Source organism: Periplaneta americana, chromosome 12 (genome assembly GCF_040183065.1).
Source record: "Periplaneta americana isolate PAMFEO1 chromosome 12, P.americana_PAMFEO1_priV1, whole genome shotgun sequence".
Classification (NCBI taxonomy): Eukaryota; Metazoa; Arthropoda; class Insecta; order Blattodea; family Blattidae; genus Periplaneta; species Periplaneta americana.
The window spans coordinates 167,846,538-167,918,626 of NC_091128.1; positions in this window are offsets into that span (position 1 = coordinate 167,846,538).

The following is a 72,089-nucleotide window of genomic DNA, read 5'->3' on the forward strand; positions in this document are numbered from 1 at the left end:
TTTCATGCTCTTTTTCATCTTTCAAGTTCCTTTTCATAATTCACATTCTTTTTCATCATTAACATTTTTCATCTTTCACATCCTTTTCCATCTTTCGCATTCTTTTTTCATCTTTCACATTTCATATTTCACATTATTTTTTCATCTTTCATGCTCTTTTTCATCTTTCAAGTTCCTTTTCATAATTCACATTCTTTTTCATCATTCACATTTTTCATCTTTCACATCCTTTTCCATCTTTCGCATTCTTTTTTCATCTTTCACATTTCATATTTCACATTATTTTTTCATCTTTCATGTTCTTTTTCATCTTTCAAGTTCCTTTTCATAATTCATATTCTTTTTCATCATTCACATTTTTCATCTTTCACATCCTTTTCCATCTTTCGCATTCTTTTTTCATCTTTCACATTTCATATTTCACATTATTTTTTCATCTTTCATGCTCTTTTTCATCTTTCAAGTTCCTTTTCATAATTCACATTCTTTTTCATCATTCACATTTTTCATCTTTCACATCCTTTTCCATCTTTCGCATTCTTTTTTCATCTTTCACATTTCATATTTCTTTTCATATTTCACATTATTTTTTTCATCTTTCATGCTCTTTTTCATCTTTAAAGTTCCTTTTCATAATTCACATTCTTTTTCATCATTCACATTTTTCATCTTTCACATCCTTTTCCATCTTTCGCATTATTTTTTCATCTTTCACATTTCATATTTCTTTTCATATTTCACATTATTTTTTTCATCTTTCATGCTCTTTTTCATCTTTCAAGTTCCTTTTCATAATTCACATTCTTTTTCATCATTCACATTTTTCATCTTTCACATCCTTTTCCATCTTTCGCATTATTTTTTCATCTTTCACATTTCATATTTCTTTTCATATTTCACATTATTTTTTCATCTTTCATGCTCTTTTTCATCTTTCAAGTTCCTTTTCATAATTCACATTCTTTTTCATCATTCACATTTTTCATCTTTCACATCCTTTTCCATCTTTCGCATTCTTTTTTCATCTTTCACATTTCATATTTCTTTTCATATTTCACATTATTTTTTCATCTTTCATGCTCTTTTTCATCTTTCAAGTCCCTTTTCATAATTCACATTCTTTTTCAACATTCACATTTTTCATCTTTCACATCCTTTTCCATCTTTCGCATTGTTTTTTCATCTTTCACATTTCATATTTCACATTATTTTTTCATCTTTCATGCTCTTTTTCATCTTTCCCTTTTTTCTTCCGTCCGATATTTTCTCTCTCTTTTTTCCATTTTCTATCCTCTATCCTTCTTCTTTTTTCCTTCTTCTTTGCATTTCTTGTTTCATCTCTCCTTCCCCACGTTTCTTCCCTGCTATAGCACTTACAGCCCTCAGACAGCTTTGCATAATTGTCTAACATCTCTCCTTAGATTCTGAAACATATCGATCGTAACGGCCGTTCATTGGCCTGCTTGTTTCTTTTTAATCTTGAAGGGCGGGCGGGCACACACGACGTGTTCATTTATAATAACGAACACAGCCAAGTCACTCCGGCACATCTCGCGGTCTCATTAGCCAGCCGTTGCACCAGTTAATTAGAGCGAAATCATTGTGATCCTGGGAAGCGTTCACAGTCCAAAGGGTATTCTCTCTCTCCGCTCTCCAGCTCCCTATTTTTTGTGGCGGGTGGTTTTTCTTCCTTTTTGTTGTACCTTCGTCGTAACTCGCGCTTCCTACTTGCTGTTTGACTCTGTCAATTTTTTTTCTTCCTGTGTAATACAGCCTCGTTTATTTTATTCTCTATCGTTGTCTTTCACTTATAAATTTGTTTACTGTTAACGTCAGCAGGTAAGACAAACTCCATTAACGAACCGCAAGCAATTCAGATAAATTGTATCACTACGTGCCAGTAATAAAAGTAGAAATAGTGGCACCACTACTAATACTGTAAGTTCACCAGACACAAATGTACGGCAGGGTCCACACATTTTCGAATTATGCGACTATTTCGTTTATATGACATCATTCCATTTTCGACCAATGAAGTGTAATGAAATTTTGAATTCCAACCAATCACAGTCAGACTTTGCGATAATTTTTCCAGCTAGATTTATTGCTATCAATTTATCGCATGGTCGTTCTTTTGTTCAATCGTTGTCGCCAACTGTTTCCCCGTAAATTGATGATCATGAATACATTAAGATGCAACTACACGGTTAAACTTTTCTTTCAACTTTAAAGCAATGAATGCAAGATTGATTAATTTCGAGGGAAAAATTGTTCCGGAGCCGGATATCGAACCCGGGACCTTTGGTTTAACGTACCAACGCTCTACCACTGAGCTACCCGGGAACTCTAACCGACACCGATCCAATTTTTCCCTCTATATCCACAGACCTCAAAGTGGGCTGACAACCGTCAAGCAACCAACTTCGAGTGCACACTAACTCCGTGTGACTTAAATTGTGGTTTTCTGTTAACGAACAGTGACGTGTATTATGCAAATCAAGATTTCAGGTATAACTCCCTGTAAAGTTGATTTGAATAATTTCGAGGGAAAAATTGTTCCGGAGCCGGGTATCGAACCCGGGACCTTTGGTTTAACGTACCAACGCTCTACCATTGAATAATTTCGAGGGAAAAATTGTTCCGGAGCCGGGTATCGAACCCGGGACCTTTGGTTTAACGTACCAACGCTCTACCAGCGCTGGTAGAGCGTTGGTACGTTAAACCAAAGGTCCCGGGTTCGATACCCGGCTCCGGAACAATTTTTCCCTCGAAATTATTCAAATCAACTTTACAGGGAGTTATACCTGAAATCTTGATTTGCAAGATTGATATTTAATATTAATTAAGATATTTACGCAGTGAAGACCACGTTCAAAACGGCGCACCATGTAGACACAAAATCTTCATGCATCTTAATTGAACGTACATTTCAAACTTGATTCTTTCAATATTCTTCCCAGATTGCACGCATACGCGATTGGAATATTGAACTGTGTAGATGCAGCCTTAATTCCGTTACACACTACAGCGAGAATGCGTTTGTCGAGCTATAAAAAATGCTTTCGTGCAGCACAGATTGTAACGGTCGAAGTAAGGCACAGCTGACATTTGCCCTGCTTCCACAGGTAACTTAACCTTTTATTGCAGCCTATAAAATTTGTATTTTGTGAATGAAATTAAACAATTAATAGAAAGTCAGATGTTTAAATTTATGTAACATCATTGCATATCAAACCCAAATACCATGGATAGTAATAATAAGGTCTTTGATCAAACTGCCTTCCGTATGGCGTAATAAAATTCGTCTTTTGATTAGGCCTATCTATACAGAGATGGCATCTGTGTAGCAACATGTCTCGCTGTGAATACATAAGCATTGGTATATAGCTGTCCCCACTGTTACTGTTAAATTAAATTATGATTTCAGCAGATAATGAAAATGTATTTATGTTATAATAATAAGAGAAAAGTGCAGTACATGTAATTAACATTGTTAAACCTATATTTCGCTTTTCGCAATTGGCATTACTGAATAATAACATCGAATTTCTTTATTGCAGTAATCGATATGCATCTACGATTATTTCAACTTCACAATGTCTGAATAGGTTAAGTATTCGTTAATATACAATTATTAACATTTTGTGATCGAATTTGAGGGATATATTATTTACATTCTTATTTTATTCACGAAATAGTCCTAATAAATGTCACTCGAGGTCTGAGATTTCCAGATAAATCTCAGACCTCTCGTGACATTACTACAGATAAATTGTGGATTAAACAGGAAAGTGATTTTCTTTGTGAATTTGTGTGTAAAAAGAGCAAATACATAAACATTAAGTACTCTTTATTTGAAACAACGAATTAAATTCAGGATACAAGAAGAAATGTCAGAGGGAAGTGGAATAGGGAAAGGAGTAAGACAAGAATTCCCTTTATAATATACACCATTCAACATATACTTGGAGGATTTAGTGAAGAACTGTTTTCAGAACATGGGAGGAGTGATAGTAGGAGGAAGAAGAATAAAGTGCATAAGATTGATATATCGTTGTTTGCAGAAGAGGAGATGATATTAAGGGATATGCTACTGGAGCTGTATGGGATGAAGATAGATGCAAATAAGATGAAGATAATGGTTATTGGAAGAAAAATAAAGAAAATAAACGTGAAAAATTAAAATGAGGCAGTAGAACAAGTGGACAGCTTCAAATACTTGGGGTGTACTATAAGCAGTAACATGAGCTGCTGCCAGGAGGTCAAAATGAGGATAGCAATGGCAAAGGAGGTTTTTAATAGGAAAGAGAGCACTTCCTGCGTAACTTTGGGAAAAGAATAGCATTTTAGGAACAGAATAATGAAGTGTTTTGCGTGGAGTGTGGTACTCCTTGGGGGGGAAACATGGACATTACGACGAAGTGAAGAGAAACGAATAGCAGTAATTTAAACGTGGATATGGAGAAGAATGAAGAGGCTGAAATGGAGAGACAATATAAGAAATAAAGCTGTATGGGAAAGAGTGGCTGAAAAAAGAATAATGCTGAAACTGATCAGGAAGAGAAAAAGGAATTAGCTGGTTTACTGACTAAGATGAAACTGCCTACTGAAGGATGCAATGGAAGGAATGGTGAACGGAGAAGAGTTCGGGACAGAAGAAGATATGCGGAGACTAAGAGGAAGATGAAAAATAGGGGAGATTGGAAAATGCTGGGTTTTATTGAAGGATTCTGATCTTGGGCAGAAAACTGTGAGTGAGTGAGTGAAATGAATTGAGTTAAGATGAATAGACTCTCTTTTTCAGCAATGCAAATACAAGCAAAATACAGACAAAAAAGTAAAATAAATTAGAAATTAATGTAGGAGAGCAATGAAAGAATTTAAAAGTGACTCAATCTACAAAAGAAATAATTACAGCTTAGTCGGAACTTCTATACTTATATACTAACAAATTAGAGATAAAAAAAAAGAGTTAACATTCTACGAAACAAACTATTATGAAAATGTATTATATTGATGTACAAATCATCACATCTAGCAACTTATTAAAGCTTAAATTCACGCAATTAAAATATTTCCGTTTAATTTAAAATTAAGACAACTCAAGAGTGCTATTTCTCAAGAAATTATGAATATTCCAAGATATTGTCCTTAAAATACTGTGCCTGTTGCCTTACCAAGAATGATAGTTAGAATTTATGATTTCTCGCTCACGTTGAATTTATACACTGCATAACCTCTACAACTAAATGCATCGTTAAATAAACTACTATTACTAGTAATAATAATAATAATAATAATAATAATAATAATAATAATAATAATAATAATAACAATAATATATCAATTGTGCAAAGTAACTGGGGTAAAAGAAAGCAAAAAACAAAGAAGTAGAAGTAAGAATAAACAAACTTAAGGGGAGAGGGTGGTATTTTTTGGTGAAAAATGAGTAAATTAAAAAAAAAATCCTTAACATACTCTGTGGTATGTGTGGAATGCATAGCATAACATTTTTGGGTATTTGTGCCCTTATCAGATGTTGAGACGTCATTTTTAAACTTCCTGCGTTATGGATTTTTAAATCATTCGCCCACTTTTATTGTTGTTTCCGGTAAATTAAATTTTCAAAAAAAAAAATTTTTCTTCTTTAAAATACCCTTTGATATATGTGGAATGCATTGCATAACATTTTGTGGGTATTTGTGCCCTTATCGGATGTTGAGACGTCATTTTTAAACTTCCTGCGCTATGGATTTTTAAATCACACGCCCACTTTTATCGGTTTCCAGTAACTTCATTTTTTTGCTACATTGCCAGACAAAAATGGATATAATTTCTGAACTATTAAAGATACATGCATGAAATTTAGAACACACATTCTTTAGAGTATTAGAAAACTTTTCTCTGTAACAGAATTTTGTTAATTGATTTCATTTTAAAAATACGTCCGTTTGTTTGCAAGAAAGGAAATCAGAAAATTGTTATTAAATTTTAATTGTTTATTTTACAAATGTAGGGACTAATATCAAAATTCTGTTAGATAGTTTGTAGAACATGCTTTTGCAAATACATTGCAAAAAACTGTTTGAATCTATCTTTAAAAATGGTTTAGATATATCGGTTTTAGTACAATCCTGCATTGGGTATATTTTTTCAAATTTGGACCCCCAAATAATTTTTTTTTTCAAAATATTTTTATTTGGTTAAGTTGCCACAGCTATGAGCTCTCTCCATACAAAAAATTAATATTTTACACCAAATAGGAAAAAAGTTTTAAAAAATACCATCCTCTCCCCTTAAGACAGAGTCGTGTCTCAAATTGGTTTGAGGAAGAACTGGAATATCCCTTGTAACCATAGCGATTCTACACGAGTAAACCCCATTGTTTCCACACTGACCCTTTAAAAATGCACAATGTTTTTTTTTTCTTCTGGACATTACTAATTAGAACAACTGTTAAGGGTCTCAGGCGTACGCACGCGAGGGGTGCTTGTGCGTGACACGCACGTCCCCTATTCGTGACAAACTTTCGAGTGTGGTCTCACGCACAGCGAAACCTGATCGTCGACAAAAGAGGCATAGCCTACCGCTTGAATGTCCATTATCTTGCCCTGAGTGGATTACACTACCGCGCACTCGGATGTAAGCCAACTCGCTGCTTTTGTACTTAGCATCACCTTAAAAACTTGAAGCATAACCGTAGCGTAGTCAGTGAGGCGATTTTTGTATGTTGGAATGCTGAGCTGAGATTGTACAGCGCATTTGAGAAATCTGACGTGTAATGTGGGACACACATTTTATGAAGCTTACAATCGATCCTCTGCTTCAATATATTGAAAGTTATGAGAGCAAATGGAGAAAAAATCAGAGATCTCCGTTGTCTGCCACTCTGCTTAACATGAGCATAATAAGAAGAAATTATTGAAAGTCTGAATTGAATTTGAATTTAAGTTTAAATAACAAAAATTATCACATCTATTTACAAAAAATTTACAATTACACTATAGTTGTATCCGGGAATCGAAGCTCCTCCTGGCTTGACATAACATCAGGTATACCACAGGGATCGGTACTCGGACCATTGTTGTTCACAATATATGTCAATGATATTACATCTCTTGTAAGGCATTGTAACTATCACTTGTATGCTGACGACCTTCAATGCTACATCTCTTCCCGCTTATACCGACTAAATGACGCTATAGATAAATTGAACGAAGACATTGACTCGATTGTGACATGGACAAAGAAATTCCATCTTAAAATCAATCCTGGAAAGACACAAGCAATCACATTAGGACACAAACGGCAAACCGACGCTGTAAAACACCTTGACATTTCTCCGTTAAAGTAAGTACAGTGCATATCCCTTTCAGTTCTTCAGTAAAAAATCTTGGCATTCACATGGATAATAATCTCAACTGGGACCTGCAAATCACAGAAACCTGCAGAAAATTATATTCTATTATGCATGTGCTAAAAAGGATAAATGTTCATCTCCCCTCTTGCTTAAAAAAGTCCCTTGTGCAGACACTTATGTTTCCCTATTTTGACTATGCTGACATTTTACTGACTGACCTTTCCAGCGACAACAAAATGAAACTTCAACGTGCTCATAATTTGTGTGTACGTTTTGTAAGCAATGTTCGTAAATATGATCATATTACCCCATCCCTGGAAACAATAGGTTGGCTTAAACTAGATAAGAAAAGAAATTTACATTTACTCCTCTTTCTCTTCGAAATCTTGAACTCTTCTATTCCTTCGTACCTGTCGTCTCGCTTCACTTACCTTTCTTCCCACCATAATCTGAACACACGCTCTCGTCATGAAACAATACTAACAATACCATCCCATCGCACCTCCTCATACTCATCTTCTTTCACAATAGCCCTGCCAAGACTATGGAATTCGCTACCTGCTAGCATCAGGGACTGTCGAAATAAAATTGAATTCAAACGAAAACTTACTAGGCACTTGGTCAGTAATTGATTACTTGTAAATAGTTTCCTTCATCTATCACAAAATATTTAAATATCCAGTAATTTCATCACTATACAATTTTGTTATTCTAGGTTTAATTTGTAATTCAGTAAATATAAAATATTCTTTGTTTTTCTATGATAAATTATCTAGTTTTAATTAGTGAGGTAATCTTTTCGTACTTTGATTTTTATTGTAATTGTAATTGTAAATTTAATACTAATTGTAATTTTACTTGTAATTGTAATTGTAAATTTTATACTAATTGTAATTTTATTCTTCGTATTACAGTTGGAATCTCCTGGTAGAGGGGCAGAGAAGGCCTGACGGCCTTATCTCTACCAGGTTAAATAAATAAATACTAATACTATAGTAATATATAAAGAATAATTTTATTTTCACCGAGTGTAACTGGATTCTGTTTGACTCCAAATATATTACACAGTTATGCTACGACTTACGTGAAACTTGGGGAGTGTTTATGTGATATACAAGGTAGGGGAGAAGTGGGTACAGTGAGACAGGGAGAACAGTGAGACATTTTTTATTACATAGTAAATTTTGATGTTGAGATGTTGGTAACAGTGGAGTTGTATATTGCATGAGTAAAGTAACAGTATTTTCATTCTCGATTTGATTCTAGTTATAAAGGTGAGTGATGAAAAAATAATTCGTAATTTTTCACTCTAGAAGTAAAATTTTGGCTTGTGTTTAATGAAGGTTATATTGGATATACAAATGAAATAGAAATATGAATGTTTTGTTACCTAATACTATGGTATTTGAGGTTATGTTTGGCAAAGTTTCGTCTTTCTTGTTTTGACTTCGAAGTGATGGCGCCATTTTTAAATGAACTATGCGTAAAGGGAACAGTGAGACATGCCATTGAAGGGTACACTGAGACGTCTCACTGTTCCCATGTACCAATGATTTGCAAAAACACACTGTAATTATATTACATTTACCAGTAACTAACATTAAAAATGAACACACTAGTAACCAATTTAGCAACTGTAGCTTAAAATAACATATATACATTATATTTTAATGGTTTCTTAAATAAAAAATGTTTCACAAAATTTAAGATAATGTTAAAAAGTAATAAAGAATTAAATTTAATTCTTATAGTTATAAGATTTGTTGTCACCAAAAATTCATTTCATTTTATCGCAAAAGTTTTAAATATCATGGAAAATTCACTTTTCCACATATTCCAGATGTTTCAATGATTTCGAAGTCAGACATCAAAATTATTCTAAATAAGCCTACAGAACATGACAAGATAAAGAGACAGAAAGCTTTCCTTTCTTTTGAAAGAAATGTATTCGTTAATAGACACTGTGGTGTCTCACTGTATCCTCCAGAACGGCAAAAACGTATTGTATATTATGTCCTTTATCTATTTACATTTTTGTTTATGTATTATTGTACTCCAAGTTTTAATGTATATTTCTGTAACTTTATTTCAACTCAACAATAATAATTCCTTTCTACAATTCACATTGAACGCTCTCGGCAACAATGGGATTTGCTCTCCACACACGTAACACAGTATTCGTTAGTGCACTCCACTGACGACAATGACAATTTACTTGGACTATTACGAACAACAATGAACTGTTAATCTTAACTAATATTTACAAAGCACTATTTACAAATCAGAACTGTCAGTTCTCAGTTCACAGTTCTTCTAGCTCAGTCACTCGAGTTCACAGTATCTCGAACCACAGACCTTCAGAGACAGTCCACTGTACTCGAACTCAGGTCCCTCCAACTGCGGTCCACTGCACTCGAACTCAGGCCTTCGGATGCTGACACAGTTGCGGACGCTCACTCAAGTCGAACTTCAGTACACAAGACTGGCTGGCTTTCTCTGTTCACTGGCTTACTGACTGAACTAATCATGAACCACACACACACACTCCTTCGCGTCCGTAATTTATAACCACAGCGACGTAACCGAGAAACTTCGAATTCGCGATTTTTCCACTTCGACGGGCTTCTGGAAGAGTCGGGAGGGTCCGTCCCCCCTTCACTCCGCACGCAGCAGTTGCGCGCGCACCCTCCCCTCGTCGCGTTGACGTAATACACCCCCTCTGCCCTTCAGCATGCAGATGCTCCCCGTACCAGCGTTTCGGCTGCCGCGCGCCCTGTCGGACGCGTGTTCAAACCCCGTTGCAGCTGTCACATTTCTATTGCACTTGATTTTTAAAATACTTGAATTATCACTCGCGCACACACACACACACACACACACACATATATGTCTTAATATTTTTGTATCACTGTACCCACTACTCCCCTACATGGCAACCTCTGCACCAAATGAAACTGATAATAGATCATGAGGAGACGTCATAAAAGTATATGGCAGAGAAACTACTGTTTGCCACATAACTTCATACCTTGAATTAGGTTATGTCCACCTCCTTGGTAATAAATTTCTATTTGAGGATGCAAGGAATTGTTTATCATCATTCCTATAATATTTGTCTAAATTATTTATCAGGAATAACGAAAAGTTAAATACTTTATCATGCATTTATCAATATTTAAACGTGATCGTCCATTTTAAGATGACAGTGGTAATTTTACGTGTGTAACAGTACCAATTGCAGTCGAGAGATGGTGCATGTGTCGCTTTCCCATATGCGCGCGTTCATTTGTTTGTTATTGTTTCACAAACAAGGAAAATTCGTGAAAGTGGTGTTAAAAGAGACTAAATTATTTATTTTAAAACAGCTAGTGGTGAGGTAAGGCATTCTGTTTGGTAAATTTAGCGAAAGTTATATATAAAAAAAAGACACAATAAAGAGAAGTTCTGAAATTGTCTTTTATAGCTACTATAGTAGAGTGAATTTAAGTACACACTGCAAACTTCGATATTCCACGTATATCTGCTATGCGACGATATTGACTACCATTAACCAACCAATGATGTGTATGTAGTAATAGAATCTTAGTTGATAATGATGTATATTCTAATCCATGTCTAATATTAATTAAAGGTCCTACTGATTCAAGTGCATTTAATCTAAAACGTTCATTGTACTCAATTACACAGTTAAAATGAAAATGTATTCTTTCTTTGTATACATCATACCTGCACAAACAGCGCTCAACGAGCGCGCGCGCTCCTTCGGAGCGGGAGAGCCGTGTTTACCGCTCGCCGAAACGGAGAGGAAGATACGTCAGAATGACATAGACTTGCTATAGGTAGAGGAGAGGGAAACGACCACTCAGCTATCTAGTGGAGTGCAGTGTGTAGGCCTATTCTCAGTAACTGTTTCACGTTGCTTACCTACTGCTACAGTACAGTATGGAGGAATCTAAAAGACGGAACATAACATTTAACATTTAATGATTTACAGCTCGAACTTATTGATCTTCAGTGCGACCTAAGAGCTAAAGATCGTTTGAATAATACTACTAGCCTGGTTGAGTTTTACAAGACTAAACATTAGCAATAATGTCCACGACTGCACAGGCTGGCTGTGAAAATGATTGCTATGTTTGGCTTAGCATTTATATTTGTGAGCAACTGTTTTCTATAATCAACTTTAATAAAGACAGGCTCTTTCGGGCTGCAATGCCTAATGTAGCTCAAGTGTAAAGTATTAAATTAATAAAAAATAAATAAATAAATAAACAAATAAATATATATATAAATAAAATAAATAAATGATTTTTCATTACGATCAGTAGGCTACTGTTCCTTTCAGCTGCCAACAGCATAAAACCCCGTTTTGATGTACTGATAAATAAAAATATAGCAAAAGATATTGTACATATAAGTAGCTATAGAATTTATATTATTTCTGTAAAATAAATATTTCTTTATTAATTAATATTAGTCCAAGATAGTTTTGCAAACACGGGAATTCATTTCATAAAGACTCGTAATAGTACTTCCTTTTGTGTATATTTTCTACGAGATCGCCCCTTCTTCCAGTCCACCCTTACACAGAGCGCAGCTAATATCTGCATTCCGCTCATGAGCTGTGAGCCGGCTCGGAGAGCGCAAACCTTGTGCAGGCCTGGTATACATGTATATTCTGACTTTTACTACTATTAGACTACATACATCAGTCAACTGTTTGCTTGAATTGCACAAAAAGGTCACCGATATTTGAAGTTATTAGGATTCTTTCAGTTGTAGGGAAATCTGTACAAATTACAATAGACTGACCAATACTAACACTTACATGGAACAGAACAATGAAAATCACTTGTACTGTTATAAGTATGGAGTAATAAAGTACAAGTGTACAAGAAATCTGAATGCACGAGTGAAATTATGGCTCGTGAAATTATACTAATAAGATGAAACCAAGAGTGCAATTTAATAAGATTATTCAACGAATAAATTTAAATAATTTACAAAACCGAATTACTTACGTAAATGATAATAATTGAATGGTGAATTTGCAAAACAACTTACAGTACCTGGCCACATTATTATAATCACTCACATTTTTACTATACTTTACATATTACTTCCTCATTTGAACTCTGGTTTCCTTTCTTAAGCAGAATTCACATTACATATTTAATTTTTAAACAATATTAAGTAAAATTACAATTATAACAATGTTAATTCAAGAAATATTAATAAATAACCAACCACACCTCATTTTTACAGAAATTTCAGTATTTCGTACGACCTCCTTTGGCTTTAATTACAGCTTCATTTCTCTTTGGCATTCTTACAATACACTTCTGTATTATTTCCTGGATCCTCCCATTGTGATTCCAAACATGTATCAGCCTTTCAATAAGTCGAACTCTGGTAATAATATATTCTTTTGCCATCTCTCTTTTTACGAGGTCCCAGACGTTCTCCCAGACGTTCTCAATGGGATTCAAGTCCGGTGAGTTTCTTGGCCATGGCAAAAGTGGAATATTTTTGAAAGGCAGAAACGTTTTGACTCTCCTAGCAGTGTGGCAAGGTGCACCATCTTACAAAAAATATATATATATTTCTCCCCATTTGGGAACCATTCGTTCAGCTGAGGGATAAGCCTCTTTTCCAATACCTGGATATATTGATCTTGTTTCATTGTTCCCTGAACAATGTAGAGTCGTCCTGAACCTTTGCCTGATATCACAGACCATATCATGACTGATATTGGGTGTTTAACTGTGTTAACCAGGCATCCAGGAGCAAAATTTTCTCCCTTTCGTCGACGAACAAACATTGCTTTGTCCATCAAACACTGAAAGGTTGATTCATCGGAGAAGCAAACCTCTATGCAATTTCTTAATATTAACCAGTAATGAACTATTTAATACTTAAAGACAAAATTTAGAGTTTTTATCAGTTTCTTTGACAATTTTCAGGTTTGCTTCTCCGATGAATCGACCTTTCAGTGTTTGATGGCCAAAACAATGTTTGTTCGTCGACGAAAGGGAGAAAATTTTGCTCCTGGATGCCTGGTTAACACAGTTAAACACCCAATATCAGTCATGATATGGTCTGTGATATCAGGCAAAGGTTCAGGACGACTCTACATTGTTCAGGGAACAATGAAACAAGATCAATATATCCAGGTATTGGAAAACAGGCTTATCCCTCAGCTGAACGAATGGTTCCCAAATGGGGAGAAATATATTTTTTTTTGCAAGATGGTGCACCTTGCCACACTGCTAGGAGAGTCAAAACGTCTCTGGCTTCCAAAAACATTCCACTTTTGCCATGGCCAGGAAACTCACCGGACTTGAACCCTATTGAGAACGTCTGGGACCTCGTAAAAAGAGAGGTGGCAAAAGAATTCATTACTACCAGAGTTCGACTTATTGAAAGGCTGATACATGTTTGGAATCACGAGAGGATCCAGGAAATAATACAGAAGTGTATTGTAAGCATGCCAAAGAGAATTGAAGCTGTAATTAAAGCCAAAGGAAATACTAAAATTTCTGTAGAAATGAGGTGTGGTTGGTTATTTATCAATATTTCTTGAATTAACATTGTTATAATTGTAATTATACTTAATATTGTTTAAAAATTAAACATGTAATGTGAATTCTGCTTAAGAAGGAAACCAGAGTTCAAATGAGGAAGTAATATGTAAAGTATAGTAAAAATGTGAGTGATTATAATAATGTGGCCAGGTACTGTAAGTCCCTAGAAGTAGTTTTGAGAAAATTAAAGAAAACTGTTTTTAGCCTCGCTGAACCATATATTGTTACTATATAATTTTTTATATGTAAGAGAAATAGTTTTATTATAAAAATTCATACTTTTGTATTCTTCTCCAGGTCGTAAAAAATGTAATTATCTTCAGGACTTAAGTTGTTCTGTAAATTAACTTCAATCCTGCATTATAATTGTTAGGTTACTGACACATAAACATGTTTAACTAAATATATTGATACCAAAATCATAAAATAACCTTACTGCAATTGTGGAACAACATTATTTTGAACAATTTGTTAATCACAAGAGCACAGAAAATTCTTAGGGGTGTTATAACGATACCACAGCTTAGGTTCATCTTTCAATTCTTTGTTGTCTCTCATGCTATGATGTTTTCGTAAAATGTATTCACGTCTTCTTCATTACGAATGTACTTCAGCATTTTACGAATATCTTGAACTTTGGTTTCATTGATCGGGGACAAACCACTGTGTTGGAAAGTGTGGAGAAAGAATGATCCTGAAAATGATCAAGAAGTTGAAAGGGAATTGGTTGTGTCACTGGCTGAATAGAACTGCCTACTGAAGGATGCACTGGAAGAAATGGTAAACGTGAGATAAGTTCGGAAAGAATTACCAATGACAACAGTCGAAAAACAATTTTCCAGCTGGGTGTACGATTAAAATTACATATTATGTAAGTTTCTTCAGTACTTGACAGGAAAAACAACTTAAGTCCACGACTAAAGGCGTTTTACCCTATAACCAAATGTTCTGCTGCTAATAAGAACTATACAAAAGTCGTGGATTAAAGTCATTCTGCTACTAAACGATGCCCCTTGCACACAGCAACATAATCATTCTCTCAACTCAAAACCCCCAAAATGTGGACTTAAGTCGTTTTGCAAATTCACCATTCAATTATTATAAAACGCAGCAAAAAGATATTATCATGTTTCCTTGTAATGAAGTTCAAAAACTAATTGCTATCTATCACGGCATACTGAATACTATTGCCAACTACTCCGAACGGAAATACGAAACAACAATACTTAACCTCAAAAGTAAGATAAGGTGAAATTTTGCATTAATAGAATAAAAACACGAAAGATTTTTACAGGCATTTATTTCTTGAAGTTACAGTTAATATAAACGCAATTTTCAAAGTTAAATTTTGTTTGAATTTGGCGGGATTAGATATCCAGTATTGTACGAGGCGTTTTATCAGGAAACACAATTCTGATTGGTTGATTTTAAGGCGGTTCTGAAAAGTTATTGGCCAATATCGCATATTCATCCTGTAAGTTGAATAGTCAGTGTAATTTGGTATCATTATGATCACCACCATCATGAAAAGCACTAGTAAAACCTGAAGGAAATAACCACAAGGTTTAACAATCCCATGTAACGAGGCCCTGAAGAAACACGTCCCTATCCCTGGAGAACCCAGGCGAACAGAACAGACAAGATTCGAGTAGTAGAACCAGTTACGACTAGCGGTGGGCAATATATCAGATTTCATACAAAGCGGCTTGTGTGACACCTAGAGAGGCCTCTGGCTATATTACCACCTCTAAATTACGGCTCATTTTTAACCCGTGTTTACAATCGTCCTCAGAAGCCCTCAGGGAGCGTTTTGTCCAATTTAACAGTTGTTAACTGAGCGCAAGTTATTACATTTTATCGCTTCTGCTGGAATAAATAAACGTTGCCACGTAAAAGACATTTTGACTTCTTCGTAGCTAACTGACCGTTTGTTTTTTCTTCTGTTTTAGAAGAGAACTTGTCATTTGTCAATAATACCATTGACTTATCTTAACATAATTAGATTTTATTTGAGATTAGTGATAACCCTCTAAAATAATATTCACTGTAACTATGAAGCTAAGTATTCCTAGGAAATATAGTTACTCCGTTGATTGCTGTACGAACAACTGATATAAATATTCAATTTATAAGTAATACGCTGTTAAAATTTTATCATGAAAATCGTAATAAGTTTGTATTACAGACACACAATTATGACACAAGATGAAATATTAATTCAACATTAGTAGAACCTAAATGTCTCACATCTGCTGGTCTAAAGCATAGCATAAATTTTGGCCCTCGGTTGTACAATGCTTTAACTACAATGCTACACCCAGAACTTCTAACATGTAACCCACTAACATATAACAAGAAAATTAGAAACGTGTTAATATCTTCAATTTGATTAAATAAATTTATAGCCTATGTGTATGAATTAATCAACCTATATTATATTTGTATTCTATAATTTTGAAATATATATTAGTCCTACTTTTCACGTGCGATATTATTCTTCTCTAGTGTTAATATTATATTATATAATTCCATTGCCGCTGTAATTATATTTTAGTTCCTATTTTATTTTACTTATTTATTTATATTATTATTTTTTATTTTAATATTATATCTGAACTGCGACCGAGCACGAGCGCTGCTCATTCGGTCTCAAATTTTGTTAATACTACTGTATCTTCTTTTTATATTGCTTGTATTATTTTATTTGTATTTCTCTTTGTTTGTTTTGTAATTATATTTCTTTATTCTGTATATTTGAAATATATAAATAAATAAATAAATAAATAAATAAATAAATAAATAAATAAATAATAAATAAAATATTAGGGGGGAGTTGGGTAGTATCGGACATCGGGTAATATCGGACAGTGAGTTTCTTTCATCTACCATCAGATGATAGTACCTGAATGACTTGGTTACGTTTCTATGATGTTGCATACAGAAACGTAATCATGTTATTCAGGTACTACCATCTGGTGGTAGATGAAAGAAACGCACTGTCCGATATTACCCGATGTCCGATAGTACCCAACTCTCCCCTATATATTCAGGGCGAACTGTAAGTAGTGTAATTAATTTCAGGGGTTTATTCTTTGAGATTTTACAACAAAAACGTTTAATACAATTTTGCTCCCTTTTGGTCCCTTTTCGATAAAAAAAAAGTTGTATATAAAATATTATATAGCTTGTTTTGGGAAAGTCATTGATTTAATTCTCAATACACTCGGCCAATATAAGACAGCATTGTATTATGATAATAAATTATTAAAAGCATTTCAGTTTTGTCCTTTAAATTTGTAGAAATATGACCTGAACAAATGTAAGTTTTTAAAATAATTTCTTTTCAGAACGAAAAGTTACCTCTTTCAACCTCTCTGCGCGTGAGGGGAGGTAAAAAGTGGACTGAGAAGCTTCTCTCCCTGGATACGGTGTCACTTGCAGCTAGATAGCTCACTTATACCCCCACCATAAGGTTCTTAATATAAGTTACAGTGAACATATGAATTAGTTTCAAGAGATAACGAATGACTTGTAGGTATATATTTATTCACACTGCAAATGGGTATATACCCGGTGGCAGTGGTAACTAATTACACTCAGTAATGACAATTAATAATAATGACAATAATAAAAATGCAATTAATAATAATAATTAATATTAATAATAATAATTTTTTATTTTAGTAGGTTATTTTACGACGCTTTATCAACATCTTAGGTTATTTAGCGTCTGAATGAGATGAAGGTGATAATGCTGGTGAAATGAGTCCGGGGTCCAGCACCGAAAGTTACCCAGCATTTGTTCATATTGGGTTGAGGAAAAACCCCGGAAAAAACCTCAACCAGATAACTTGCCCCGACCGGGAATCGAACCCGGGCTACCTGGTTTCGCAGCCAGACGCGCTGACAGTTATTCCACAGGTGTAATAATAATAATAATAATAATAATAATAATAATAATAATAATAATAATAATAACAACAGGGAGCATCCTAAATTAAGTGTAGCATGATCACTTAAAACAACATTTAAAGTAAATCTAATTTGTATCTTAACCCTAAGTTCGAACTAAAACCCACGAGTATGATATGTTCATACCTGCACAAGTACCTTTCAGCACTACACTGATTTCGCTGACAACTCACTGCATTGGAACTACGACACATTTCTCTGATTCTATCCCGATTTCACTGACACTTCAAAAACATTTCACTGTTCAAATACTTTGCACTGCCACTATAAACTATATAATATATAGCATATTCTATTGCCGATGGGATCAGACATTTTTACCCTTGATCTAATCCTTCCAGCCATACTGTAATAGTTCAAGAAAATTAAATATTTACGGTAACTCCATTCGAGGTTATTGACATATTTCGCACAATGATCCAAATCCAAATTTCGTGTCTTTTCGAAAGTTATTTTTATTTAAATATGGTATTTTAGGTATCAAGGAGGGTGAATGTAACAAGACGTAGTCCACACCTGGAGTAACGGTCAGGGCGTCTGGCTGCAAAACCAGGTGTCCCGGGTTCGAATCCCGGTCGGGGCAAGTTACCTGGTTGAGGTTTTTCTCCGGGGTTTTCCCTCAACCCAATACGAGCAAATGCTGGGAAACTTTCGGTGCTGGACCCCGGACTTATTTCACCGGCATTGTCACCTTCAGTTCATTCAGACGCTAAATAACCTAGATGTTGATACAGCGTCGTAAAATAACCCAATAAAATATAAACAAGAAGTAATTATGAAATATTTCGCTCGTATCGCTATTACCAAAATAATACGGGTCCCTAGTGGCAATACATTTTCTGCAAAGATAATAACTGAATGTAAATGTGCAATATATTCCCACATTCCAAATCCAGTTCCACGAAATCCGTCCTAGAGTCGTCTGCAAGGCTACAACATGCTTATACATTATAATTCACTTGAAATGTTGTTTCCATGGAAACAAAAAATCGCGACCAGAGTCTGGAGTACTGTAGCTACCGGCAAGTACAATGCACAACCTCTTTGTTAACATCAGCCGACGAATCGCAGCAGTGTTCTCCGAGCCGTAAAAGGATGGCGATCTTGTCCCCGGCAGTTAAGTCAAGAAGGTTGACTAATACCAGGCGTACAAGTGTAGTACAGTAAGTTTAAATTCCCATTATAAATCGCGATATGTCGCACTTACATACCGGTAATGCTTCAAAGCAATTTTTTTTCGTAAATAAGGAACACTTTACAAGATTCTCATTAATATGTAGGCAGATGCTTCCGAGTCTTCATTAGCGACTTTAATACAAGTGAACATAGAGTCCTTAAAGTAAAGAGTGTCCCAAAAGAACGCTGGAATTAATAATAATGCTACAAAAAGAGATAACAAAGCAGAAAGTAGTGGTGCCAAGCCAACAATAACAAGACATTGTTGGGACATTAAGTCATTGTCTTACTGTTGCTTTGGCGGCGCTATCTATTGTGTTATCGGTTTTCGTTGCATTTATTCACATTATTAAATCCGGCGTACTTATTGGGACACTCTTTATACAGGGTGGAAGGTAAGGGAGTGCATTAATTGTAGGATGTGAGTTCTTAAAATATAACGAACAAAAAAGTCTAATATCATTTTGCTCGTTTTTGCCAGGTTTTCGATGAAATAATACTTTTATGCCGACATTTCGATCGCGAATTTTACGAATACTGTTTAAAATACGGTGTACGTCCAATGCAATGTAAACATCACAACAGCTGATCAGTTGCGAGTACTACGCAAACGGTCTGCCGTCTCGACAGCGTTTCCAGATTTTTAGACCTTCTGTACGTGACTCGGCAATCAATGTTTCCAATGTTTCTTCAATCGATTAATTCGAAATCTGTGAATTTTCTAATTAAAATACTGCTGCAACGTGGACATAACAAACGCTCTCTTCGTTGTTATACAAGATATTAAACTATATTTTAAACAGTATTAGTAAAATTCGCGATCGAAATGTTGGCATAAAAGCATTATTTATTCAAAAACTTCGCAAAAACGAACAAAATGATATTAGACTTTTTGTTCGTTATATTTTAAGGAATCATATCCTACAATTAATGTACTACCTTACCTTCCAGCCTGTATATACGAGTCGGCATATGCGTCCTGCGGAAATGGGACTGTACTGGCCCTTAATCACATTACTCGTTCTTCCCTTCTCTATGCTCTTGAGTTTTATCTCCATTTCTTTTCTTTCTTAACATTCCCTTTCTTTCTCTATTTCTTATTTTCATTTTTCGTTTCTCATTTCTTTGTCCATTTCTTTATTCCTATTTTTTTTTTAATTTTTGCTTTCTTTCTGCATTTTCTGATTTCTCTATTTCTTCTTTTCTTCTGCTGTTTAATTGCTTTTTCCATTTCCTGATACATTTCCTGATTTCTCTATTTCTTCTTTTTTCAGTGTTTCTCTTCCTCAATTTCTTAATTTCTCTATTTATTCTCTTCGTTGGTGTTCGGGTAAAGGGGAATAAGTCCTTTTTTTTTTTTTTTGCAAATGCAGTTTTGTTCCCCAGGTGTATACACAAGTTGAATTATACAAGTGGCTGTGCAAAAAAAAAAAATCAAAACAAAAGAATACTAGCATTTGATGTATTTTATTTGTGCAGAAAATTATCTGCAATAAGGATCCGTCCGATGTTTAATTTTCATTTATCTCAAAACCAATTTCTATTACTTGTGTCCCTTTACCCAAACACCATCGATTCTTTTGTTTACTTCCTTTCACCATTTCTTTATTGCTCTGTTTGTTTCCTCTTTTCAGTTTTCATTCTTCCTATATTTCCTGATTTCTCTATTATTATCTTCCTTTATTTGTTACTTTTTCGGTTCTTTCTCCATTTCTTAATTTTTACAATTATGGGGTGATTTAAAAGACAAAGTTTTTCGCACGAATCCGAACATATATATTAGCTTTAAATAAGTAGAATTTCGTTGAATATTAATAATAATTAATGATAATGAAATTCTAGCTGGTGTACGTGCTCGCCCACGAGACCTTCTTGATAGAAGAACTCAGAACAAAACACGATCTGCCCTCCACTTCCAACTGGAAGAAAGCTCTAGACGAGAGGATAAGGAAGAGGGAAGACATCTGGGAGGATTTCTACACAACAGAGGCCATGATAAACCGGACCTGGACAGACACGAACCAGAAGCTCCGCCACTTCGTGACATCGCTGGCGGTTCATGGATACCACCACAAGATATGCAGAATTCAGTGTTTCCACGAACCGGACGACAACTGTGTGTGTGTCCTATGCAACAAGACATGTGATAGATACCATATCCTAGTCTGTGGGAATCGGCAGCTATCAGTCATTAATTTTGTTCAATCCAAGTGACTTTCATTTATGCACAATTTGTGCGCTTTATTATTATAATTATTATTATTATTATTATTATTATTATTATTATTAAGTAGAATTTCTCGCGATTTCGGAGACTGTTCCCGGGAAACGGGATAACCTTTCACTAGGATACTGAGTTTGTGCAGTTCATATAATTGAAGTTATTATGGCATATTTTATATTGGCTACCTCGTATGTTCAATCACTCGAAGCATTAAGCATTTTCCAAAGCACTTCGAGATATAGAAGTTTGACTTATCTAAACTGTAACGGTATGTGTATGAGTGGTTTTTCTTTGTAATCCGGCTGGATGTAATGGTATGTGTATGAGTGGTTTTGTTTGTAATCCGGCTGGATGTAACGGTATGTGTATGAGTGGTTTTTCTTTGTAATCCGGCTGGATGTAATGGTATGTGTATGAGTGGTTTTGTTTGTAATCCGGCTGGATGTAACGGTATGTGTATGAGTGGTTTTTCTTTGTAATCCGGCTGGATGTAATGGTATGTGTATGAGTGGTTTTTCTTTGTAATCCGGCTGGATGTAACGGTATGTGTATGAGTGGTTTTTCTTTGTAATCCGGCTGGATGTAACGGTATGTGTATGAGTGGTTTTTCTTTGTAATCCGGCTGGATGTAACGGTATGTGTATGAGTGGTTTTTCTTTGTAATCCGGCTGGATGTAACGGTATGTGTATGAGTGGTTTTTCTTTGTAATCCGGCTGGATGTAACGGTATGTGTATGAGTGGTTTTTCTTTGTAATCCGGCTGGATGTAACGGTATGTGTATGAGTGGTTTTTCTTTGTAATCCGGCTGGATGTAATGGTATGTGTATGAGTGGTTTTTCTTTGTAATCCGGCTGGATGTAACGGTATGTGTATGAGTGGTTTTTCTTTGTAATCCGGCTGGATGTAACGGTATGTGTATGAGTGGTTTTTCTTTGTAATCCGGCAGGATGTAATGGTATGTGTATGAGTCGTCACTCTTTCTAATTCCGCAGCGCGTGCGTTCAGAAATTTGATTTGCCGATGTGGAAAATTTGATGTTTTTTCTCGATTCTCCGCGCATGCGCCGATCGGATGGATCGCGTGCGCCCGATGGGAGCTAACGCGACGAAAAGTAGTTGACTGGGGCTCGAGATACCGCTTGGCAACTGGGATATTTCCTACCCTTCCTCAGGAACCTGGTAACTTAACCAGCTATGTAAAAGTTATTTTGGCGACTATACTTAGAAATTCCTCCAGACTTGTTAAATTCTAGCTGGGGCAGCTTTTGGCGTACCTTTGTGATTGGTTAAAGTTTCCAAATTCTAAATTAATGTTTGGGAGATCTGCCGTGGTGATTAATTTTATTTTATTTGGTTATTTAACGACGCTGTATCAACTACGAGTTTATTTAGCGTCGATGAGACTGGTGATAATGAGATGATATTTGGCGAGATGAGGCCGAGGATTCGCCATAGATTACCTTGCATTCACATTACGATTGGGGAAAATCTCGGAAAAAAACCCAACCAGGTAATCAGCCCAAGCGGGAATCGAACCCGCGCCCGAACGCAACTTCAGACCGGCAGGCAAGCGCCTTAACCGAATGAGCCACGCCGGTGGCTCCGTGGTGATTAAATCTTGGGGCTCAAACAATTCCACATCGAAAAGCCGTAAGCTGTAGTAATAACTATTGAAATGTTTTTACCTTGAAGTTTCTTGATACAGTAATAAAAATTGAGAGTTAACTGCACCATGTATACAAGATGAATAATAATGATTGATTGACTTTGATCTCGAGGTTGTTGTTAAAATTGTGAGTGTTCGTCAGGGAGACTCATTGAGTCCTTTACTTTTTATTATGGTAATGGAAGAAATAATTAAAGAAACAAAGACTCAGAAAGGATATAAAATGGGAAGTAAAGAATAAAAATGATATGTTATGCTGATGATGTAATATTGGTAACAGAATGCGATGATGATCTGCAAAGAATGTTACATCAGTTCAATACCAACTGTAAAAATTATGGGTTTAAAATATCTACACTAAAGACAAAATCTATGGTCATAAGTAAGAACCCAATACGATGCAAATTAAAATTGGAAAAACAAATAATTGAACAAGTGATGTGCTTTCAATATCTTGGCTTCCAGTTATCAAGCTCAGGCCTTTTACAAAACCAAATTTTAAATCAAGTTACTAAAGCAAATAGAGTATCGGGATATTTGAACGACATCATATGGAGAAATAAATATCTCCACATTGAACATAAGGTTCGAATTTACAAGACCGTGGTGCGCCCTATTCTCACTTATGCAGTTGAAATAAGACCTGAAGCAGCAAAAACGAAACAGATGTTGGATACAACAGAAATGAAAACCTTAAGGAAAATTGTAGGAATCACAAGAAGGGACCATATACAGAATGATCAGATTAGAGAACAATGCAAAATACAATCAATTAGAGAATGGACGCAAATAAGAAGACAACAATGGAATGAGCCTGTATCTCGAATGGAAGAGGATAGAATTGCGAGAATCGCCAGGGATAACTACCCATCCGGAAGAAGATCCCCAGGAAGACCATTAAGTAGATGGAGAGATACTCTGGATTAACAGGCTGGAAGCCGAGTAGAGAAGAGAAGAGAAGAGAAGAGAAGAGAAGAGAAGAGAAGAGAAGAGAAGAGAAGAGAAGAGAAGAGAAGAGAAGAGAAGAGAAGAGAAGAGAAGAGAAGGGAAGGGAAGGGAAGGGAAGGGAAGGGAAGGGAAGGGAAGGGAAGGGAAGGGAAGGGAAGGGAAGGGAAGGGAAGGGAAGGGAAGGGAAGGGATGGGAAGGGAAGGGAAGGGAAGGGAAGGGAAGGGAAGAGAAGAGAAGAGAAGAGAAGAGAAGAGAAGAGAAGAGAAGAGAAGAGAAGAGAAGAGAAGAGAAGAGAAGAGAAGAGAAGAGAAGAGAAGAGAAGAGTTGCATATCGAGTTTATTATGATTTTGAATATTTTACTTGGTTAGCCTTGGATATTATGTGACTGGTTTCATAAAGATGTTTTCTGAAGTTTAAAGAGGATTGTATTGCTCAATGTGAGTCCAGGATTTTTTTAATAACTGTTATTAAATCTCATGTTGAGTTATTGAGTTGAAATATATACTGTGTCTACACTAAAAGTTTACCGAAATAATAGCTTATATCATAACTGGATAAGGTTTATTAAATAAATTTCTGCTGCATTATATAGAGTAGGCCTAACTGAAAAAGTTTTATTTCCACTAGTACACTTCAACATGAGCACCATTTATAGCTCGACAGGTACCAAAACGATACTCAACCTCTCGCCAGGTGTTCACCAACATATCAGATGTTATAAACTCAATTACTTGAATGATACGCTGTCTCAAATCAATCAAATTACTAACTTTTTCTGCTGTACACAAAATGTTTAATAAATCCCAAAGCACAAAAATCCAAAGGAGTTAAATCCGGAGATCTAGGCGGCTAGGAAGTTGGTCCACCCCTACCAATCCAATTTCTTGGGAAGGTGACATCAAAAAACGTTTTAACATTTCGATGGAAGTGTGGTGGAGCATCATCTTGCTGAAATGTTAAACCTGGTGGAAATTGCGGAATAGCAAAGTTCTCCAGCATATCAAGGTACGTGGTTAACGTGGGCTTCTAGCAAATGATTCACGCACCTGATTCACAGTCATTTCAGCCACATGCTTTTAGAATGTTTCCCTGTCTTTGAAATCAAGCTTCCGTTATCTCGTAGAGTTCTATCCCACTCCTAAATGGATTTGCGTGTAGGAGAATCCATTCCCTCCGTATGTACAGCTGAACACGCGTAACTGAATTCAATTCTGCAAACCAGAGCGCGCATTGAACTTTTTGCTATACCGTCCACATATCTATTGACAAGAAACTAGACTGATACATGCAAATTTTTATTAATGTAACAATAGGCTTGAAACGAAATATTGCACACAACAATGGCCATGGAAACGGTATGAAACGAAATCTTGGAGAGTTTTTCTGTTGATTGAGTTTTTCTTAAGGAATTATAATATACAGTTGTGAAATTATAAGTTATTATTTCTGTATACTCTTAGCGTGGAGACCCAAGAAGAAAGAAATAGAAACTTTTGCTCTGCGAATCAAACACAGGTTTCCCGTATTTTAGCTACGGTACTTCATTACCGTCACAGCAAAGGACGTTCAGAGTGCTGCATTGGAGTTAAATCGCTTGCTTGAACTCGGTCGAATGTCGCAGCCTCGAGTGAGATAATATCTGTCGTGATACGCTCGTAATAAACAGAAGCACAGTACAAGGTCATCTCACCGACATGTCTTGTCTTGTATAGAAGGCGACAGATAAGATACACATATGTTTCGCTCACAAGGTAAAAATAAGGCTTTATTTTCTGCGTTTATGACAAACGTTTAATAGAACGTACCAAAACAGTAACATGAAGTTATAAATAAAATAGTATGAAAAACTTCGATATACAGTTATTATTGCCAATTAATAATTATTCAATATTTGATTTACCACATATATAATATGATAGGTCCATACATAGTGTTCCGCCTATATACTGCGACAATGTAGAAGCATTTTACAAAATATTATTGATATAGCAGTAAATTAATAACAATATTAGCACAGAGATAACGTCACAGAAAATATAATAAACCGAATAATCATGCTGCACAACTGTTACAGACGCAAAGATTGATACACTAATTATATTAGAGATTATTATTATTACTAGAAAACTTGATAAGGTTCTTGCATTATCGTGATTGTGTTCTCCGTTTATAATAATTACATTTACATCTATCAGATATGGTAAAAACAAAATCACGCCTGTGTGTGTGGGGGGGGGGGACATTTACCTACAACATTTATATTACATTTTAAAGCAAGTTTTGTAGTTGTACTATGGAGAGGTTAGTTAAACACTGCAAAGTTTTGAAATGATAAACATCTATGATGTTACTACACAGTTCATCAATGTAACAAGAACGAATGTCAAACGCTCGGCTTATACCGTTCGAGGATTTATCGCTCGTGACAATTTTACCCATGATGCATGTGCGCTACCTATCGGATTATGCTATGAACTACTTGGCGCTCGAACGAAAACGTCCGATGCAGACCTCTGAGTCGTATATAATATTATTGAGCGTACAAATCGTTTCTCTCGCTATTTTACTACTATTCTCCCTTATGTCCATTAACTGCGAACACAGTCTGTAATACCCAGGGCACAACCTCGGAAGTTCTGACGGATTTCCTACAGTCGAACACTAAGTAGACGGAAGAGAAACAATGAGGCTCGATAATTAATCAGCTGGGTGTGCAGTCCATATACTTTCAAGAGGATTCAAAGAAAAGCCCTTCATGCAAACTTGTGAGTCCAGCCACTTTACGTCCGGCCAGCGGTGTAGGAACCTGCAGCACGCTGCTTTATACCCCACTCACTGTCCGTCAGTCACAGATATACTCACTCCGGCCTGATCTCGACCAAGGAAGCACTTTGGGAAATTATTCCTAGCAGTAGTGATGGACCCTGTATAGAGAAGTGCCCGCCCGTCCGTCTGTCTGTCTGTCCAGACTCGCCTCTTCTTATGAAGCCACCCCCACTACCCCGACCAGCCTTATTTCGAGCACCGAAACCAAGCCAAGCCAATCTCACTAATGACATGGGTATGTACAACCTCATAAAGAAATGTATAAACTTGGTCCAGTACGCCACTGCACTCAAGTGGAATCGCGTACTTGGAAACTGCTTTTAAAAGATTTCTTCATCATTTCAGTCATAATGTAAACATCTTCAACATCAACAATACGTTCAGTATTAACATTACCATTATAATCTTCAGTACCACCACCACGGCCATAGCCGATATCAACAATCGGCCCTATAGTCTTCATTGTACCCTTACTTACTTACAAATGGTTTTTAACGAACCCGCAGATTCATTGCCGTTCTCACATAAGCCCGCCATCGGTCCTTATCCTCTTAGCCCCAAATATTTTTCTGAGAACCTTATTCTCAAACACCCTTAATCTCTGTTCCTCTCTCAAAGTGAGAGTCCAAGTTTCACAACCATACAGAACAACCGGTAATATAACTGTTCTCTAAATTCGAACTTTCAGATTTTTTGACAGCAGACTAGATGACAAAAGCTTCTCAACCGAATAATAACAGGCATTTCTCATATTTATTCTGCGTTTAATTTCCTCCCGAGTGTCATTTATATTTGTTACTGTTGCTCCAAGATACTTGAATTTTTCAACCTCTTCGAATGATAAATCTCCAATTTTTATGTTTCTATTTCGTACAATATTCTCGTCACGAGACATAATCATATACTTTGTCTTTTCGGGATTTACTTCCAAACCTTCTCTTTACTTGTCTCAAGTCAAATTCCCGTGTTTTCCATAATCGTTTGTGGATTTTCTCCTAATATATTCACGTCATCCGCATAGACAAGATGACGAAACCCGTTCAATTCCAAACACTCTCTGTTATCCTGAACTTCCCTAATGGCATATTCTAGAGCGAAGTTAAAAAGTAAAGGTGATAGTGCATCTCCTTGCTTTGGCCCGCAGTGAAAAGCATCAGATAGAAATTTTCCTATACGGACTGTGTTGTAAGTTTCACTGAGACACATTTTAATTAATCGAACTTGTTTCTTGGGAATACCAAATTCAATAAGAATATCATATCAGACTTCTCTCTTAATCGAGTCATATGCTTTTTTGAAATCTATGAATAACTGATGTACGGTACCCTTATACTCCCATTTTTTCTGCAATATGTATCGAATACTCACAAATAAATATCATCTCTATCAAAATCTCAGTCACTATTTATCATTACTATTTTGATGATGTTTAACAGCAAAATATTCAATTTTACAGGAAAGGGAAAAACATTTTAATATCTTGAATCAGAACAAATGTCTGACATAAGCGGATATTTGAATATCTTGTTGTAAAGTTCATGACATAAGAAGTGTTTCCAGATGATTCGGAAAGGGAAAGACTTTTTGACAAGAATAAAGTGAAATCTTATGTTGTTAATTTTTTTTTTGACATACTAAGTTGCTGTTCAACACCATCTATTTACAACTTTCTCTTCATCAGAGCATTTCCATAAAATCCAAAAAGATTCATCGCCATCGTCCAAGTAGCATTACTAATATATGTATACTTTGCACAAATACCGCCATTTTCATCACATTATTACCAAAATCATTACATCATCGCCTTAATATTCACCACCATAATTGAAGGGTTCAGAACCATAGTGGGCCAAGCGCCATTTACTAAAACCATAGAAAGCAAGAGTTAAAATGAAGTTATTACCAAAATTCAATGGAAACATACAGCAATAATATAATAATAATAATAATAATAATAATAATAATAACAATAATAATAATGATTTATTTAGCCTGGCAAAGTTAAGGCCATACGGCCTTCTCTAACACTCAACCAGGAGTAAAAACTGCGTTATAGAAACACTGCAAATTTACAAAGTACCACACAAAACTGAATAAGATAATAATAATAAAATGTAAACAACAAGTAAGAAGAAATCAGACATAATATATAACATACAGAAAGAAAGAAAGAAGCATAATAAAATGTGAACAGCAGGTCAAAAATAAATGAGGCCTACAAAGTATAAAAAAATAAGACAATTATTGATAATAATAATAATAATAATAATAATAATAATAATAAATAAGGATAGTAATGATAATAATAATGATAATAATAATAATATTAATAATAATAGGAATAATAATAATAAATAAAATAATAATAACAAGCCTAATAGTAATAATAATACTAATAGTAGTAATACAATAGTGCAGTACAAAGCATACAATGAATACAATATTTTTAAGTATACACAGTAAGGAAAATTATGTTTATATATAGCTCAACTTATCACATTAGAGATATACCATTATCGGAAAATATGAAAACAAAAATATAAAATAAGTTAAATATCACTAGAACATAAAAAATGTGAATACGTGGAAACATGCAATACAACACTTGTCATAATAGTAAGTTAGTTTGGCAACTCGTCATAAGATAATTTTCTAACTTGGATTTGAAAGATTTCAATGTTCGGCAGCCCTTGACTTCAGGCGGCAGAGAGTTCCAGTGACGAGAGGTAGCAACAGTGAAAGATGAAAGTGAAAGTGAAAGATGAGGAATACAGAGATGATGTGTGAAGTGGAATTTCTAGTGTGTTATCGCGTTGTGATCGAGTATTAATATTATGATAGCGAGAGAGAGTATGAAAACGAGCGAATAAATAATAGGGGGATGAAGTGTGCAAAAGTATAAAGTATATACATTAAAACTAAATGATATGTCAATCTTCACTAAACTATGGTATTTACTTAACTTCAACCCTTGCCTTCTCCGTTTTTAATGAATGGCACTTGGCCCACTATGGCTCTGAACCCTTCAATTGTATTACCATTTATCACACAAACATGAACGACACTCCGGAGGAAATTAAACGCAGAATAAATACGGGAAATGCGTGTTATTATTCGGTTGAGAAGCTTTTATCATCCAGTCTGATGTCAAAAAATCTCAAAGTTAGAGTTTATAAAACAGTTATATTACCGGTCGTTCTTTATGGTTGTGAAACTTGGACTCTCACTTTGAGGGAGGAACAGAGGTTAAGAGTGTTCAAGAATAAGGTACTTAGGAAAATATTAGGGGCTAAGAGGGATGAAGTTACAGGAGAATGGAGAAAGTTGTACAACGCAGAACTGAACGCATTGTATTCTTCACCTGACATAATTAGGAACATTAAATCCCGACGTTTGAGATGGGCACGGCATGTAGCACGTAGTCTATGGGTGAATCCAGAAGTGAGTATAAAGTGTTAATTAGAAGACCTGAGGGAAAGAGACCTTTGGGGAGGCCGAGACGTAGATGGTAGGATAATATTAAAATGGGTTCGAAGGAGGTAGGATATGATGGTAGGGACTGGATTAATCTTGCTCAGGATAGGGACCGATGGCGGGCTTATGTGAGGGCGGCAATGAATCTACGGATTCGTTAAAAAAGTACATTATTATTATTATTATTATTATTATTATTATTATTATTATTATTATTATTATTATTATTATTAGAATGGAGAAAGTTACACAACACAGAACTGCACGCATTGTATTCTTCACCTGACATAATTAGGAACATTAAATCCAGACGTTTGAGATGGGCAGGGCATGTAGCACGTATGCGCGAATCCAAAAATGCATATAGAGTGTTAGTTGGGAGGCCGGAGGGAAAAAGACCTCTAGGGAGGCCGAGACGTAGATGGGAAGATAATATTAAAATGGATTTAAGGGAGGTGGGATATGATGATAGAGAATGGATTAATCTTGCTCAGGATAGGGACCAATTACGGGCTTATGTGAGGGCGGTAATGAACCTCCGGGTTCCTTAAAAGCCAGTAAGTAAGTAAGTAACTATTATTATTATTATTATTATTATTATTATTATTATTGTAATTGGCCACTGGCTGTTGTACAGCACATTATAAATAAATGAATAAATAAATAAATAAATAAATAAATAAATAAATAAATAATATGTAAGTAATCGAAAACCGTTATTAATATTATAACAAACTCTTAGTATTCCCAAATTTGCATTTGCTTCTTAATAATTACTTAATAATTTTCATATTTCTTTCCTCGTTCTTAAAACTTTTTAAACAGATTGAGATAAAATAGTAAAACCAACATTTTCTTATTTTTACAGAAATCATCTTTACATATACAGTCCCTGATAAATTTTGATTACACACAGCAATCATCAATGATAATTATCTGTATGTTATTCAAATCAGATGAATATTTTAGATCTAAATGATCAATAACAACCACTATTTGCATCAATGTCAGATAACATTCAGATCACAACCGAACGTATATTTAAGTAATCTTATAACAATTTATTACATTCATCTCTAAAATAAATAACTTTACATCCTCTCTATTTTGACTATTAATTAATGCTTATAACAAGTATAACTATTACGATTTACAACTCTGATTCTCCCCACCTTTGTTTTTCAGTACACGATTGAAATTCTACATGTATAAATACAACCAATCGACAACATAAGATCCATCACTCTCAACACAACATCAATATTGTATATAGTACCTTAAGACATTTCATTCTTCGAACAATGTGAATTTTAATTAATTCTTTTTTAAGCTAATATATTCATTTTTATTCATAATTTATTTTAACATTACTGATAATCCGTATAATTCTAATTGATTAATTTGTATTTATACTGTAACATGAGTTATATGTATACACAATCAATTTCAATTTCAATTTCAATTTTAAAAGTTTGCATCACATTGAAATTAATTATCCTCCAATTTGATTTATAGTTTTATACACAAAGCTCGTGAAGATCCAACACCATGTATAATACATTGCTCATTTGTTATTTGCTCAATTTGATCAAGGTTCAGATTACATGTTTTATTATATCTGATGATGCCCAATAAGGCGAAAACGTTAATATATTCCATATTCATGTAGCAAATAAACATTTGCGAACAAATGTGTCTTATGATTAAAATTTATATATACTTATTCTATCATAGTCTGTTATTGACTAATATTTTTGGTCAGCAAAATTACAAAACGAATATTATTTTAATAACTGTACATTATTTTAATATAAGAGTACATATGTGTAGGTATTTTTCAATACATGAATATGACATCTAAATGAAATATCTGTTGGCTTGCAACTTCAGGTAATAAACACACATGGAGTACAGAAGAATAACCTGACAATATTACATTACAAGACCAGCGGGGGTCTGAATGTTGACGAGGGGGTATTCAAATACGCCGTACAGTAATTCAGAATGTGCGGGACTTCGGATTTATACACACAAATTAAATTCCACAAGGACAAGCGTATGTACGTACAACAGTTATATTGAATAGTTTTCCACGAACATTAACAAAGAGCAGCAACACCACGCCCTTAATGTACGATTTGTTACACAAAAGAGGCAACTCTAGCTCAGTCGAATGACGGCTTGTCCCCAAGGATCTCGGGCACAATCCCCGAAAACAAAGGAAATGACATTCTGCGTAAAACAAAATACCAAATGAAAAATAGTTATCAGAAAACAAAATCATATAACAAGTAAGAATCTTCATTTAAAATGAAGCTGGAGACGAAGGGTCTAGAAATAGCTAATACAACTTGTCTTCTGTATTGTTCTACATACACTTTCAACACTTATATAATCACTGATTAACTTTATAACTCTTTTCTGTGTTAATATGAGGAATTTCCTCGTATTAATACAGAAAAGAGTTGTAAAGTTAATCAGTGAATAAAAGTTGTCTCCAATCTAAAGAATTTCGACAGAGAAAAGATAAAATTGTATCAAAATATTACTGTTTTTTTTAATTGGGTTATTTTACGACGCTGTATCAACATCTAGGTTATTTAGCGTTTGAATGAAATGAAGGTGATAATGCCGGTGAAATGAGTCCGGGGTCCAGCACCGGAAGTTACCCAGCATTTGCTCGTATTGGGTTGAGGGAAAACCCCGGAAAAAACCTCAACCAGGTAACTTGCCCCGACCGGGATTCGAACCCGGGGCACCTGGTTTCACAGCCAGACGCGCTGACCGTTACTCCACAGGTGTGGACAATATTATTGGTACTTTTTATAATTGTGTGTAATAAAAATAATAAATATAAATGACACTCGGGAGGAAATTAAACGCAGAATAAAACAATTATGGAAAATGCCTGTTATTATTCGGTTGAGAAGCTCTTATCATCCAGTCTGCTGTCAAAAAATCTGAAAGTTAGAATTTATAAAACAGATATATTACCGGTTGTTCTGTATGGTTGTGAAACTTGGACTCTCACTCTGAGAGAGGAACAGAGATTGAGTGTTTGAGAATAAGTTTCTTAGGAAAATATTTGGGGCTAAGAGGGATGAAGTTACAGGAGAATGGAGAAAGTTACATAACACAGAACTGCACGCATTGTATTCTTCACCTGACATAATTAGAAACATTAAATCCAGACGTTTGAGATGGGCAGGGCATGTAGCACGTATGGGCGAATCCAAAAATGCATATAAAGTATTAGTGGGGAGACCGGAGGGAAAAATACCTTTGGGGAGGTCGAGACGTAGATGGGAGGATAATATTAAAATGTATTAGAGGGAGGTGGGATATGATGATAGAGACTGGATTAACCTTGCACAGGATAGGGACCGATGGCGGGCTTATGTGAGGGCGGCAATGAACCTTCGGGTTCTTAAGAGCCATTTGTAAATAAGTAAGTAAGCAAGTAAGTAAGTGTGTAATAAAAAGCGACAGCATTATGATGTTACAAAAGCATTTATTTATATAGATTCAAGGAAATACAATTTTTCAACATTACTAATATTGAAAAATAGGTACAGACCACACTATCTACTTGTCTGTGTGTCTACTATTTGACGGATATTTTGGTATTCAGTATGCACTAGTTAATACAGAGTGATTCAGACTACCCATAACAGTCATTTATTTCGGAAACTAGTGCATGAACATTTTCGAGACAAAAATATTTATAACTAAATCACATGTGAACTTTCACTTGAGCTTGACTTCATCAATCAGCTCTAACAGGAAGTAGGGTCAGTGGCGTATCGCTTTAAAATTTCAATTGGGAGTCGGGGTCAAATAAGGTACCATTTGATAGAGCTTTTCAAAACAAACAACTTTCACAGGAAACGTTTTTATTATGAGAAAACGTACAAAAAGACAATGTCATCAATATTGAGAAATGTTACAAGACGAAAATGTAAACAAGACAATTAATTTGACATGTTAATGAAAGTCTTGACAATTCCATTAATTTTTATAAATGTTCAAACTGTGTGCCGTTCTGAGCAGCACACACCTGTACTCTTCTTCTGACACTGTCAGTGACTCCTAAAACTTCGGCGTGGTCAAGTGACTGGCAGAGTAGGAATTAATAAAAACGTTTCCTATGAAAGTTGTTTGTTTTGAAGAACTCTGTCAAATGGTAGGCCTACTGTATATGATCCAGACTCCCATTTGAAAATTTAAAGTGATACGCCACTGACCCTACTTCCTGTTAGAGGTGATTGATGAAATTAAGCTCAAGTGAAAGTTCACATGTGGTTTAGTCATAAATATTTTTTTCTCGAAAATTTTAATGCACTAGTTTCCGAAATAAAATACTGTTACGGGTGGTCTGAATCAGCCTGTATATCTGGTGATGATGCTTATCAAATAATAATAATAATAATAATAATAATAATAATAATAATAATAATAATAATTTATTTATTTAATATTATACACTTGAGCTACATTAGGCATTGGAGCCCGAAAGAGCAGAAGCTCGTGCTCGGGCGCAGTTCAGATCAGTTATACAAAATATATCACAAAATTACGAGAGTTCATTGAGCACAATAACATTAATAAGTGGTAAAATAATACAGCATGTAATAATAGGGTCTATATACAAATAGAAAATAATAATAATAATAATAATAATAATAATAATAATAATAATAATGATTTATTTTAGCTGGCAGAGTTAAGGCCGTAAGGCCTTCTCTTCCACTCAACCAGCAAAAAGTGTATATACATATGCATGAACTTACAAAGAATCCAACAATTTGATTGAGATGAGAGTTACATGTATGCAAAAGTTATTTACAAATTAAACAACAAAATACTATGAACTATTAATTAAACACTGAAATAAACTGTGTAGCAGAATTAAACTAAAATACATAGAATGTTAATATATTTCAAATAATATTAGATAATAGAAACAGATTATTACGAGACAATTAAAATACAGCACAATCAGGATGATGTCTAAAGAAAAAAGTAACAATGTAGTCAGTGATAGTTTAAATCAGTATGATTGGAGTGAAATGCTAATAAGGTTATCTTTTAAGCTGTTCTTAAAGGTGTTTATTGTCTTGCAGCCCCTAATACTTTGTGACAAGGAATTCCATTGACGCGAGGTGGATATTGTAAAAGATGATGAATAACAAGATGTTCTATGAAGAGGTATACTTAGCGTGCCACAGATAAGTGATCTGGTATTTACGTCGTGGTTAGAGTATAGATAAGAGAAACGAGACGAAAGGTAATTTGGTGTTGAAGTGTGCAGAATTCGAAAGAGTAAAGACAAAGAGTGTAAAGTTCTACGTTCTTTAAGTCGGAGCCACGAGAGACTTGCGAAAATACGAAAGTACATAAATATTAGAGTATCAATTTTTAACTCAATTGGCTTAAACAATTAAATAATTAATCTGATTTGTTTCTTAAATCTATGTGAGTTAAGTGTACTTAGCTCAGGGTAAGCTCTAATTAATTCATTATATATTTTGGGTCCAAAACTTCTGCTGTGTTTTAATCCGGCAGTTGTGTGGCATTTGGGAGTATTTAGAAAGAAACTGTTACGTGATTCACTAAGGTGATTATTTATTTTAGTTGCTTGAGTTCTGTTATACTTAAGTAAGATTTAAATAATTTTAAAGCCATTCCATTAATTCCCAATCTATCCATTTTATCCAAAAGTATATTGTGATTGACTGTATACAAAGCTTTTTGTAAGTCTAGAAAAATTCCTAGACATTTATTTCCTACATCTAATTGTTGAATTATTTTTGAAGTTACTGCCATAATAGCATCATCAGTGTACAAATTGTTTCTGAAACGTTTTCTGAAAATACGTTAAGGGTACACCGAGGTGTCGGCCTCGGTAGCGTAGTCGGTACAGCGCTGGCCTTTTGTACTCGAGGCTGTGGATTCGATCCCGGTGTGCTTAAATGCGACAGGCTCATGTCAGTAGATTTACTGGCACGTAAAAGAACTCGTGCGGGACAAAATTCCGGTACACCGGCGACGCTGATATAACCTCTGGAGTTGCGAGCGTCGTTAAATAAACCATTAACATTAAAATTACACCGAGGTCAAATTTCAAATTTCTAAACTAACCACTTAAGCCTTAAAGTTAACAATAATATATTTGAATTAACAACTATTTATAGGTCCCCTAGCCTAAACAAAATGGAATTTTCAATGATCTTGAAGATTTTTTGCACAAAAACAAAAATTTTATTAACCATTTAATGTAATTGGTGATATTAATATTCAAATATTGGAAGAGCAAAATTTTGATGATATTTCTCACTATTATTTGAACCTTTTACAAGAATTTGGATTTTATAAGTATTTAAATGCCATAACCAAACCGTTAACCAAGAGCTGTCTCGATCATTACTTTTTAAAAGCAACAATAAATGTAATTAATAGAAGTCATACCTAGTGTTTATCACAATCAAATTACTGACCATAGTACCACATGTGCAGTTATCTAATTAAAATAAAGCCCTATATAAGGTCAACAGGGTCAAAGAACACTATGGAGCATTTATTAAAATTCTAATACAAGGAAAAAAAAACCGTTAAAATAACAGTAATAGCAACAATTTTATTTATTTATTTATTTTTTCATTTATTACTTACATAATTACTTATTTATTTACTGTATTTATTTATTTATTTATTTATTTATTTATTTATTTTTTAATTTAGTAGTCTGACCCAATATTTTGGGTTTGCCCTGCGACACAGAATAGCTGATAATAAAATTTAAAATGAAAAATTATATAAACAGGTGTCAGACAAAAGTGAATAAGACATAAGAAAAAAAATTCATTTATTCATTTGTTTGTTTATTTATTTATTCATTTAATCATTTGTGCGTTTATTTATTTTTTCATTTTTTATTCCTTTGTTTGTTTATTTATTTTTTCATTTATTTACTTATTTGTTTGTTTATTTATTTATTCATTTAATCATTTGTGTGTTTATTTATTTTTTCATTTATTTATTCCTTTGTTTGTTTATTTATTTTTTCATTTATTTACTTATTTGTTTGTTTATTTATTTATTCATTTAATCATTTGTGTGTTTATTTATTTTTTCATTTATTTATTCCTTTGTTTGTTTATTTATTTTTTCATTTATTTATTCCTTTGTTTGTTTATTTTTTCATTTATTTATTCCTTTGTTTGTTTATTTATTTATTCATTTATTCCCTTGTTTGTTTATTTATTTATTCATTTAATCATTTGTGTGTTTATTTATTTTTTCATTTATTTATTCCTTTGTTTGTTTATTTATTTTTTCATTTATTTACTTATTTGTTTGTTTATTTATTTATTCATTTAATCATTTGTGTGTTTATTTATTTTTTCATTTATTTATTCCTTTGTTTGTTTATTTATTTTTTCATTTAATCATTTGTTTGTTTATTTATTTTTTCATTTATTTATTCCTTTGTTTGTTTATTTTTTCATTTATTTATTCCTTTGTTTGTTTATTTATTTTTTCATTTATTTATTCCTTTGTTTGTTTATTTATTTATTCATTTAATCATTTGTGTGTTTATTTATTTTTTCATTTATTTATTCCTTTGTTTGTTTATTTATTTTTTCATTTAATCATTTGTGTGTTTATTTATTTTTTCATTTATTTATTCCTTTGTTTGTTTATTTATTTATTCATTTAATCATTTGTGTGTTTATTTATTTTTTCATTTATTTATTCCTTTGTTTGTTTATTTATTTATTCATTTAATCATTTGTGTGTTTATTTATTTTTTCATTTATTTATTCCTTTGTTTGTTTATTTATTTATTCATTTAATCATTTGTGTGTTTATTTATTTTTTCATTTATTTATTCCTTTGTTTGTTTATTTATTTATTCATTTAATCATTTGTGTGTTTATTTATTTTTTCATTTATTTATTCCTTTGTTTGTTTATTTATTTATTCATTTAATCATTTGTGTGTTTATTTATTTTTTCATTTATTTATTCCTTTGTTTGTTTATTTATTTATTCATTTAATCATTTGTGTGTTTATTTATTTTTTCATTCATTTATTTGTTTGTTTGCTTATTTATTTTTTCATTTATTTATTCCTTTGTTTGTTTATTTATTTATTCATTTAATCATTTGTGTGTTTGTTTATTTTTTCATTCATTTATTTGTTTGTTTGCTTATTTATTTTTTCATTTATTTACTTATTTGTTTGTTTATTTATTTTTTTTCATTTATATACTTATATTTAATGTGCTGTACAACAGCCAGTGGCCAATTACAGTTCAGCACAAAGACAATATAACCAAAACATTAGCAATGATATAAATTGGAATAAAAGTACAATGGAATAATTAAAATAATAATAATAATAATAATAATAATAATAATAATAATAATAATACATTACATATTGAGGGTAAAACTGGCAATATCATAGTTATATGTTATGAGTTAAGCCAAAGTTGCACAACCTGACAGGTGTTTAACTAGTTTTTTTTCGAGGTATTCCCCAACCATAAAGCAAATGCAAGGTAATCTATAGCGAATCCTCGACCTCACCTCACTTCATGTCGTCAAAAAATTGTAATCTTGTAAACTTTTGACTTGTTTCACATCTTAAAGCTTCCACGAACTAAAACTGTTATCTTAAAATTCACTTAAAGAAAGAAGACTCTTATAATGTTCATTTTGATGATGGTGATAATTTCGATAATGGTGATGATGTTGGTGGTGATGACTGGGACGGTAATGATGATGGTGAAGATTGTGAGGTTGATAATGTTGATGATGGAGGTGGTGACGATTATAATGAAGTTTATGATCATATTGATGACGATGTAGATGTGTGATGATTATAATATTGATTATGGTCATGACTGTGTTGATGATGGTAGTGGTGATAGTGATAATGATTGTGAGGATAGTAATTTTGATGATATCGATCATCATCATCATCATCTTTCACGAATTAGGCCTCTGTAGACCTGTTTCGGCCCCATCTAGCAGTCTTCTTAAAGGTCTTCCTGGTCGACGATGTCCTCTACGTTTATACTGCACCATAATTTTTGGGATTCTTGAATTTTCCATTCTTCTTACATGATGTAGCCAATTGAATTTGTATCTGCTGATTTTTTCTTCTACTGACTCTACTTCTAATTGTTCTAAAATTTCTTCATTCCTTTTTCGGTCTAAAAGAGTATATCCTGCTGTCCTCCTCAAAAATTTCATTTCCGTTGCTTTGATTCTGTTCACGTCTTTTTTCTTTAATGACCAAATCTCGCTTCCGTATAAAAGGGTGGGTAATGCTAGTGTATTATACATTTTTATTCTTGTAGATTTTTGTACTAATTTAGCTTTTAATGCATTGTTTATTATTCCTAGAATTTGTGTAAATTTGGTAATTTTCTTGTTCACATCTTTTTCATTTTGATAAGATATTTCACAACCCAGATAATTGAAATTTTGCACTTGTTCGAGGCATTGGTTATTGTGTATTATCTTACTTCTGACTGGGTCTTGTCCTAAAAATGCCATTACTTTTGATTTTTGTGCTGAAATTTCCATCCCAAAATCTTTTAATATTTTATTTAATGTATACAATCCTCTTTGTAAATTATCCTCTGAATTGGAAATTATGACTTGATCATCCATGATATCCATGGCAATGGTAATTGCAATGCTGAGGATGGTGATGATAGTGTTGATAATGGTGACAATAATTATGACTATAGTGATGATAGTGTTGATGATTATGAAGATAGTAATGTTGGTGATAGCAATGACAACGTTGGTGATGGTGATTATTGTGTTGAGAGCCTAATGGTGATAATGATGTTGATTACGATAATGATGATAATATTGATACTGTGATAATGATGTACTGATGATATATTGATGACTGTGGGGTGGTAATGTTCATGATAATGCAGGTGGTGATGATAATGTTGATGCTTATGTTGATAATGATGATGTTGATGATTATTTACTTGAGATAAGCATACTTGTATCACATTTAAATAAGAATAAGTGGGAGAAATTTGGTTAAGTTTCCTGGGATAGAAGAGTTGTGGACAGAGGTATGAAGTAATAAAAATATGGCGACAGAACTGTAGACAAAACACGATATACGTAAAATCACTTACAAGGAGAGGACACGCTCTGTATATCACCGAATGGAATAAGATTGTGTGAGATGAAAGTACAAGACGTACTGTTTAAAGTCATACCTGGTATGGGTGGCCAATGACCCCTCGTTTTGGAAATATTGGCTATTGTTTATGACATACTTCCGTTAGGTGCCTAACAGGGAAGCATTAGACTGTGTAACAACGTAGCCCATATGGTTGGATGCTGAGTTGTTATCCAAGCAACTCTGTTCGAATCTTAACTGATCCTATATTTTTTTTCTTTTAATAATGATTAATATTGTGATCACAGTTATCTATTTACACACCTATATCATATATCTCAATGTATTGAATGCTTCATCATGTTTTAAACAAATTACTAATTAACTAACATTGTATTGTAAAGGATAAACAATGAAATACTGCTCACGTAGGAAGGTAAGATGTGTCACTGGTGTTTGTTCTATTTCTGTAGCAGCTATTCCACTTCATTTTGTACCCGATTCATTATGATGTCATAAAAACACACAAAACATACATATTTCCTGGTCGACCTGGTTGGCGAGTTGGTATAGCGCTGGCCTTCTATGCCCAAGGTTGCGGGTTCGATCCCGGGCCAGGTCGATGGCATTTAAGTGTGCTTAAATGCGACAGGCTGATGTCAGTAGATTTACTGGCATGTAAAAGAACTCCTGCGGGACAAAATTCCGGCACATCCGGCGACGCTGATATAACCTCTGCAGTTGCGAGCGTCGTTAAATAAAACATAACATTTAACATATTTCCTGCACCATGCACAGCAAATGAAAGAAGGTTGTCCACAGTCACACACATTTTTCCGCACTTCTGCTGCGAAACAGATATCCTTCACATTCACAAACACTTCTCGTTCGTTTATCAATTTTGATGCATACCACGCATATTTCAACACGGCTTTGAATATAGGAACTGACAACTGAAAGTGAATTATAATAATAATAATAATAATAATAATAATAATAATAATAATAATAATAATAATAATAATATCAAGCTTTAAAAAATGAGAAGACATTAGGATTCGAACTCAGGTTGCCTGGATGACAACTCACCATCCAACCACATGAGCTACGCCGTTACATAGTCTAATGCTTCCCTATTAGGCACCTAACGGAAGTATGTCATAAACAATAGCCAATATTTTCAAAACGAGGGGTCATTGGCCACCCATACCAGGTATGACTTTAAACAGTACGTCTTCTACTTTCATGTCACACATACTTACTTACTTGCTTACTTACAAATGGCTTTTAAGGAAACCGAAGGTTCATTGCCGACCTCACATAAGCCCGCCAGCGGTCCCTATCCTGTGCAAGATTAATCCAGTCTCTATCATCATACCCCACCTCCCACAAATCCATTTTAATATTATCCTCCCATCTACGTCTCGGCCTCCCTAAAGGTCTTTTTCCCTCCGGTCTCCCAACTAACACTCTATATGCATTTCTGGATTCGCCCATACGTGCTACATGCCCTGCCCATCTCAAACGTCTGGATTTAATGTTCCTAATTATGTCAGGTGAAGAATACAATGCGTGCAGTTCTGTGTTGTGTAACTTTCTCCATTCTCCTGTAACTTCATCCCGCTTAGCCCCAAATATTTTCCTAAGCACCTTATTCTCAAACACCCTGAACCTATGTTCCTCTCTCAGAGTGAGAGTCCAAGTTTCACAACCATACAGAAGAACCGGTAATATAACTGTTTTATAAATTCTAACTTTCAGATTTTTGGACAGCAGACTGGATGATAAGAGCTTCTCAACCGAATAATAACACGCATTTCCCATATTTATTCTGCGTTTAATTTCCTCCCGAGTGTCATTTATATTTGTTACTGTTGCTCCAAGATATTTGAATTTTTCCACCTCTTCGAAGGATAAATCTCCAATTTTTATATTTCCATTTCGTACAATATTCTGGTCACGAGACATAATAATATACTTTGTCTTTTCGGGATTTAATTCCAAACCGATCGCTTTACTTGCTTCAAGTAAAATTTCCGTGTTTTCCCTAATCGTTTGTGTATTTTCTCCTAACATATTCACGTCATCCGCATAGACAAGAAGCTGATGTAACCCGTTCAATTCCAAACCCTGCTTGTTATCCTGAACTTTCCTAATGGCATATTCTAGCGCGAAGTTAAAAAGTAAAGGTGATAGTGCATCCCCCTGCTTTAGCCCGCAGTGAATTGGAAAAGCATCAGATAGAAACTGACCTACACGGACTCTGCTGTATGTTTCACTGAGACACATTTTAATTAATCGAACTAGTTTCTTGGGAATACCAAATTCAATAAGAATAGCATATAATACTTCCCTCTTAACCGAGTCATATGCCTTTTTGAAATCTATGAATAACTGATGTACTGTACCCTTATACTCCCATTTTTTCTCCATTATCTGTCGAATACAAAAAATCTGATCAATAGTCGATCTATTACGCCGAAAACCGCACTGATGATCCCCAATAATTTCATCTACGTACGGAGTTAATCTTCTCAAAAGAATATTGGACAAAATTTTGTACGACGTCAACAAAAGTGATATTCCTCGAAAGTTACCACAGTTGGTTTTGTCCCCCTTTTTAAAAATAGGTACAATTATAGACTCCTTCCATTGTTCTGGTACAATTTACTTTCATGTCACACAATCTGATTTAATTCGGTGATATACAGAGCGTGTCCTCTCCTTGTTAGTTCACTTTCTTGGACATTTTCTCATGACGTAGGTAGGTGCAATCCAATATTCTAACTTCGGAATTTCGTATTTTTCTAAAGCTTATCGAAGAAACGCAGATAAATCCGAATGCAAGCTGCTATTACCTCACGTCATCCCAAACAGAATACAAAGCTGCAGTTTGCTTCTTGGAGTGTAAGAATCCATCTGGCTGATAAGCTTGCATACCGGCGTCCGACTTTCATCTTCGTGATTTTGGCGTCCATTTTCACCCAACCGGCAACTAAGTACTGATAGCTGATGTGAAAGAGCTTATGAATTCAGCATCCATAGGATCCAGTGCTAATCTAGACTCACGGAGCACAGCATAAATTCATCTACACCAAAGGTACGTACTCTCTATTCTGTTGCTAGCGCCATTTTACTTTATCATTATGCGAAAAATCTGTCTTTGGGTGGCTTTTCCATTAACAAATTATTCTTGCAGATTCTTGAAAACTGTGTCACTATTTCAACCTGCACAACAAATTACACTGAAATAAAACATTGCTTTGTCACAAGTAACATTATTTTATTAATATAATCAATTTTTCACAATCCTATTTTAAACTACCACCTAAAAGTCTATGATTGCCAAAATCATTCTTAGCCACCGGCTGAGGAGCTTCCCTGCCGATCCGGAATTGCGCTCGGGCATGGGTTCGATTCCCGTTAGGGCTGATTACTTGGTTGGGTTTCCCTCTTCCCGAGGTTTTCGCAACCGTAAGGTAAATGTCAGGTAATCTATGGCGAGTCCTCGGCCTCATTTTGTCGAACACCATCTCGCTATCGCCAATCTCATCGACGCTAAATAACGTAGTATTTGATACAGCGTCGTTAAATAATCAAGAAAAAATCATTCTTATGTTCAAGGCCGAAGTACCTTCTGATATGTTTTACATACAGTAGAACCTGGGTTATTCATAATTGAGGACGTTGCTGCAATAAGGGTCCATACTCCAAAATGCTATTCTGAGATATAGGCTATAGAGTTGAAATTTTTAAAGCAATGCACTAAATGCACTAACCAATGAATATGAAGCTGCTGGATAAGAAGTGTTGTGTTTTTACATAATTTATCAGAAATGCTAAAAGCATTTTAATCCAATGTCATATATTTAAAGAATAATGTATAAAAGTAATAAATGAAGAGTCCACTGCAAGAATGATGGACGTCACTTTCTTGTCGAAAATGAACCAAGACTGTCAATGCATAGCTTAAGACATATAGAATATACATACAGAGTTATATGGCATTAACACTGATAGTCATTGTCCAGTAATGATCGGAAAATCTCAGTTAAGCTTTGAGCGCTAAGCATTTCAAACTTTCAATTGCTTCTCCAGCAAAATGTATTCCAAATGACATCCATCAGTCTTGCAGTGGACTCTTCAAATATTATGGACCCCTTTTCTGCAGAACGTACGTACTTTCAATTCAAAAATAAATATAAGCTGTATGTAGTCTTTGTAAAAATTTATTAGAGAGGGAATATCATCGAAATGATAGCCGTCCAAATCTTGGATTTAAAACATCGGTATCCTAATCATTTCAAATGAACAAAAAAGAAAATGTAAATTAATGTTAAAAAATACATAATGAAATTTTAAAAAAGAATATTCAGCGACAAGAAGATAAAAATTTATTTAAAATAAATAATATACATTGAATATTATAAAGATGAATAGAGATAATGATTGATAATGTTCAATGAAGATTTTAAAATGGTTGATGCAATTGTCTGAAGAGTCTTATCAGGAATCTTTAATTTTCTGAGGATCTCCAATGTAAATTTGGGAATTGTTCCTCGCGCATCAAACATAAGTCCAATGACATTCCAATCCTGAATATTATATTTATGACTGAGATCATAACAGCATGGAAGGTAAATAGCGCGTTTCTCTTAATGTAACTGCTTTGGTTGATTTTCATTAATTTCGAACCTTACAGTGGGGTCAAGAATGAGAGTAGTTTTTTTTTTATCTCGGTCAATTATTATGATGTCAGCACGCCGTGTAGATCCTTCCGTAGAAAGACATTGAACTTCCTTATATACTTCGTATTCATCACGTTCTCTTAATCTGTTAGCAATTATTGAGCGGACTGTGTTGTGTCTGTCAATTCGCAGTAATTCGCCCTGAGGGCAGAAACCTAGCACGTGGGGTAACGTTTCATGCTCATTGCATATAAGATACAGCAATATTATTAATAGGGCTAGAATTTTGATGAAATTGCATTTTTTTTTCTAGTACCAGTAAGCCAGAAACATAGCTGCTTTAGTATTTATATGTTATATGATAAACTGATTGTTTTAAGACATATTTGTTAGGGCATTATTATTTTTTTTTGCCTATTGAACTTATAAGATCATCTTTTGTTTTATTCGGTCATTTTTTAGGCATTTTCATTTAATTTTGGACATAAATCTCCATTAGTAATGTAAAATAATGTTTATTTCCTTTAATATTTTCTTTACATATTTTGTCCATTAATACCCATTATTTTGTATACTATTTTAATCGTTTTCTACACAAATATTGCCCTTTTAAAGTAGTACACCCCATGTAATGGTTCAGTCCAACCATCCCTTCAATATAGACTCCTCTACACCTGCTAATTCCGGATAAGAGTGGCCTTGTGGTGGACTACATGAAAACTAAAAGTAAAGTAAATCCATGGCGCTACAGCCCATGAAGGGCCAAGACCGACCAGCTGACTGCTGACCTCACGTTCACATGCCGAAGCAGAGGTGAACGATCATACACAGAAACTACATCAGGTAAAATAATTAATTAAAGTGTACTACTTAGAAAAAATTATGTAAAATTTAATTTAATTACTAGTCTAAATATTTAGTACAAAATCTCTTTCTACTAAGCCAATTATGTCAAATCAATTTTTAGGGCACTTTAAGGGCATTTTTAAAAGATTTTTAGGTCATAAATGCATTGTTTTAGGACTTTTTTTCATGATTTATAGGTCATAAAAATCCTAGCCCTATTTATTAATAATATTCATTAACATTTTTAGAACTTCAGATATTTTAATGAAGATCTAGCATCTGTAGCTCAATGGGCGCAAAAATTTGGACTTAGACTAAACCCAGACAAATCACAAGCTATAATAATGGGCCACCAACGAGCATTAAACAAAATAGATCTAGCCACTGTATCAAATACAAAAATAAATAATACTACAATTACATATAGTAAGACAGTAAAAAATTTAGGGATATATTTAGATTCAAATTTAAATTTTCAAAGTCAAGTGACCTACATATGTAAGAAAAGTTTTTCCATAATTCATTCCCTCAAACACTTGACCAATGTTTTACCTCTCAGCCTTAAAAAGAACCTGATCCAAACTTTAGTGATGCCCCACTTCGATTATTGCGATTCTTTATTCACGAAGCTAAATCTTGCCCATAGACTACAGCGTGTTCACAATATCTGCGTTCGTTTCGTTTGTAACATTAGAAAATTCGATCATGTAACACCGTCAATAGAATTGTTGTCTTGGAGTCCACTTAAAGAAAGAAGATTCTTCAACTCTCTCTTATTACTATTTAAAATCATCCACACCTCCACACCCTCTTACCTAGCATCTCGTTTAGTTTACCTTTCACTACCTCGAACCCGGAACATCTACTTTCTCACTATTCCTCTGCACAGAACATCCTTCTACTCATCATCTTTCAGCATATCTATTCCACGCCTCTGGAATTCTCTCCCTGACCACGTCAGAGACTGTCGGACAATATCAAAATTCAAATTTAAATTAAAAAATCATATTCTAGTTCGTGGAATTGTTTGTTGAACACATGTCAGGTTGCGCAACTTCACCTTAAACCATGACATAAAATTGAAAATTAATATGTAATGTATTTATTATTATTATTATTATTATTATTATTATTATTATTATTGTCAGTTATCAATATCATCATTGCTATCTCTGTTTTCTTTCTTTTTGTTGTATTAGCTCGATGAGAGCTCTATAGTGTACTTTTGACTCTGTTCACCCTCTATAGGGCTTTAAATTAATTTGTATTATTTTCATCAGTGTTTGTACTTCTTTTTTGTATTTATATGTGCTATCTGGTAGGATGGAAGAGAAGGCCTTATAGCCTTAATCCTGTCAGATTAAATAAATTATTATTATTATTATTATTATTATTATTATTATTATTATTATTATTTTCCACATAACATAGCAAATAACGAACATTTCAAAAAGTTAGAAATGTCCTTGCAGATGTAGGCCTACCAATCTAGTGCACCTAAATCAATAAGAAAAGAGAAACGAGCACAATAAATTAAAATCCTGAAGTATATCCGGGACTTTATAGCGGAGGAGTCGTCGACATAATCATAATAATTAAAACCTTACCTTTAAAAAGAAAATTTTAAGTTTTCTTTTAATCACTGTTAATTAACAGAACTACAAGAAATGCGGTATAATACATTCCATCACCCTGTAATAACCCATAAGTAAAAAATATATACACATTTTTTCCTTTGGCGTTAATGACCTCATCTCCATTGCAGTTAGTTTCCAATCGCGGTATTAGAGGCATATTAACAACCCCTAAAAGTCTTGCACAAACAGACAACATCCACCCCTCATTCAAAGAGAATCAATATTATTCTTCTGCAGTCCCAACTAATTGGCTGATATTTTCGTTGCCAGTTAATGAGGTTAGCTATTAATCGGATCGATTGGCCGATTAATTAGCTCGATTCAAACAAAACAACAAAATTACTGGTTTATAGCGGTTAGCCTTGCTGGCGTTCACTTAAAATGTTTTAATTTGGCGTTTATTTCGAGGCCAATTAGAACTGCACAACGTGTTTACAGGCTCTCTGTAGCCGACACGTGTTCCAATATTTTTATTGTATAAAGTTGAACTATCCCTTCACACTATAACGCGGTGGAACATGTTTTAAAGTTAGTAGGTTATAATATATGCAAAAGACATAGTAAACCTTTATGACAGAGCAAGTAAAGAAAGGGGATATCATTTTTATAAATTTAATATTTCAAATAATAACAGTTTTGTAATAGTAATATGCGTTACAAGAACGGTATGTTGAAGTTTTCATGTTCGAGGAAAAGTTTGAAAAAGCGAAACGAAGTTGAGCTTTTTTTAATTTCCGAGAATTGAAAGAAAACATACCGCTCGTGTATAGTACATTATTTTGTGCGAAGATCCTTTATTACATACCTGAAAGAGGAATTTCTAATTAGTTGCAATGAAATCTCCATCTTAGTTTCTGTTCAATGACGGCAAATTTGCAAAACAAAAATGTCTATCTTCAACATTGTTGCTTTAAAATGTTTTCTGTATTTACTATACTCCAGCAGGCCGTGATATACGTCTGTCTTTTTTTTTCCCCCAGTCTATGATGAGTCTGGAATCTTGTTGATTTTTTCACGGCTTCCTTAATGTTACTTGCATCACGAATGCTGTAACTTTAGTGGAGTTGTAGAGCTTACTTAATTTTTGCAAATATTTAAAAACAAAAATTAACAGTGCAATTTAGGTGAAATTGCAGTGGTAAGTTTCCAATTTATAATTATTACTATATTGAACGTCTTTAAAAATAATATGTTAAAAGCCTAAAGCAATAAAATCAATATGTCACTTAAGAGGTAAGAAGAGGGAAATTGTTATGTGTGTTAGGTTGGGAATACTGAATGTGGAATTTTAGACTTACCGCGGATTGGTTTTGTGTGGAAACCAAGCAAATACGCACGATCTCGCACAAAAAAAAAATGGCAGGGGATCCATCAAATCCCTTAAAATTGCGTGATACGTTTATTCTATTCGTTATTGTTATTGTGAGCATGGTTAGGACTGTAAGGATGTTTAATATTTGAATAAAAGCTTTTTTTATACGATAGTACGTAAAGTTTCATTTAATCCACTTTTATCAGTGCGTGAAGTGAACCTTCAAAACACTATTGAAACCTGCAGTGACCTGCCTTTGGATGTACACGGCAAAAAGCACATTTATTAACCAACATCCGACTTATTTTAAAAAATATCTGGAGACCATTGAAATTATGGGTCTACTCATAGGAAGCCGGGGTACTATAACAAAATATATTTTAAAATTTTTGTGAACGATTTAATCCTAAAGCAGTCGACGGGTAGTTCTCAACACGCCAGTCATACGTCCGAAGCTGTTAACTGGGGAAAACTGTTGCACCTTGAAACACTTTTCACATTTGATTTTATTTTAATTATGGAAAATGAAAATTTTTAAATGAAAAATGCTTGAAATAATTATTGAAGATTTCTTTACAACTTCCTGTACGTATTTTCCTATTTTACAGATCTATTAAGGATGAAAAAAATAAAATGAAAGGATATGTAATGTGTTCAAAGGTATAACAGGTTCACATACCTTGGAAAATACCCTCTTGTACCTTGGAACACATGGAATATAGGTGGAAATATAGCTGTAAAATGTATTTGCCATCATAAACCAGAGCAGGCTTCTCTGATTTAGATTTTATTTCCTGGAGGAACAGTAACTGCTTCAACAGCTTTCTTCAAGGCATCCGGATGAATTGGGGCCTCTTAACTCTACACTTACTTCATGATATGATCTTAAAATTAAAAAAAACGGTAGTATCATGTATCTTGGAACATGTTCCATGGTACAAGATGTTTTGTGTTCAAAGGTACAATAGAGTCCACGTTTAAACAGATATGGCTGCCAAAACTAGAGGTTCGAATAAATCATAGAAATTAAAATATATCATTACTCACCAGATGATAGGGAACACACCGTACTTGATTGATTGTAACAAATACAATTTGGTTTTGTGTTAGAAAACATATGTCAATGAACGGAATGTTTACTTTTGGTACTAAAAAATTGTTTTGTCCACAGATCTCACACTTTGCAATAAATGAAACATTTCTTATACGTTGGTACTTAAATCCGAATATCGCTTCATCTGAGGAAAAATATATTGCATGTCCTCATTAATTACTACTCTTATCATAAATCTATATTCTCCATTTGCAAATCGAAATAAAAATAAAAGCTTCAAACCCCAGACAACTGTAGCTTATTTCCCGAAACTGGGTAACGTACGAGTGTCGACGTGCTGGTGCACCCTTGACTATCCTTGACACAGCGACATTTTTTTTATTGTAATGATAGATGATATAATGGAAAGGTGGAGAACCTGCTCTGGTTCGAACATTTCTAAATTTAATAGTGAAAATAACACTCTATCTATCAATCTACTGCCTATTTGTCAATTAATCTGTCTCTCCATCCGTCCATCTACCTATCCATCCATCCACTTGCCTACTTGTTTCTTTGTTTCTTTGTTTGCTCGCTCGCTTATTTATTTACTAATTTATCTATTACTTATTTATCTTTCACTTATTTATTATTTACTTCGTTACTTATTTGCTTACTTATTTATTTAGTTATTTATTCATTTATTAACTTATTTATTTATTTATTTACTTACGTACTCATTTATTTATTCATTTATTTATTTATTCATTTATTAACTTATTTATTTATTTATTTACTTACGTACTCACTCATTTATTTATTTATTTACTTATTTATTTAATTTACTTAATTTACTTATTTCTTTACTTATTTACTTATTTCTTTACTTATTGACTTATTTCTTTACTTATTAACTTATTTCTTTACTTATTTACTTATTTCTTTACTTATTTACTTATTTCTTTACTTATTTACTTACGTATTTACTTACTTAATTACTTAATTACTTACTTAATTACTTACTTAGTTACTTAATTACTTACTTAATTACTTACTTACTTATTTATTTATTTATTTTTTTATTTATTGACCTGCAATATAAATTACAGAGTTTTGATCAAATATGAGGGATAATTAGAAGGACTCCTTTAAACAAAACACGAAAAGATGCGATTTTATAAAGTATTAGCAGTTCCAACTCCTTTTTGTGGTTCTGAATGCTGGCCTCTTACAAGTCTAAAACATAAAATAGAAGTATCAAAAATGGGATTCTTGAGAGCGGTTGCTGGATATAGAAGGTCAGATAAATAATATGAGACAATAAGGAAAGAATTGAACATATTTAATTTAAATAATTACATAAAAGAATATAAAAAATGACTATGATTAGGCCTATGTGTCACTGATGCCAGATTCCCGTATTCCTAAAAAGATCTTACAAAATAAACCTAAAGAGAGAAGAGAGAGACAGATAGCTATGAAGAGATGGCTGGACCAGTTCCTTTGAGAGTACGGAACAGGTCGAAAGGCCTAATCCCTGAATTCATTCATTCATTCATTCATTCATTCAATCATTCATTCATACATTCATTAATTCATTCATTCATTCATTCATTCATTCATTCATTCAATTTTTCCTGCATTTGTTCTTTTCTTCATTCATTTGTTCATTTCTTCATTCATTTGTTCATGTCTTCATTCATTTGTTCATTTCTTTATTCATTTGTTCATGTCTTTATTCATTTGTTCATTTCTTCATTCATTTGTTCATTTCTTCATTCATTTGTTCATGTCTTTATTCATTTGTTCATTTCTTTAATCATTTGTTCATTTCTTTAATCATTTGTTCATGTCTTTATTTATTTATTCATTCCTTTATTCATTTCTTTATACATGTATTTCTTTTTCTTTCTTTCTTTCTTTATCCATCTATTTATTTTATTTATTAATCAATTTACTTATTTCATTCGCCTGGTGCAGTTAAGACCTTCAGGCATTCTCTTCGACTCAACCACAACTAACTACTACAGACGATATAAAATAGAATATAATATACTAAAAAAATGGAACTACGAAGAATTTATATAAATAAATTATAACAGCTCACATTAGCTTTTAAACGATATCACAAAATTTGCTCCTGTTATGACAATTTCTCGCATGAAGACGTCGCTATGAATACAGTTTATAATTATATTTATATTTAATTACTGAGCCGTCCGCATGAAAGCCTCCTCGTAACTACACTTTGTAATTAGATAAACATCCCCACACCACGCCGCGCCGATGAAATAGGACACTTACAACACAGCCCCCCCTATTATAAACAAATGGCGTAAGCGTGGTTTAAGGTATCCCAAATCACGTTTGGAAAATTAATGTTTTGAACGAAACTTCATTCTTTACTGACTCTGTTCTTATATTTAAAATAGTTCAACAGGAAAGAGAGATTTTACTAGGGCCAGAGATGGGTTTACCAGTAGACTACGCCCTAGAGCGGCTAATATTAAGGGTGGCAATTTTAAGAGTACTTTTACTTCCATTGTAAAAGCTAGATTTGCTCAGAGAATGAATTATTATCGAGATGAATATACAGCCCGAGTACGGGTGGAATGATCTGTAGGAGGGGGAAATCTAGTCCCGTCATTAATATCTAACACCCCTCCATTTTAATTCAGGAATAATGGACTCGACCGTCCTCAGTAAGGACTTGCACCGTAGCACTGCACTAATGCAATTAACCGTCTATCTACTGACCAGTGTAACCTCAAAGAAACTAAAGTTTTTTTCCTTATTAATGTTAACCGTATGCTCATATTGCTCATTTTGTACATTTCTATAATGCATTTGTTAATTTCACAATATACTATTAAAATCATTAAAATTGTTTAAAATAGAATTTTTAAAATTTATTGTAATGAACTTTTCGTTTCTGTTTATAAAGAAGGAACAAATACTTCTACTGCAGCCAAACCAAATTCCGTCAGCTTCCATACGTGAAAAACACCGTTTATTTTACATGGGCCCTCCCCATCCTTTACATCAGGTATGCTCAAAATTGTAAAAGCTCCGATTACAGGGATGATGCTGCACTGCATAACACACACTGTGTACGGACTGGGCTCCGCAACTACATTGCAACACCGCCTGTGGCATCACTCTCATACTCTCACAAATATGGATAATAAACTGAATTTGAAAAAGGAAAGAGTATACACTGTAATATTCAGTTATTACATTGTGTATTATATTTAATATAGTTATTATACAGGGACATCATTTTATTTTTACTAACATTTCTGATATTAACCTGGCTATACCTTTGGATTAAACGGAAACACCGTTTGCTATCCCCTTCCACGACTGAACTTCGATGATTCTGGCGTAAAATGCAAACAGATCACTTTACTAGGTACAGGAGGGAAAAAAAAAGTAGTTCACCCATTTACGTAAAGTAGGAATTATCGCGATTTTGAGTTTGATAATTTTCATTAGGTTTTTCTTTAATCAAAATACAGTACAGTATTAACAATAAGTGCTTTTACTCAAGAAATGAACTAATTATACATTCGGACATATTCATTATGCACTGTACATTATACTGTTTACAGCACATTAGCGTACAATATAGAGAATGAAGTTAAATTGCAAAATAATCATAATATGGATATTATTTAATCACACATTTTGAAAATGGTGACAGTTTATTTCGATACATTCTTCAGTTCTTTTTTGCATATTATCGCGCTATAGGCTATTGTACCTAATTCCAATTACCAGTTTCGTCCCTCATACTAGTAACTCATGTTGAAATAATTCTGTACCTTACGTACTGTAAATTCAGTCTTCACTTCTGCCCGATCGGAAAAGATAAAATTACTCAGACATGCTATCTACTCTCCGTCCAAGAGTTTTGTCGCAGGGTTGTAGAAAGGAGGGAAATCACGTGACAATTAATTAACGAGGCCCTTTTATTTAAGTTATTTTAAACAGTTGTATAATATTACGTAGACGTCCAATTCCTAACAGAAATTAATGTTTTGAGAAAAGAGCTAAGACAGCCCAGCCACTAGCATTTACAAAGAACCAGCAGAACCTGGTGGGGGGAAACCAAGATGCGATGTAGGCAAACGGACGACAGTACCTGTGCGAAAATATGATTCAATATTGAAAGCTCTTTCGTCATTGGAAAACGCGAACATATTTCTGAAACATACTGTACTCACTCAGTACTGTTTGTGTTTACTATGAACTTAAGGCGACTTTGACTGTATACGCTTGGTTCTGTGTGGAGAACGGTTGAAAGTTTACTAGTAAAGGGGGTGGGAGCGAAGTATATTCAAAAACTCAGGTACAATAAAAATTGAAGTAAAAATAAAATGATGTCCCTATATTATTATATCATAGATAATGTTATTTTCATATTCCACCATACATTGCGGTCTGTTCAACATGTGGATTCTTTTCTGCAAGTAATCGGAAATCTATTTCCAACGAATTTACTCAATGCGCAGCTAGCTCAAAAAAATGCCCATCGGGATCTATGTTTGGATTTAGCAACTTTCATTCTCTAAAATAATTCTTCGCACACATAAGTCGAGGCAAAGGTAGCTAACATAGTGTCAGCGAATAAGCTCATCTTGAGATATTTCGTTTTGTTAATTTGTTAACACTTCTATGCTTGTCAAGTCACATTCTCTGCATTTAGTTCTGAATTCTGCGTTACTTTGTAAATCAATTAACTCGTCCTGGAACTGCACTCTCACGTATTGTACTAAATTTACTACGAAAGGATTAACAAAAAGATTAATATCACTTTCCATACGTCTAAAATCACTAAATCTATGTTCTGTGAATTCAAATTTGAGTTGTTCCAGTACACAGATATAATTAACTATATTATGTTCAGGGACCATACATCTCTTTACAAGTTCACCATCCATGAAGGGTTTTAGTGCCTTAGCTAATTCCCAACATACTACATAACTTGCTCCTAAACATACGCTCTAAACCTTCGACTCTCTTCAATGTTTGGCCTTTCATGAAGTGCTTTCAATTCTTGAAACTGCAGTGCCTCTGAAAAATTATTTTATCATAACATGTATTTATGTTGAAATAAATCACCACAATAATAATAATAATAATAATAATAATAATAATAATAATAATAATAATAATAATAATTTCATTGTAATATAACTAACAATAGTAATAACAATACTACTACTACTACTACTACTAGTAATAATAATAATAATAATAATAATAATAATAATAATAATAATAATAATAATAACAACGTTGGTATATGAATACATATTACAGAAAACAGCTTCCCTGTCACTTCGGCATGTTCTGGATGGCAGAGCGTATAATGTCATTTTATGTTGCTCAGTAGTATTCCTGACAGTACCTTACAACATAGTAAACACTTTACCGAACGCAAAACAATATGATATACAGTATGTCGTTTGCTTACAGAAGGTTTTGACTCTGTCATTGTCCCGCACTGTTCGTACTTGAACTGCCTTCCGCAGTCATCCGTCGAGCTTCGAACGGGGAACAGCAAGCTCTACATTCGAAGGTTGTGATTACAGAACATAATCGCGAGTCAGAGAATGAGCATACCTGCTTTACATGTTTCAATTGAGTGCAATAGATGGGTTTTGAAGATCCGATCTTAGGCTAATTATATTGGCCACTCATAACTGTCATGTATTGATTGATTGATTTATTGTAATGAACTTTTCGTTTCTGTCTATAAAAAGGAGCAAATACTTCTACTGAAGCCAAATCAACTTCCGTCAGCTTCCATACGTGAAAAACATCGTTTATTTTACATGGGTCCTCCCCATCCATTACATGTTTCAATTGAGTGCAATAGCTGGATTTTGAAGATCCGATCTTAGACTAATTATGTTGGCCACTCATAACTGTCATGTATTGATTGATTGATTTATTGTAATGAACTTTTCGTTTCTGTCCATAAAAAGGAGCAAATACTTCTACTGAAGCCAAATCAACTTCCGTCAGCTTCCATACGTGAAAAACATCGTTTATTTTACATGGGTCCTCCCCATCCATTACATGTTTCAATTGAGTGCAATAGCTGGATTTTGAAGATCCGATCTTAGACTAATTATGTTGGCCACTCATAACTGTCATGTATTGATTGATTGATTTATTGTAATGAACTTTTCGTTTCTGTCCATAAAAAGGAGCAAATACTTCTACTGAAGCCAAATCAACTTCCGTCAGCTTCCATACGTGAAAAACATCGTTTATTTTACATGGGTCCTCCCCATCCATTACATGTTTCAATTGAGTGAAATAGCTGGATTTTGAAGATCCGATCTTAGACTAATTATGTTGGCCACTCATAACTGTCATGTATTGATTGATTGATTTATTGTAATGAACTTTTCGTTTCTGTCCATAAAAAGGAGCAAATACTTCTACTGAAGCCAAATCAACTTCCGTCAGCTTCCATACGTGAAAAACATCGTTTATTTTACATGGGTCCTCCCCATCCATTACATGTTTCAATTGAGTGCAATAGCTGGATTTTGAAGATCCGATCTTAGACTAATTATGTTGGCCACTCATAACTGTCATGTATTGATTGATTGATTTATTGTAATGAACTTTTCGTTTCTGTCCATAAAAAGGAGCAAATACTTCTACTGAAGCCAAATCAACTTCCGTCAGCTTCCATACGTGAAAAACATCGTTTATTTTACATGGGTCCTCCCCATCCATTACATGTTTCAATTGAGTGCAATAGCTGGATTTTGAAGATCCGATCTTAGACTAATTATGTTGGCCACTCATAACTGTCATGTATTGATTGTTTGATTTATTGTAATGAACTTTTCGTTTCTGTCCATAAAAAGGAGCAAATACTTCTACTGAAGCCAAATCAACTTCCGTCAGCTTCCATACGTGAAAAACATCGTTTATTTTACATGGGTCCTCCCCACCCATTACATGTTTCAATTGAGTGAAATAGCTGGATTTTGAAGATCCGATCTTAGACTAATTATGTTGGCCACTCATAACTGTCATGTATTGATTGATTGATTTATTGTAATGAACTTTTCGTTTCTGTCCATAAAAAGGAGCAAATACTTCTACTGAAGCCAAATCAACTTCCGTCAGCTTCCATACGTGAAAAACATCGTTTATTTTACATGGGTCCTCCCCATCCATTACATGTTTCAATTGAGTGCAATAGCTGGATTTTGAAGATCCGATCTTAGACTAATTATGTTGGCCACTCATAACTGTCATGTATTGATTGATTGATTTATTGTAATGAACTTTTCGTTTCTGTCCATAAAAAGGAGCAAATACTTCTACTGAAGCCAAATCAACTTCCGTCAGCTTCCATACGTGAAAAACATCGTTTATTTTACATGGGTCCTCCCCATCCATTACATGTTTCAATTGAGTGCAATAGCTGGATTTTGAAGATCCGATCTTAGGCTAATTATGTTGGCCACTCATAACTGTCATGTATTGATTGATTGATTTATTGTAATGAACTTTTCGTTTCTGTCCATAAAAAGGAGCAAATACTTCTACTGAAGCCAAATCAACTTCCGTCACCTTCCATACGTGAAAAACATCGTTTATTTTACATGGGTCCTCCCCATCCATTACATGTTTCAATTGAGTGCAATAGCTGGATTTTGAAGATCCGATCTTAGACTAATTATGTTGGCCACTCATAACTGTCATGTATTGATTGATTGATTTATTGTAATGAACTTTTCGTTTCTGTCCATAAAAAGGAGCAAATACTTCTACTGAAGCCAAATCAACTTCCGTCAGCTTCCATACGTGAAAAACATCGTTTATTTTACATGGGTCCTCCCCATCCATTACATGTTTCAATTGAGTGCAATAGCTGGATTTTGAAGATCCGATCTTAGATTAATTATGTTGGCCACTCATAACTGTCATGTATTGATTGATTGATTTATTGTAATGAACTTTTCGTTTCTGTCCATAAAAAGGAGCAAATACTTCTACTGAAGCCAAATCAACTTCCGTCACCTTCCATACGTGAAAAACATCGTTTATTTTACATGGGTCCTCCCCATCCATTACATGTTTCAATTGAGTGCAATAGCTGGATTTTGAAGATCCGATCTTAGACTAATTATGTTGGCCACTCATAACTGTCATGTATTGATTGATTGATTTATTGTAATGAACTTTTCGTTTCTGTCCATAAAAAGGAGCAAATACTTCTACTGAAGCCAAATCAACTTCCGTCAGCTTCCATACGTGAAAAACATCGTTTATTTTACATGGGTCCTCCCCATCCATTACATGTTTCAATTGAGTGCAATAGCTGGATTTTGAAGATCCGATCTTAGGCTAATTATGTTGGCCACTCATAACTGTCATGTATTGATTGATTGATTTATTGTAATGAACTTTTCGTTTCTGTCCATAAAAAGGAGCAAATACTTCTACTGAAGCCAAATCAACTTCCGTCACCTTCCATACGTGAAAAACATCGTTTATTTTACATGGGTCCTCCCCATCCATTACATGTTTCAATTGAGTGCAATAGCTGGATTTTGAAGATCCGATCTTAGACTAATTATGTTGGCCACTCATAACTGTCATGTATTGATTGATTGATTTATTGTAATGAACTTTTCGTTTCTGTCCATAAAAAGGAGCAAATACTTCTACTGAAGCCAAATCAACTTCCGTCAGCTTCCATACGTGAAAAACATCGTTTATTTTACATGGGCCCTCCCCATCCATTACATGTTTCAATTGAGTGCAATAGCTGGATTTTGAAGATCCGATCTTAGACTAATTATGTTGGCCACTCATAACTGTCCTGTACTGATTGATTGATTGATTGATTTTAGGAGAGCTGGATTTGAGGTGGATCCTTGGACTTAGGTCCTTTAGGGCCATTGTACTCGTACGTACTCCTATATGCGATTAATGTCTAAATCCGACGGACAGCCCTGGTGGCATTTGTGAATCCGACGCTAACAGGCCGGCCATCCTTACTGATGGCCTAATAGATGAAATAATGAAATGAGGAGGAAGTATAGTGTGTTGGTAGAATGAAAGAGGGAAACGGGAGTATTCTGAAGACCTGACCGAGGATCGAACCCCTGTTTTCTGGATAGGTCAGCGCGCTAGCACTGTAGCCACAGAGCGGCACTGCAATGCCTTAGACAGCAGAGCTATCAAACCTCAACGCTTCTTCTCAGTTTTGAGAGGTATATAACTCCAGGCTAAAGAGGCAGATCAAAAGCGGCACAAGGCGCATCAAAATTCAGTCAATACAGGGTTAAATTCTAGAAATAGCATATGGTTGAGTCTTCTGAAGACGACGTGCCATGAGGCAGTACGGATAGCTTGAGGATAAATGCATTCTTTTTCTTCACTAATAAACTGCCATGTGAAATGAAAAAACACAGTAGTAGCTCACTAGTGAAGTGGGTCGGAGAGTTTATGGACGTAGAACTAGTTTCGAAAGCGAGGGCTATTCAGTCTCCATTAGAACCAGTGCTACTTGGTGACCGTCTTGCCCCGTCTGGTGTTGTACAGTACCCAGATTCACTGTTTGAGCAGATATAGACGGCTTCAGAGAAACGTCTCGCCGTTCTACAGCCACAGAGTCCAAGTAACTCGCTTGAGCCGCCTCTCTTTTGCGATCTCTTTATAGTATTTCTAATGTAGTCGACATATTTCCCTTGTTCCCATCTCATTACTCCTGTATTCCCCTTGACCTCCTTATATTTTCATTGTTTTCCTTACATTTCCCTTATTCTACTTGTATTCCCCTTTTATTCCTCTTCTTATCACCATATTCCCCTTGTAATGCAGCTTTGAGGGGAATTACTTTTATACGGGGTCAACCCTAAGTAATATGACTAATTTCAGGGGGTTATTCTTTGAGATATTTCAAACAAAAATGTTTAGTATACTTTTGCTCGTTTTTGCTTCATTTTCAAGACAAAAACTGTTTTCTATAAAAAATATTTCATGACCTGTTTTGGGAGAGGCATTGATTTAGGGGAGAGTCGGGTAGTATCGGACATCGGGTAACATCGGCCAGTGAGTTTCTTTCATCTACCACACGATGGTAGTACCTGATTGACATGGTTACGTTTCTGTGATATCGCATAGAGAAACGTAACCATTTCATTCAGTTACTACCTATGGTGGTAGATGAATAAAACGCACTGTCCGATACTACCCGATGTCCGATACTACCCGACTCTCCCCTAATTCCAAGTATGGTCAGTCAAATTAAGAAAGCAGTGTATTGTGATAATAAATGATTCAAAGAATTTTTAATTTTGTTTTTTAGATGTGTAGAAATTTGATCCGAACAAATGTTACTTTTTGTTCTGAAAAGTAATTTTAAAATATTACATTTCTTCATCGTTATTTCACCGCAGTTTCGCCGGGATTAGGTACAGCTTACAGCAAAACATTTTGGAAATATTCAACATTTTTCCTTCATTACTGCATCTTGTACAATAATTAAAATTACTATGTATAAAACACTGTCCTTCTACTATACGAAAAAAATATTTTTAGGATTTAAAAAAAATCATATATATATTTTTTTTTTCCAAAATTCAAAATGGTGGCAGTTCACTGTGCAGTGATGAAGCGTTTCCCTCATAACTAAAAAACTATCCAACATTCTGTGATGAAATTTTTTTGTGTATTTTTGCATGTCATATCTACAATGTACAGCTGTCAAAAAAAAAAAAGTGGCCGCACTCGTGAACAGCGAATATTTTCAAAGTCCACTTCGGGTCGCGGCGATGTTACACGATGCATGTGCTTGTAGAAGCAGTTCCGGAACTATGAAAGTGTTCCATATCTGCGCCTCGTAGACCAGCGGTAGAGTGCTTGTTCAATGATTCAAAGGTCGTGGGTTCGGGCCTTCTTTAATTTTTCATTTTATTTTTAATCGTTCTTTAGCGATGTAAATGATATTCAAATTATCATTTATATCCAGTTATCGTTCTTTATGGATATCACGTTATTTATATTTTGTTATCGTTCTTTAGAGATATGAATAAAATTCAGGTCATCATTTGTATTCTGTTATCGTATTATAACGATATGAATAATAATTATTATTGTATCTCCAATGGGGGTTAGCCCTATTTTGCATATGTATGTTAGGGCTATAGTTTTATACACTAAAAAGATAAGCATAAAGAGAAATGGAAAATAAAATTAAATTAGCTTACGCGATGTAAACAAAACATAAACAATCCGTAAATTAGGCATTGCGATTGCAAAACAAATATCAGGTATCAATTTGAAACATACAAAAACATTAACAACACACATACGTAACACTTCTATAACACAAATATGCAGCTTTCCATAGCCCTACCATACATCATAAATTAATACACAATAGTCACACAAACACAATCAAACTATAATTACGACATTGCGACGACATCAAGCATCCCATAACTGACTCACATACATAACAAATCAAGCATCCGTTACAACATATACACTTCAACATAGTAACCACACGTTTAAAAGTTACAAATTTGGCTCCAAGAAGAATAAATAGGACACTGTTACTAATTACTATTCTTCTACAATTTCTTAAATACATCTGTAATAAATCTGTGAAATTCCGATATGAATAATATTCACGTTTTTTATATTCTTATCATTCTTTAGCGATTTAAATAATATTCAAGTTATCATTTATATTCTGTTTTCCTTCATTATCATTATAAAACAATATTCAAGTTATTTATATTGTTATTGTTCTTTTGCAATATATTAATTAAACAAACCGATATTTATCTTTTATATTCTGTTATCGTTCTTTAGTGATACTGTATAAATAATATTCAAGTTATTTATATTGTAATCGTTCTTTAGCTATATAAATAACATAAATTTAATATTAGGTTTGGAAAAATCCAGTTGCATAATACTGGTATTAGTTTTTTTTTTTGTATTATTACATTATACTATCTTGAACCACAATAAAATGAAAAGGAGTAACGAGGAATTGAACCTGAGACGTTGACATCTAAATTCCGATGTTCGTCCGCTGAGCTACGAGAGCAAAAGTGTGGAAACATTTTCGGAAAAATTGGCCCAATCACACTCTAAGATTTTCTGATGATTCGTAGAAGCTAGTCCAGGATGCTGGGGGCAAAGGCTAATTGAGATTTCCCGGTCTCTGACCGGGTCAAACATCCTGATAGAATTAATATTTAACCCTTGCCGTGACTTTCGGTGAAGTCCGGAGGGCCCAATTAGTCAAATCCACTCTCCTCATCTCCACGCTTGGGGCCCCTGGAATTTAATAAGATGTGAAAGAGATAGTGGTGTGCGGAAAGCAACGGGATGTTACGGCATTTAGGCCTATCCTTCCCAAGAAAACTGCAAACATGAACAAAGGAAGCTTTTAATAGAAGAATAAGGATCTTCTGCGGACCTCTGGAAAAAGAACTAAGGAAGAGACTAGTGAAGTGCTTTGTGTGGAGTGTGGCATTGTATGGGGAAAGAACATGGACATTACGAAACGAACTGAAGAGAAACGAATTGAAGCGTTTGAAATGTGGATGTGGAGAAGAACGGTGCGTGTAAAGTGGACAGACAGAATAAGAAATAAAATTGTGTTTGAAAAAGTGAGTGAAGAAAGAACGATGCTGAAAATGATTAGAAAGAGAAAAAGGAATTTGTTGGGTCTCTGGTTGAAAAGAATAATAGACGACATTAGGATATGTGGATCATATGCGGAGACTAAGAGAAAGGCAGAAAATAGGAAAGATTGGAGATTGCTGGGTTTGCAATGAAAGACCTGCCCATGGACAGAACATTTATGTGTGTATGTTCAGAATGCCTGGAATATCGTGTCTAAGAACAGTCGCTATTTGCAAAGACTAGTCAATTCCATGCCCACTCGACTGCAAGATGATCGAGATAAGAGGAAGATAGACTAAATATTGAATTGTGGCTTTTTGTTTTGTTTTTTGAACGCTTAATTGTTTGAATGTTTTAAGGCCGACGCCAGTAAATTTGTTATGTTTATGCCACGAAAGATATTTTATTGAGAATAAAATCTTTTTTCTTTCCATTTGCAGGCACAATATCATAATGATAATGATAAAGTCATGGCATAATATATTAATGAACCTGATGTTAATTACTAAAATAATCATAAAAGAGAAAGGAGCCATTATGTCTAGTTTGTCTCTCTCAAAAACAGAACAAAAAAGGACATAAAAAGCACGAGGTTGTAGTCGAACGCAGGACCTCATGAATAAGAGGCCTGAACGCTACCATTATGCTATCGAATAACACACAGGATACTTCAATTATAACTGTAGATATCAGGCAACGTGATCCAACAACATGTAACATCGCCTGTCTCCGAATTGTAGCGAAGATACCCGAAGGGAACATAGTTTCAGGAGAGCGGCCACTTTTTCTTTTGACAGCTGTACCTAATGCAAAATTACTTGTCTACCTTTGATAGATTGTCTGATAAAAAATTAATTAATTTTAAAAAAATGTCAAATATCATATTTTCTTAAAACATAAAATATTTGTTAAGGGATGTAGTTGAAAGAGCATGATATTGTAAATATAATATATATTTTTTTATTTTACTGGGTTATTTTACGACGCTGTATCAACATCTAGGTTATCTAGCGTCTGAATGAAATGAAGGAAATAATACGAGTGAAATGAGTCCGGGGTCCAGCACCGAAAGTTACCCAGCATTTGCTCGTATTGGGTTGAGGGAAAACCCCAGAAAAAACCTCAACCAGATAACTTGCCCCGACCAGGATTCGAACCCGGGCCACCTGGTTTCGCGGACAGACGCGCTGACCGTTACTCCACAGGTGTGGACAATGTGAGTTTCAGCAATAAAATAAAAAACAGAGAATATGAAAAAGTTAAAACGTTTAGGAGTTATTAGGGAAACGCTTCATCACTGCACAGTGAACTGCCACCATTTCGATTTTTGAAAAAAATATATAACTAATTTTTTTAAATCGTAAAAATAATTTTTTTCATATAGCAGAAGGACAGCGTTTTACACATACCAATTTTCATTATTGTACAAGATACAGTAATGGAAAAAAAAGATGTGTTGAATATTTCCAAAAAAATTACTGCTGTAAGCTGTACCTAACCCCTTAAGCCGGCCACCTTTGGATTTATTTCCCTTTCGAAGAAGGTGACGACAAAGACATTTATCGCACTTATAAAAACCTGTCAACCTCGGCAGCATTTGGACCAGAGAACCTCAGAACTAATTGTAAAGCAAATCTAGTCTTTCAGGTAAAGCTCCCTGTAAAGCAGATTTGAATAATTTCAAGAGAAAAATTGTTCCGGGGCCGGGTATAGATCCCGGGACCTCTGGTTGAACGTACCAGCGCTCTACCACTGAGCTACCCGGGAACTTCACCCGACACCGTCTCAACTTTTCCCTTTATATCCACACAACTCGCGTGGGCTGACGAAACGCCAGAGACCCACAACGAGTGCACACAATCTCTGTGTGACTTGGAATTGTGGTTTTCTGTTAACGTGTGACTTGGAATTGTGGTTTTCTGTTAACGTTCAAATCTGCTTTACAGGGAGCTTTACCTGAAAGACTAGATTTGCATAATATATACGTTACTGTGTACGTTAACAAAAAACCACAATTCCAAGTCACACAGAGATTGTGTGCACTCGTTGTGGGTCTCTGGCGTTTCGTCAGCCCACGCGAGTTGTGTGGATATAAAGGGAAAAGTTGAGACGGTGTCCGGTGAAGTTCCCGGGTAGCTCAGTGGTAGAGCGCTGGTACGTTCAACCAGAGGTCCCGGGATCGATACCCGGCCCCGGAACAATTTTTCCCTTGAAATTAATTGTAAAGCAGTTTATAAAGTTTGGGAGGAACCTGTCTGAACTCTTTTTTACCCTTTTTAAAGTCAGAGAGAAAAAAGTGATAAAATAAATTAATCTGGGCGGCGTGACGTTGAAATAGTCGTGAAGTTGGAGCAGCATAATGATAATTACTACAGAGACAGGCGTCCGCTCCGCGTAATGAAGTGCTTGCTCGCTGTAATTTCATATAAACACGCCATAATTAATCACCTCGTGTGGTTTCCACTGTGAGACAGAGATAGACGCGGCATATGAATAAAGTTTCGTTTTTAAATATTTTATTATCATATTCGCGTCCAGCTTCTCTTAGCATATACATTTGCATCACACACGTAATGGATCGTCTGATTAACTGCATTAAACAGCCACGATTTCCCTCATTGCTTCCTGATATAGGCTTCTCGAAAGTGGTGTGCAATCACAGCTATGTGAAACTTCAGCTATTGGGTTTAGTAAACTGGATCCCATTGGAAAAAAAAAATGTATTATAGAAGGGTTGGGGTAATTTTGGTATAGTGGGGTAATTTGAGTATAAGTTACAATTTTATCATGGAGTATTAAAAATTTGTGTTCGTCACACTGATACTGCCTGGTAAAAAAAACTTTCATGCTCGACCATGCCGAAATGTAGTAATTATACACCTGGTAGCAGTCCTTTAATGCATGCCATTAAAGTACACCTATTCATTAAAGTTCAGGTTTTCGATTATTCTCGGACATGCAATCGAAAAACAATTAGCGAAACGTCACGGAAGCTGGAAAACCAATACTGTCGCAGAAGGTTATGTTTTGTTACTATAATAATATTTAGCGTTAATTGTAAATAATATTCAAATAAATTCAATTTGTCATCTCGTTTTTCAATGTCGAATTCAATTTCAAGGTTATATCAAGACTAATGTTTATTTTACTATTATCAAGGTCGTCGATATTCGTTTTGTCTGCGCACATCTCACAATTCATGAGGTAGGCTATTGCATTCACATAACAAAAACATGAATACTTACGAATAATTTCAAGTTAGAAATATGGTCGAGCACAAAAAGTCGTATGAAACTTGCCTATAATGGTAATTAAGACGCTCGTATGAAAATTATGAAACTCGCTTGCGCTCGTTTCATAAACATCCTCGCGTCTTAATTACTATCATTATAAGCTCGTTGCATAATGTACTATTATTTAACGGTGTACAGTATGAAAAAGCACATCACATAGATGCAGTCTAACCAAATTCATGCTTGTATACATTACACATGTTTGTTTCTTTATTAGCCATTCTTTCTTTTCACTTATTTTCATTTTCCCGTTCCTCTCTTTCTTTCAACCTTAGTTCTTTTACCCCCCCATTCACAAAGCATTATCACCAAACATTTCCTAACATTATAAAGCACTGCAGATACCATAATATGTATGCTGACGACATACAAATTTATTTGCATTTCCACCCTGACGAGACTAGTGACGCAGTAAACAAAATAAACGAAGACTTGAATTCGATTTCACTGTGGGAACACAAATTTGGATGAAGATTAAATCCAGAGAAATCTCAAGCAATCGTAATGGGACATAATCATCTACGAAGCACTCTTGATAGCAGTACTATACCACATATAATATTGAATGGGATTATTGTTAAATACAGTGAAACAGTTAAAAACCTTGGAATTTTTATGGATAGAGATCTAAATTGGAACACTCAAGTAACACACATTTGCAAAAAAATATTTTCCCATCTTCACTCCTTGTTTCATATGAAAGAATTTCTACCACTTCGTCTAAAAAAAGAATCTTATTCAGACGCTTGTAATGCCCCATTTTGATTATTGCGATTCCTGGCTAATGTAAGTTTATTCTTAGCTGAGAGACTACAACGTGTTCAAAATGTGTGCATACGATTCATCTGCAATACTCGTAAATTTTACCATATAACGCCTTCTCTCCAGTTAGTTTCATGGGTGCGTCTAAAGGAACGAAGAACAATACATTCACTGTCTCTTCTGTTTAGAATCATGCTTACTTCTATTCCGAATTATCTGCTATCGCGCTTTCAATTTCTTACAACTCTTCGAGATCGGCATCAAGCACTTCTTTCTATCACCCATCACAGAACGTCTCTATACTCATCCTCCTACACTGTAGAAATACCTCGCATCTGGAATTCGTTACCTAATGACGTCAGGGACTGCCGGACTTTATCACAATTCAAAATTAAATTGGAAAATTTTGTCTTATTTAATGCTTTTTAGGTATTGCTAGAAGTGTTGATTTCTGTTTTTTACTCTAGATTAAAATTGCAAGTTTATTAATAACGGTAGTTAGTCAGTCAGTCAGTCAGTCAGTCAGTCAGTTAGTTAGTTAGTTAGTTAGTTAAAATATATTAATTACGATACTTAATCACTCATCTAAAGTTTGTGACTGCAATCTGTGTATATTTGTATGTGGCTTTAATTTATTTATAGTGTAATTTTCTTTTCATTTCTATTATTGTATTTGTATTACTGGTGATGTAAAAGAGAAGGCCTGATAGCCTTAATTATACCAAAATAAATAAATAAATGACATATAGGGAGTCCACCGACGCCGACGTCTCTTAGAAATCGAGTTTGAAACAGGCTATCAAGCAAATGCTGTTGGTTCATAAGCATGTCAACTGTGTGAATGATAGGGCAGTGGTACCCATTACTTTTCAACATAGTCGCCATGTTTGTCCGAACACTTGTTACAACGGTAGACCAAGGCATAGAAGAAATGTGCATCAAGTCCCTGAAGCCACGTCATGACGGCTTGCTGAACGGCCGTATCGGTGATGATTCGCTTACCACCCCGGTGCTATTTCAACAGTCCGAAGAGATGGAACTCAGTGGGCTCCAGGTCGGGACTGTAGAGAGGTGGTCCAGTACCTCCCACCGGAAGCGCCATAATAATTCACGCTTGAAAAATGGTAATGGAAAAGTTATACTTTTGTCTGTTTACTCCTGTATTTATCTGTGAAAGTGATGGCACGCAACTCGGATACCTCCTTGAAAATCTATCGGCACGCAACTCGGACATTTTTTTTTCCTTTCAGCATTCAATCCGTAAATACAGGAAAATATTCGGGACTAAGAGGGATGAAGTTACAGGACAGTGTAGAAAGTTACACAACGCAGAGCTGCACGCATTGTGATTCTTTACCTGACATAATTAGGAACATTAAATCCAGACGTTCAAGATGGACAGGGCGTGTAGCACGTATGGGCGAATCCAGAAATTAGTACAGTATGTTAGTTGAGAGACCTTTGAGAGGAAAGACATTTGGTGAGGTCGAGACGCCTTAAGGGTCACTGTGGATTTTTCAATAAAACATTCTAGGCGTGACCGGAACTCAAACCTGGACTGCCTGCGAAACAGACTGAAGCCATAGGAAAACATATAACGTTCACAGTTCAAGTCTTGGCTGTGTATGAATATGATCAATTCAGTTCGAAAAATTGTAACTTCAAAGAATAATACTGTACAACTTGGATTACCCGTAACTAGTTCTACGTAGTCATCGTTGGTACATAATTAATAACATTTACTTATTCGTTCATTTATTTATTAATTGATTGATTCATTCATTTGTCATTTATTTGTTTGTTTATTTGTTTGCTTATTTGTTTATATGCTTATTTCTTCTTTATTTTTGTACTTCTGTATTTATTTTTTTAGTCATTTATTTATTTGGTCATTTATTTATTTTTATGTATGTATTTAATTAATTTATTATTTATTTATTTCCTCGTTTATTTATTTACTTTTTTACTTACTTATTTATTTGTTTATTTGCTCATTTGCTTATTCACTTATTTCTTTTAACTCAATTCATCTCTTCCCCAACTCGTGATGTTGCCAAATGACAAAGAATAATGGAAATAATATTTAAATCGAATAAAACATGATACGAAATCAGGAATTTTATAATAATAATAATAATAATAATAATAAAAATAATAATAATAATAATAATAATAATAATAATAATAATAATAATAATAAATTTAAAATGTAACGTGGTAAAGAAAATGGTATAAACCTATCTCTTTACTTGCTTCAAATAAAATTTTCCGTGTTTTCCCTAATCGTTTGTGGATTTTACCCTAACATATTCACGTCATCCGCATAGACAAGCAGCTGATGTAACACGTTCAATTCCAAACCCTGTCTGTTAACCTGTACTTTGCTAATGGTATTTTCTAAAGCAAAGCTTTAAAGTAAAGGTGATAGTGCATCTCCCTGCTTTAGCCACAGTGAATTGGAAAAGCATCCGACTGAATCTGGCCTATACGGACTCTGCTGTAAGTTTCATTGAGACACATTTTAATTAATCGAACTAGTTTCTTGGGAATACCAATTCAATAAGAATACTATATAAAACTTCTTTCTTAACGAAGTCATATGCCTTTTTCTAATCTGTGAATAACTGATGTACTGTACCCTTATAGTCCCATTTTTTCTCCAATACCTGTCGAATATAAAATATCGGATCAATAATCGTTTTGGTACGCCTAAAACCACACTGATGATCGCCAATAATTTATTATTATTATTATTATTATTATTATTATTATTATTATTATTATTATTATTATTATTATTGTTTCTGTCAGATGCGTTTCCAATTCACTGTGGGCTATAGCAAGGAGATGCACTATAACCTTCACTTTTTAACTTTGCTCTAGAGTATGCTGTTAGGAAAGTCCAGGATAACAGAGAGGATTTGGAATTGAACGGGTTACATCAGCTGCTTGTCTATGCGGATGACGTGAATATGTTAGGAGAAAATCCACAAACGATTAGGGAAAACACGGAAATTTTACTGGAAGCAAGTATAGAGATAGGTTTGGAAGTAAATCCCGAAAAGACAAAGTATATGATTATGTCTCGTGACGAGAATATTGTACGAAATGGAAATATAGAAATTGCAGTTTATCTTTCGAAGAGGTGGAAAAATTAAAATATCTTGAAGCAACACTAACAAATATAAATGACACTTGGGAAGAAATTAAACACAGAATAAATATGGGAAATGCCTCTTATTATTCGGTTGAGAAGCTTTTATCATCCAATCTGCTGTCAAAAAATCTGAAAGTTAGAATTTATAAAACAGTTATGTTACCTGTTGTTCTTTATGGTTGTGAAACTTGGACTCTCACTTTGAGAGAGGAACATAGGTTAAGGGTGTTTGAGAATAAGGTGCTTAGGAAAATATTTGGGGCTAAAAGGGATGAAGTTACGCGAGAATGGAGAAAGTTACACAACACAGAACTCCACGCATTGTATTCTTCACCTGACATAATTAGGAACATTAAATCCAAACGTTTGAGATGGCCAGGGCATGTAGCACGTATGGGCGAATCCAGAAATGCATATAGAGTGTTAGTTGGGTGGCCGGCGGGAAAAAGACCTTTAGGGAGGCCGAGACGTAGAGGGGAACATAATATTAAAATGGATTTGAGGGAGGTGGGATATGATGATAGAGACTGGATTAATCTTGCTCTGGATAGAAACCAATGGCGGAGTTATGTGAGGGCGGCAATGAACCTCCTGGTTCCTTAAAAGCCAGTAAGTAAGTAAGTATTATTATTATTATTATTATTATTATTATTATTATTATTATTATTATTATTATTATTATTGAGTGTGCAATGACTACAATTTCTATAGGTTTAAGAAATTAAGTCTCGATTGTAAATCGCTTTACATAACTTTTCTTCTTTTTTCAAAAGGAATATATTATATTGTCCTGATAAATTTGCTTTTCCGTAATATAAAGGGGGGAATCCGTATCATTCTGGAAAGTCTGTAATAGTTATCTACACCCTGTATAATGAAAAATATGTATCCGCTTTTTCTTCTCCAATACAATCCATCAAGAGGTTGTGCAGTTCATTTCGTCACACGCTGTATATTGTTAATACTCTGTGTACCTCCAACACATTGTAAAAAGACTGTGATGTGATGTTCCACTGTCACAATATGATCGAAATCCCATCACTTACTGAGCAGAGTCGGCGGTTCGCCGTTCTGTGCCTGCAGTCCCCACTATTTGAGGTACGGAAAAACTAGCAGGAGTAAAAATGCTCTAACTTTGATTCTAGTGTAACCAACTTGCTAACTAATCCTGGATTTGGTCCCTGTCTATCTGAATCTGCCTTGCAGCATGAAGCCGGCTGCACGGCGAAGAGAAAAGAGCCCGGTATAGTCACTGTTAGATTATTACAGCATTCATTAGAGTTCGCTAATTACTCCTTGCTTTAATGAATAAGCTCTAATGAACCACTTTCTGTTAATTAAAGGGAGCGCCGGGACAGCATTCCCTCCCCCTCCCCCGCTACCCTCCAACATAACAGAGAGCGGGGTTAGGAGGGGGGAGTTTGCGGGAGTTTCAAGAGGAGGAGAGAAGAGCAGATAAAGGATGGAGGGGGACGTCGAAGAGGAAGAGGATGGATTAGAGGAAACAGAATGTGAGACAACCGGCGAGGAAATGCGGTAACAAAAAAGAGGGCGATGCAAAACAAGGGAAGAAGAAGGGAAAATATTAACAAGTGTCCAGGTGCGCGCTGTGTGGTTGTTGAGGACAGGGGTTCTGTCCCCTGCGGAACAGCACGTTCTTCCTGGCATGGCTGTTATCACTGCAGTCGGTCACGCACCTCATTTATTTTGACTCGATTTTATTCAAACGGCTCACTTAACTTCCCGACGTTTACTAGGTAGATGGATTAATTCAGCAATATTATACATACAGATGCACTACACTACCATCAGAATTTGTTGTTAAATCCAGTGCACGGGTCTTTGCTTTACAAAACAAGACCTACTTTGTAGGTTCCCCCCCCCCACCTATTATGAAATCCAATCACTCTCCATAAAACATACAGATTAATATGAAAATGGTGGGCCTACAAACAAAACACAAAGGAATCAATCGGTCACGAAGTCAGCAATCAATCAATCAGTCACCAAGTCAGCAGTCAACCAATCGATCACAAAGTCAGTAGTCAACCAATCGGTCACCAAGTCAGTAGTCAACCAATCGGTCACAAAGTCAGTAGTCAATCAATCGGTCTCCAAGTCAGTAGTCAATCGACCTGTCACCAAGTCAGTAGTCAATCAATCGGTCACCAAGTCAGTAGTCAATCAATCGGTCTCCAAGTCAGTAGTCAATCAATCGGTCTCCAAGTCAGTAGTCAATCGACCTGTCACCAAGTCAGTAGTCAATGGACCTTTC